Source organism: Pistacia vera, unplaced genomic scaffold (genome assembly GCF_008641045.1).
Source record: "Pistacia vera cultivar Batoury unplaced genomic scaffold, PisVer_v2 Contig462, whole genome shotgun sequence".
Classification (NCBI taxonomy): domain Eukaryota; kingdom Viridiplantae; phylum Streptophyta; class Magnoliopsida; order Sapindales; family Anacardiaceae; genus Pistacia; species Pistacia vera.
In genome coordinates, this window is record NW_022196293.1 from 1755010 (window position 1) to 1827098 (window position 72089).

Consider the following 72089-nt stretch of genomic DNA (forward strand, 5'->3'; position numbering starts at 1 on the left):
AACTAAATACAAAGTCAAATAAAATACAATAAAAAATAAGTAGCAGTGACAAAGAAGAAGTTCGTCTGTTAAAAAAAAAAGGCCGAACGACTTGTGCATACCCAAAGTTTACCATAACGACAAGTTGGTATCTAAAAGGTTTTGAAACGATAAATAGGTACCTTCCGTTATATTCTGTTAATGATTTTTGTTTATTAATAGTGAAAAGACTAAAATGTCCTTCAAAGTTTCAATTTTTGTTTTTTATAAATTTAAAAATTTCTAAAAAACCCCCTAGGTTTGCTAATGTAATTAAACACCCCCATATATAAAAAGTTTGCTAAATGACAAAAACACCCCCATCACCCCCAGTGCCAGATTCCGGCCACCATCGCCGGAATCTGGCCGGAAAACTGCATTACGACACAGATCCGTCGGATCTGTGTCGTAACGTGCCGATCTGGCCTTTTCCGGTCAGATCCGCCACGGATCTGGCCGGAAAAGGCAAGATCTGGCCGTCGAAGCAGCAGCCAGATCTGGCCTTTTCCGGCCAGATCTACTGCCAGATCTGGCCTTCGACGCCGCAGATGGAGTTTTGCGGCGTCGACGGCCAGATCTAGCCGTAGATCTGGCCTTTTCCGGCCAGATCAGCCACGGATCTGGCCGAAAAAAGGCCAGATCGCGCGTTACGACACAGATCCGACGGGTCTGTGTCATAACGCAACTTTCCGGCTAGATTCTGGCTGTGTGGCCAGAATCTGGCAGTTGCGGGTGGGGGTCGTTTGTTTTTTATAAAATTTTTATATATTGGGGTATTTAGTGAAATTTGAAACTTGGGGGTTTTTTGAAATTTTAAATTTATAAAAAACTAAAATTCAAACTTTTAAGGCATTTTAGTCTTTTCACTATTAATAAACAGTAATAAACAAAATCACTAACAGAACATGACGGAAAGTACCTATTTGCATTCTCAAATCTTTTGGATATCAACTTATCGTTACGATAAATCTTGTATGTGTAACGTTCTCCCAAAAAAAAAAAAAAAAAAAAAAAGCATGAAAGCAGGCACATGACATGCTCGCATAGGGAAAAGTAAAAAGGAAATTCAAAGACTTGTCATAAAGTGGAAATTCAAAGACTGAGAGAGAATAGTCCTTTGTGTAATTTCCTCAAAACTTCTTGAAAGTTGAGTGGTATTTGCTCTACTCTTTCCTCTCTATATATTTTTAAAAGAGCGTGAAATTAAGAAGAGAGAAAAATCGAAGAAATTTTGACAGAAGCATTTCTTTTCTTTGAAACAATTACCCAATTGAAACTGATCACTCAAAAACACTTTCTCAACAATTGCAGTGGCACCCTCATAGCACTGTAAGTTTAATTTCTCAACAATCTTTGATTTCTTAATTTTTCAACTTTTTGTAGTTTGCTTAAGAGTGAAAACTTAAATATTTATTTTAAACAAGCTAGCTGATCGTTTGTTTAGATTTACAAGATTTAAATTAGTGGCTTCTTTTTTTTTTAATTATTATTTTCTGGAAATTGAAAATACATATTTTTGATGATTTTTGAGTGTTGATGGTGAGTTACAGTGACGGGTTGGACTTAAGGTTGGCGAATTTGGATTTTTTGTGGTTAAAAATGTTGTGCAACAAGGTTTAGAGTTGTTGTCACGGAGTTTTTTCGACTTTGGAGGCTTTGAAGCGATTTCGACTCACGAGTTAGTTGTTGAGTCGCGAATTGGACTTTGTTCCTTGCTGAGGCTGTTTAAGAGAGGGCTAACATTTGCGACTGTTTCTCTGCTTCGGAGGTAGTTTCTTCTTTTGTTCTTTTTGCGACAGCATGGATAAAAATGTGATTTTTGTGTTGTTCTGTTTTGATGTTGGGTTAATGCAACGAAAATTTGTTGTTGTTTGTTTCTTTTTTCTTTTTTTATTTTTATTCTCTTCTTCGTAATTGAAAATCATATAGATGGTCTGCAAGAAGTTAATTACCTTTCCAATTAATTTTTCAGGTTCTATAGAGGACGTATTGTAAACTCATCATGCAAATAGCCTCTTCATCAACCTTCTTCTTGTCCTTGGAAATATGATGTCTTTCTAAGCGTTAGAGGTGAAGACACAAGGAAGAGCTTCATAGATCATTTGTACACTGCTTTCAAACAGAAAGGACTGCATGTTTTTAGGGATGACAAAGAACTTGAGAGAGGAAAACCGATTTCACCAGAGCTCCTTCATGCAATTGAGAATCAAGATCTGCGGTTGTTGTTCTCTCGAGAAACTATGCATCTTCCACATGGTGTTTAGATGAACTTGTTCAATTGTTCATTGCAAGAAAAAATTTTTTTCCAGTTTTCTATAACGTGATCCTTCCATGGTTAGAAAACAAACAGGAGAATATGGAGAAGCCTTTGTCAAACATAAAGAAACTTTTAGAGAGGATATTGGAAAGGTGCAAACTTGGAGAGATGCTTTGAAAAAGTGGCCGATCACTCTGGATTTGACTTGAAGGATGGTATGTGACAATTATTTCTTCTTCTTTTAGTGGAAAGCTAGTTATCAAAACGAATATGAAAATGATATTTATGACTTGTTGTTTAAATGCGTCAGTCATTAGTGTTGATACTTCAAATTAAGCATGAATTTCTTATTCAAACCAAGTTTTACCTTTATCAGAATTTAAAGGTATTCATAGTTTCTACAATGAAATATTAATTAACAAATTCTTAATTTGTAGAGACAGTATTTAATACTAAATTACTAATGTAAAAGATAATTAATAAATCAGCTTTTTCATATTTCACCGAGTAATGATAGAAAATGACGGAGGCAGTAATTAGTAACTTGGTTTTTCTTAGACAAGCATGAATACTTTTATTCAATTTTCCTTGTTATTGTAACTAAAACATATAGTATATAATACGAAAAGTATATAATATAACTACAATAGGGACTGAATGCTAAAATTAACCTAAACAAAAAGCAAAAATGAAAGTTTTATGTGTATAAACCTATAGGTGTACGTAGATAATTCATGATACCACTATATATTCGTATATTCATGATTAGCTAGTGTTGTAAGTTGTAACACAATTTCCATATTTCCACTCTTTAGGTATGAGTCACAATTTATTCAACATTTTGAGGAAATTCAGTAAATTAAGTTTTTCAAAACACCCAAGTGGGCAGGCCTAGTAGCAAAGATTCAGTTTGGAGAAACTAATGAAATTTTAAGTCTTGAGTCACGTGATGTTCGTATGATTGGATTTGTGGAATGGGAGGAATAGGCAAGACAACAATTGCTAAAGTTGCCTATAACTCGTTTCTGATAAATTTGAAGGTAGTAGTTTTTGGATAATGTTAGAGAAAAATCTCAAAAAGAGGGTATACTTTCTTTGCAAAAGCGCTTCTTTCCCAAATTCTACGTATGCAAAAAGATGACATCAACGTATACGATGACTTGGTGGAATAGACATGATAACACAGGTTGGAGCGTAAGAAGGTTCTTATTGTATAGATGACGTGAACAACCAGAGCAATTACGAAATAGCTGGCAAGCATGATTGGTTCAGCTGGGCTAGGATCATAATACATCAAGAACAAAGATGGTTGTATCCCTGGAGTAGATGAAGTTTATGAGGCTGAGAATTAAATGATGATGAAGCCCTCCAATTATTCATTTCAAAAGCCTTTAAGAAACATCAACCTCAAAGTTTTAGGGAGCTATCCATATGTGTTGTACAATATGCTAGTGTCTTCCATTAGCTCTTGAAGTTTTGGGCTCCTTTTGTGGGTGAAGAGAAGTTCATATATGAAAGATGCATTGCAAAGACTAAAAAGAGATTGTAAGAAAGAAATACTGGACGTACTTCAAATAAGCTTTGATGGGCTAGAAGAATCAGAGAAAAAAATATTTCTTGATATAGCATGTTTCTTTCAAGAGAGATAGAGATTACGTGACAATTCTTGAAAGTTGTGATTTTTCTCCAATTGTTGGAATAGATGTTCTAAAGGATAAATCCTCATAATATTTTATATGACAAAACATGTGGATCACGATTTGTTACAACAAATGGGTCAACAATTGTCAAGAGAAGTGCCCCGAAGAGCCTGGAAAACGTAGTAGATTGTGGATGGAAGCAGACATTCGTCATGTATTGATAGAGAACACGGTAAGCAATTCGATTTTGTTATAATCATGGCACCTTTTCAATCATCATTTGCATTAACTAGTGCATTGTTAGCATAGTAGCTAGCCTCCCAGATTACACATGCATGTTTAATTTTGTTTTTTGTTTTTGTTTTATTATTTTCTGTATTTGTTGACCAATTTGTAGTCCAATTGAGCATATTAAAGTCTCTTGTTCCTCAAAATACTTCTATTCCAAAATTATCTTTTGTTTGTAGTTAATTTTGTTCTCCTTAGTTTAGATATCTATTACATGAGCATACTAACAAAGAATTAATGATAGGCTTCTTTACTGTAACAAATATATCATGAAACAAAACAATTGTACATTTAATTAGAATAGTACGATCTATAATTTAAAAAAAAAATTGATAATTATTTGAAAAAGAATAAGGAAAAAAATCAATTAATATATATCTTAAAATTCATGAAAGCTTTTAGTTCATTTTATGAGAACAAATTTCTAAATATGTAAAATAAAATACTTATATTAGATTTTTGTGAAAATGACGGAGACATATATTTAAATTAAAAAAAATATAAAAACCTATATATTTTAACAATTTTAAATAACAATGACGGAAACATATGTTTAACAATTTCTGAGTTTGTAAATAAAAATACTTCTATTAGATTATATTAAAATTTTAATAGCAAACTTATAAATTGTTCCTCTTGTTTGTTCAAGTAGACTGCACTCATATCTATATAGATAAATTCATGTGTTATTAATTCTTAACTTGCTTTCTCTCTCTCTCTTGTTTTTGTTTTTCTTTTATTTCAAGGGAACTGAAGTTGTTGAAGGCATAATACTCAATTTTTCTGAAGAAAAGATCCATTGTTTGCTAAAGCATTTCGAAAATGATCAATCTAAGATTACTCAGATACGCAATGTTCAACTTCCAGAGGCCTTGATTTCCTTTCCAATAACTTGCTTTTACTGATTGGGAGGATATCCTTTAAAATCCTTACCACCAAATTTGCAATTGGACAAAATTATTGAGCTGAAAATGGATCAGAGCCACGTTCAACAATTGCAGCGGGAATACTGTAAGATTAATTCAATTACACTTTTCTATTTTAATTTTTATGAGTAAAAAACTATATATGAAATATTTTATGCTTTTTATTGTTTAATAAATATGAAAATTAAGACATCCCACATCTTGTGTAACCTTTTTTTTTTTTTTTTCTTTTAACAGCCTTCAACAATTTGGAATCCATCAGTTTTGAAACGTGTAAGTACCTAATCAAAATACCAGATTTCACATTTGCCCCAAATCTCAAAGGTGATTCTTGAAGATGTACAATGTTGCTGAGATTCACCCGTCTTGTTGGTTCACAAAAAGATTACTTATTTGAATATGACATCTTGTGCAAGTCTTATAACTCTACCAAACCAGATTCATATGGAATCTCTAGAAGAACTTAATCTATCTTTTTGCTGCAAATTGGAGAAGTTTCCAGAGATTGTAGTAAGTATGGATTGTCTACGTAGCCTTTCTTTAGACTCAACTGCTATTAAAGTACTGCCAATGTCAATTGAACTTTTGAGTGGACTTATATTTAGTTTGTTATGCTGCAACAATCTTGTGAGTCTTCCAATCGCTATAAATGGTTTGAAATCTCTTCAAGAAATTTCTCTTTCTGGAACTCCAAACTTGATAACTTGCCAGAGACTTTGGCAAGTTGAAAAGCTATCGACACTTTATGTAAGCAGAACTGCGATAAGACGAACATGGCGTCCATTTTTCTTATGAAGAATCTTGCAGAGTTAAGTTTCGTAGATGCGAAGGGCCACTGCAACATCTTTGCCTTCACCCTTCCTCAAGACTTTTAGATTGCCCACTTTGTCAGGTTTGTGTACTCTTTAACAAGATTAATTCTCTTTGACTGCAATGGAGGAAGGGGCTATTCCTAATGACTTTTTCGATAGCTTTCCTTCATTAGGGGAATTAGAACTAAGCGAAAACAATTTTGTTTCACTACCTGAAAGCATCAATCATCTTTCTAAGCTTGAATTTCTTCTCTGAACGGTTGTAAGAGACTTCGTCTCTACCAGAACTTCATCCAACCTAATATCTATTAACGTAAATGATTGTGTTGCACTGGAAACAACATCAAATGCATAAGGTTATGCTATTCCACGTTGTCAAATTTTTCATGTCTAAACTGCTTGAAATTGATCTGCTGCAACAATCAGCATCTTCAATGCCCAGGAATTCCTTAAGGTCAGTGTCTTTCTCTTTCTCTCTCTTCATCTTTTGAGTTAAACATTATTGTACAACTTTTCTTCTTTTTCTGAGTGCAGGCATGTCAAAGCCAACAAACAAGATAGGTTTCCTCTCTGTCGATTAATAAATTTGGGATGGTTATTCCTGGAGGTGAATTCCAGAGGGGTTCCAACATCAGAGTGAGACTTCTTCAATTAAAATAGAAAGCCTCTAGATTCTTGTGATAACAAGATGGTGGGATATGCTGTCTGCTGTGTTTTTTATGTCCATGAGCATCAGCCTATCCTTAGTTTCGGATTAATTGCAGAGTGATCAATATCGATTTAGTTAAAGACGTGTGATTTATTTTGAAAAGAATTGCGGCAAGGCTATGTCAGACCATCTTTGGCTGTTCTATTTTTCGGCTGAAGAACTCAATCAAGATTTTATTGAGCTTTCATTTGCACAAGATTATCCAGGATCAGAGCTGAAGAAGTGTGGGATACATCCATATAATGAGAAGAATTAAAAGAGTTGAAGCCAAGGGCCAAGAAATCCAGTAGCTCTAGTTTTTGGAATTCATATGAGTTGGATGAAGATTTTCTTGGATCAACGCGATGTTGACTATGATGGGGTAGAAGACGAAGATGAGAGTTATTTTTCAGCTGATGAGACTACCAAAACCTAAAGATTGAGGAGCTCATAAGTTGACGTGTGGTAATAATAGTTTTTTTGCATTGGGCTTTGCTATAACATAAGCTATAATATATGGATTATTGCCATGGAAGGCGTGGACTCCTTATTCCAAGTGGAGACATTTTTTTTTTTCCTTTTATACTATTAAGCAAATTATAATTAATAATAAAATATATGGATATTATTTATATTTTCTTAAATAATTTCTGGATTTAAAAATAATATATAAATATTTTCAATGATTTTTGTATATTTAATTTAATTTTATATTTCAATTATAATATTATATTGAATGATTAAAAAAAAAAAAATTTCATGGTAGGAAATAATTATTTATTGGGCAAGATATTGTAACTTAATTTTTTAAATGTTGTGTATCAGTATACAAATTAGTATGAATAAAAATCTTGTTAACTGCTATTTACTTATTTTTATTTATGAACATAATAACATAAATTAAAAGTAAATAAGAACAATCCCTAAGGTTCTCATTGTGAAATCTTTTTATAAAAAAAAAAAAAAAAAAAAAAAGGAGGCTATTTTAGATTTTTCACCTAAAGCTCGACACTGATGGAAAATCATTATATTACAGCTTTAAACCAAATCTCTCTTCATGGATCTATTATTTAAAAGTTATTGCAATTTAAAAACATTTTGTAATAGAAAATTATAAATTATTCAATGATGGGTCCGGCCTATCAAAAAAGCTAATTACAAGCCCACGTTAAAGCCCAATAAAAGGCAACACTACCAGGCCCAATACAAGATTGATACTTTAAGTTTGATTTATTTGCTTATTTTAAAAATAAAAGATAATGATAAAAATTAGGGTAAAACACTTACTAATAATACAACCAAAAGATATAAGATATATGCAACATTTATCACAATCTATCAATTAAGTAGAATTAGGTGTGACATTTCATAACACTTCGATAGAAGAGTAAAATGTTAGTTAAATACTATTATGAATCTTTAAATTTTCAAAAACGTGTTTAGGGTTGAATCCCAAAAGCAAATCTGAAGGACAAAATCTAAAGCGCATAATATCTAGCAACTCTCATGAATTTCCAAATACTACAGATGGGTGAGTAAGAACAAACTAAAACATACAAACTATAGTTAATTATACTACCGTAAGAAACAAACTACAAACTATAGCTTAGCTAATAAATAGATTCTAACAACCACAATATAATAACAAAAAACCAATGTTCTGAAAGTCGGATTGGACCGGTCAATCAGACGGGAACTGGTAGTCTCTCTAGTCGGATTTAGGTTTCAGGGGATTCTTGTTATATTTTAAAACAGCAGGGACTAATGAACTAGGGCTGTTTTTACAATATTTCAAAACTTTAGGGACCATTAATTTTTGGCATTTAAAAAATATATTAAATTTTTAGGGGTATTTTCTCTTTCATACTATTAAACAAATATAATTAATAATTAAAATTTATGGATATTATTTATATTTTCTAAATTATTTCTAGATTTAAAATGATATTATTAAATATTTTCTATTGATTTTGTATATTTAATTTATTTTATATTTAAAATATAATATTATATCGAATGATAATAAATATTTTGCACATAGTATGAAAATATTATTTATTAGGTTAGGATACTATGACTTAAATTTTTGATACGTCCTATAACTGTCTATCATTATTGATCTATTTTGTCATCGTTAGAATAAATGATGAATGATTCACAAGAGTGTCAAAAAATTAATTGAAATTTTAAGTTACAGTATTCTAACCTTTACTGTTTATTTAAGGTATAAAATCATAATTATAATTAATTTTTTTAATGAATATATCTTCTATTCAAGTTTCTTAAAATAATTGCTATTAAATATCATAATTATTATATAAATAATGCAAATATTAAAAAAATAAGATGAAGAAAATGCTACAGAGTATTATATAATTTAAAAATGAAGGTTAAACTAGATTTAAAAGTTTCTAGTAAATTCTTATTAAATAAATAAAAAGGAATGGTTAGTGTATCATTTTTATTTGGTTGTCTATTTCATCTCAATTTTGATGTTAAAAAACCTAAGACCAGAAGTCAAGTAGCCCAATAACTCTAATAAACTATGGGCTTGGGATTTTTTTTTTTATGGCCATAAACCTTCGGCACAAAGAAAGAAAAAAGGACACTAATAGACAATTCGTCTTCTCTAACCCTAAACAAACACAAACAAACAACACACAAACAACACAAACGCAAAACCACCCTCCTCATCTTAGAAGTCATTTTCCACCCAACTCTCTTTAATTATACAACTCTTTGAATCCTCCATAATAAACTGGCTTCTCTTTATGTGTTGATTTTAATTTTTAGGCTTTTGAATTATGCATCTTTCTACTAGGTTCATTGAAAGATACATATTCTTGTCTTTTATATATATGAAGAATTAAGAAAATGAGAAGTTGGATAAAAAATTATTTAATTAAAAAAAAATTTCCAATATTTATAAACCGATAAAGAGATGTAGACTTAAATGAAAACTTTTGTTTATAAAAATCAACTAACAATTATATTTCGTATAACACGTTAAAAAAAAAAAAAAAAAGCCTATTTTAGATTTTTTCACCTAAAGCCCAAATTTCCTAGAGCCGACATCGGTGTAAAACCTTATTTTACAACTTTAAACACAATCTCTCTTCAGTGATTATTGATTCTAAAACTTACTGGAATTTCAAACATTTGTTATAGAAAATTAGAAACTTATCCAATAAACTCTAGTTTTGGCCTATCGACAAAGTTGATTATAAGCTTATATTTAAGACCCAATGAAAGGGCAACACTATCAAGGCAGCCCATTTTTCCAATATTATATTTGCAAGAATGATACTTCAAGTTTTGATTTATTTGCTTGTGTTAAAAAGAAAAAAGAAAGATATAAATTAGGGTAAAACACCTCTATCATAAATACGACCAAAACATATGAAATTATATGTACACATATATAACAGTTTAGACCAAATTAAGTTGATATCAAGTGTGATATTTCATAGTATTTGGATATAGAATACCATTGTGAGTCTTTAAACTGTTATATATGTGTGCCTATAATCTTTAAGTAGACTCACAATAATATAATGTTAGTTAAATACTAATGTGAGTCTTTAAACTGTCAAAACGTGTTTAGCGTTGAATCCCAAAAGCAAAATCCTAAGGACATAAATCTAAAACGGATAGTATCTTAACAACTTTCATGAATTTCCAAATACTACAAGCGGGTGAGTAAGAAACAAATTAAAACTTACAAACTGTAGATTATAGTACCAATATGTAAGTAAGAAAGAAACTAAAAACTATATCTTAGCTAAATAGATTCTAACAACTGCAGTACATGATTACAATAATAATAAATGGTATGTGATCTTCTAATACAAAATCTTATTTAAATTAGGATACAAATTCCAACCGTAGATTTTTTCGAACCCTTAAATGTGAGAAGAATTTAGAGAAGAATCTGGAGATAGATCTAATACAATTAAAGAGTGGAAAAATGATAAAAAAATTGAAACAAGGCTTGAATGACTTCACTCCCTAGAAACAACCACCACTTGCTTTCCAATATTGCGTTTGCGTCCAGTAAATAGACCAACAAGAGCAGCAGGAGCATTTTCAAGACCTTCAGCAATGTCTTCAAGATAAACAACCTTCCCTTCTCGGATCAAAGGGAGCACAACGTCCAAAAACTTTGCATATTCAGGAAAGTAATCGGTGGCGAAATATCCTTTCATTTGAATCCGCTTAAAAACAATGTTCATCATATTGTGTACACCTTCAGTCTGGCTAAGATTGTACTGTGAGATCATTCCGCACGCACGCCGTAATTCGACCATGGAGTCTCATATTTAGAAGCACCGCATCTAGCATTGTTCCTCCTACGTTTTCGAAGTAAATGCCAATGCCCTCAGGAAAGAACCTGGAAAAAAAAAAAAAATTAAGATGAAACTTTCTGAGTCTCCATATTTCTTTATCCTGAAACTGAAAGAGTATATGAAATGACACTACCTTTTAAAAGCTGCATCCAAATCTTGCTCCTCTTTGTAGTTGAAAGCGTCATCAAATCCGAACTTGTTCTTCAAAATTTCAACCTTAAGTATTGTACAAGTGATTGTCACAAGCATTAGTTAAGCCAAATTTTTGCAAGGTAATTGAATGTTTAACTGCAACAAACCAGATAACTCTGGGAAGGAACGAAGCCACTAAGGGCTGAGTGGGGGCTTATGCCCCCACTGACCTTGGAGAATTCAATGAATCCACTTTTATTTTGTATTTGTAACCACCCCTCTCCCCCTTCCCCCCAAATAAAAAAAAAAAAAAATATCCCTTTCTTCTGTTATGGTAATTAAGTCTCTGTCTATGTTTTTTCTATGAGAAGAATTAAAGAGTTGAAGCCAAGGGCAAGAAATCCAGTAGCCTGTTTTTGGAATTCATATGAGTTGGATGAAGATTTTCTCTGATCAACGGCGGATGTTGACTGTGATGGGCAGAAGACGAAGATGAGATTATTTTCAGCTGATGATGACTGCCGAACCTAAAAGATTGAAGAGTCATACTAGTTGTAATAATTTTGTTATGGTTGTTGTCAGCTTTTTGTTTTTGCATTGGGCTTTGCTATAACATACTGGATTATTTGCCATGGAGGCGTGGGACTCCTTATTCCAAGGGGACAATTTTTTTTTTCTCTTTTTATACTATTAACAAATTATATTAATAATTAAAATAATGGATATTATTTTATTTTCAAATATTTCGGATTTAAAAATAAATATTATTAAATATTTCAATTGATTTTGTATATTTAATTTAATTATATTTTAATTATTAATATATATTGAATGATTAAAAATTTGGTAGAAAATAATTATTGGTCAAGATGTTGTAACTTAATTTTTTACTTAATTTTTTGACACACCTTAAAATCGTCTATCATTATTGACCTATCTTGTCACCGCTAGTTTATTAAAAGATGAACGATCATAAAAGTGTCAAAATAAATTAAAATTTAAGTCACGGTATCCTAACCTTTACTGTTTATTTAAAGATAAAATCATAATCATAATTAGTTTTTTTTAATATATATCTTCCATTCAAGTATCTTATAATTAATTACTAATAATATCATAAAATTGATATAAATAATACAAAATATTAAAAACAAATTAAGATGAAGAAAATGCTACAGAGTATTCTATAATTTCAAAATGATGTTAAAGTTAACTAGATTTAAAGTTTTTAAATATTTTTAATATAAATATTTTATTAAATAAATGAAAATGAATGTTAGTGTATCAGTATACAAATTAGTATGAATAAAATCTTGTTAACCGCTATGTACTTATTTATTTATGAAGTAATAACAATAAAATAAAAGTGATAAGAAACCAATCCCAAGGTTCTCATTGTGAAATTCTTTAAAAAAAAAAAAAAAAAAAAAGGAGGCTATTTTAGAATTTTTCACCTAAAGCCGACACTGGTGGAATTATTATATACAGCTTTAAACCAAATCTCTCTTCATGGTCTATTATTTTTAAAAGTATTGAATTAAAAACTTTTGTAATAGAAAATTAGAAACTTATTCAATATGTTGGCCTATCAAAATCTAATTACAAGCCCACGTTTAAGGCCAATAAAAGGCAACACTACCAGGCCAACAAGATTAACTTAAGTTTTGATTTATTTGCTTATTTTAAAAGAAAAAAGATAAGTAAATTAGAGTGAACACCTTACTAATGATCGCCAAAACATATAAGTATATGCAACATTTACACAATCTAGACCAAATTAAGTAGATATTAGGTGTGGCATTTCATACCTTGTAGAAGAGTAAAATGTTAGTTAAATACATTATGAGTTTTAAATTTTAAAAACGTGTTTAGGGTTGAATCCCCAAAGCAAAATCTGAAGGACAAAAATCTAAACACAGAATATCTAGCAACTCTCATGAATTTCCAAATACTACAGATGGGTGAGTAAGAAACAATAAAACATACAAACTATAGATTAATATACTACGAGAACAAAACTAAACTAGCTAGCTAATAAATAGATTCTAACAAACACAATATTAAACAAAAAACCAATGTTCTGAAAGTCGGATTGACTGGTCGATACGACCGAGAACTGTAGTCTCTCTTGTCGGATTAGGTTTCAGGGGATTCTTGTTATATTTTAAACTGCAGGGATAATGTAACTAGGGCCGTTTTTACTATTTCAAAACTTTGGGACTAATTAGAATTTTTGGCATTTTAAAAATATATTAAATTTTAGGGGTATTTTCTTTTATACTATTAAACAATTAATGATTAATAATTAAAATTTATGGATATTATTTATATTTTCTTAAATAATTTCTGATTTAAAATAAATATTAAATATTTTCAATTGATTTTGTATATTTAATTTAATTTTATATTTAAATATTTTAATTGAATGATTAAATATTTTGCCATAGTATGAAATAATTATATTAATTAGGTAGTGACTTAAATTTTTTACTTAATTTGATATGCCTTAAACGTCTATCATTATTAATTATTTTGTCATCGTTAGATTAAAAATGATGAATGATTCAAAGAGGTCAAAAAATTAAATAAAATTTTAAGTTACAGATTCACACTTTACTGTTATTTAAGGTATAAAATCATAATTATAATTAATTTTTAATGAATATATCTCCATTCAAGTTTCTTAAAAGTAATTGCTAATAAATTCATAATTATAATATAAATAATGCAAATATTAAAAAAAATAAGATGAAGAAAATGCTAAAGTATTATATAATTTAAAAATGATGTTAAACTGATTTAAAGTTTTCTAATGTAAATATCTTATTAATAAATAAAAAGGAATGTTAGTGTATCATTTTTATTTGGTGTCTTATTTCATTCAATTTTGATTTAAAAACCTAAGACCAGAGTAAGTAGCCAAAACTCAATAACTATTGGGCTTGGAGTTTTTTTTTAGGCCATAAACCTTCGGCCAAAGAAAGAAATAAAGGACATAATAGACAATTCATCTTCTTCTTAAACCCTAACAAACAAACAACACAAAACAAAACAACGCAAACCACCCCTCCTCATTAGAAGTCATTTTCACCAAAATTCTTTAATTTATACAACTCTTTGAATCCTCTAATAAATTGGCTTCTTTAGGTGATTTATATTTTAGGCTTTTGAATTATTGCCTTTCTACTAGGTTATTGAAAGATATATTCATTGTCTTATATATATGAAGAATTAAGAAAATGAGAAGTTGGATAAAAAAATAGTTAATTAAAAAAAAAAAGTTTCAATAAATTTATAAACCGTAAGAGATGTAGACTTAAATGAAAATTTTGTTTATAAAAATCAACTAACAATTATATTTCGTATACACGTTAAAAAAAAAAAAAAAAAAAGCTCTTTTAGATTTTTCACCTAAAGCCCCAAATTTCCTAGAGCGACATCGGTGTTAAAACCATTATTTACAACTTTAAAAACAATCTCTCTTCAGTGATCTATTGATTCAAAACTTACTGGAATTTCAAAACATGTGTTTATAGAAAAATTAGAAAATTATCAATTAAATACTAGTTGAAAAAAATCAATTAAATATATATCTTAAAAATTCATGAAAGCTTTTAGTATCATTTTATGAGAACAAATTTCTAAATATGAAAAATAAAAATACTTATATTAGATTTTTGTGAAAATGACGGAGACATATATTTAAATTAAAAAAAATATAAAAAACCTATATTATTTTAACAATTTTAAAATATAACAATGACGGAAACATATGTTTAACAAACTTTTAAGTATGTAAAATAAAAATACTTTTATTAGATTATATTAAAATGTTAATAGCAAACTTATAAATTGTTGCCTCTTGTTTTTTCAAGTAGACTGCACTCATATCTATATAGTTAAATTCATGTGTTATTAATTCTTAACTTGCTTTCTCTCTCTCTCTCTCTTGTTTTTGTTTTTTCTTTTATTTAAGGGAACTGAAGTTGTTGAAAGTATAAAACTCGATTTTTCTGAAGAAAAGATCAATTGTTGTGCTAAAGCATTTTCGAAAATGATCAATCTAAGATTACTCAAGATACACAATGTTCAACTTCTAGAAGGCCTTGATTACCTTTCCAACAACTTGCGTTTACTTCATTGGGAAGGATATCCTTTAAAATCCTTACCACCAAATTTGCAATTGGACAAAATTATTGAGCTGAAAATGGATCAGAGCCACGTTCAACAATTGCAGCGGGGAATAACTGTAAGATTAATTCAATTACACTTTCCTATTTTAATTTTTATGAGTAAAATAACTATATATGAAATATTTTATGCTTTTTATTGTTTAATAAATATGGAAAATTAAGACATCCCACATTTTTGTTTTAACTTTTTTTTTTTCTTTTAACAGCCTTTCAACAATTTGGAATCCATCAGTTTTGGAAAGTGTGAGTACCTAATCAAAACACCAAATTTCACATTTGCCCCAAATCTCAAAAAGGTGATTCTTAAAGAATGTACAATGTTGCGTGAGATTCACCCGTCTTTGTTGGTTCACAAAAAGATTACTTATTTGGATATGACAGCTTGTGTAAGTCTTACAACTCTACCAAACCAGATTCATATGGAATCTCTAGAAGTACTTATTCTATTATTTTGCTGCAAATTGGAGAAGTTTCCAGAGATTGTAGGAAGTATGGATTGTCTACGTAGGCTTTCTTTAGGCGCAACTGCTATTAAAGTACTGCCAATGTCAATTGAGCTTTTGCGTGGGCTTAAAAATTTTGAGTTGAATTATTGTAAAAATCTTGTGAGTCTTCCAATCACTATAAATGGTTTGAAATCTCTTCAAAAAATTTCTCTTTCTGGATGCACCAAACTTGATAACTTGCCAGAGACTTTGGGGCAAGTTGAAAAGCTATCGACACTTCATGTAGGGGGAACTGCGATAAGACGACCAATGGCGTCCATTTTTCTTATGAAGAATCTTGCAGAGTTAGATTTTGTTAGATGCAAAGGACGGCCATCAAACTCATTGTCTTCACTCTTCCTCAAGACTTTTAGATTGCCCACTTTGTCAGGTTTGTGTACATCTTTAACAAGATTAAATCTCTCTCACTGCAATATGGAGGAAGGGGATATTCCTAATGACTTTTTCGATAGCTTTCCTTCATTAGGGAAATTAGAACTAAGCGAAAACAATTTTGTTTCACTACCTGAAAGCATCAATCATCTTTCTAAGCTTGAATTTCTTCGCTTGAACGGTTGTAAGAGACTTCGATCTCTACCAGAACTTCCATCCAACCTAATATCTATTAACGTAGATGATTGTGTTGCACTGGAAACAACATCAAATGCATTAAGGTTATGCTATTCCACGTTGTCAGAATTTTCATGTCTAAACTGCTTGAAATTGATCTGCTGCAACAATCAGGCATCTTCAATGCCCAGAGAATTCCTTAAGGTCAGTGTCTTTCTCTTTCTCTCTCTTCATCTTTTGAGTTAAACATTATTGTACAACTTTTCTTTCTTTCTCTGAGTGCAGGCAATGTCAAAGCCAACAAACAGAGTTAGGATGATTAATGAATTTGAGATGGTTATTCCTGGAAGTGAAATTCCAGAGTGGTTCCAACATCAGAGTGAGACTTCTTCAATTAAAATAGAAAGGCCTCCAGATTCTTGTGATAACGAGATGGTGGGATATGCTGTCTGCTGTGTTTTTTATGTCCATGAGCATCAGCCTATCCCTAGTAAAGGTTATAGCATGCCCACACATGAGATTGGCTGCAGACTGACCAATATCCCTTCATGTTATAACCCTCGTATTCTTTTTGAATATGATTTGCGCAACGTCGTGTCAGACCATCTTTGGCTGTTCTATTTGTCGGCTGGAGAATTCAATCGAGGTTTTGGTAAGCTTTCATTTACACAACGTGGTCCAAGATCAGAGGTGAAGAAGTGTGGGAATCAAGATTTTGTTGAGCTTTCATTTGACCCAAGAGGTCCAGGATTAGAGGTGAAGAAGTGTGGGATACATCCAGTATATGAGAAAGAATTAAAAGAGTTGAAGCCAAGGGCCAAGAAATCCAGTAGCTCTAGTTTTTGGAATTCATATGAGTTGGATGAAGATTTTCTCGGATCAACGGCGGATGTTGACTGTGATGGGGCAGAAGACGAAGATGAGATATATTTTTCAGCTGATGATGAACTGCCGGAACCTAAAAGATTGAAGAGTTCATAAGTTGACGTGTGGTAATAATTTTTTGTTATGGGTTGTTGTCAGCTTTTTGTTTTTTGCATTGGGCTTTGCTATAACATATACTGGATTATTTGCCATGGAGAGGCGTGGGACTCCTTATTCCAAGTGGGGACAATTTTTTTTGTTTTCTCTTTTTATACTATTAAACAAATTAATAATTAATAATTAAAATTAATGGATATTATTTTATATTTTCTTAAATAATTTCAGGATTTAAAAATAATATTATTAAATATTTTCAATTGATTTTTGTATATTTAATTTAATTTTATATTTTAAATTATAATATTATATTGAATGATTAAAAAAAAATTATGGTAGGAAAATAATTATTTATTGGGTCAAGATGTTGTAACTTAAATTTTTTACTTAATTTTTTGACACACCTTATAAATCGTCTATCATTATTGACCTATCTTGCCACCGTTAGTTTATTAAAGATGAACGATTCATAAAAAGTGTCAAAAAATTAAATTAAAATTTTAAGTCATGGTATCCTAACCTTTATTGTTTATTTAAAGTATAAAATCATAATCATAATTAGTTTTTTTAATTAATATATCTTCCATTCAAGTATCTTATAATTAATTACTATATAAATATCATAAATATTGATATAAATAATACAAATATTAAAAACAAATTAAGATGAAGAAAATGCTACAGAGTATTCTATAATTTCAAAATGAATGTTAAAGTTACAATTTGTAATAGAAAATTAGAAAATTACCCAATAAACTACTAGGTTTGGCCTATCGACAAGTTGATTACAAGCCCATGTTAAGGTCCAACAAAAGGGCAACACTACCAGACCAACCCATTTTTCCTATATTCCATTTGCAAGAGTGATACTTCAAGTTTTGATTTATTTGTTTATGTTAAAAAGAAAAAAGAAAAGATATAATTAGGATGAAACACCTCATAAATAGACCAAAACAATGAGATATATGCAACATTCATAGCAGTCTAGACCAAATTAAGTAGATATCAGGTGTGATATTCATAAACTGGATATAAGAGAGTAAAATGTTAGTTAACTACTATTATGAGTCTTTACACTGTCAAAACGTGTTTAAAGTTGAATCCCTAAAACAAAATCTGAGGACATAAATCTAAAGCGGATAAATCTTCGCAACTTTCATGAATTTCCAAATACTACAAGTGGGTGAGTAAGAAACAAATTAAAACTTACAAACTATAGACTATAGATTATACTACCAATGTCTAAGTAAGAAAGAAACTACAAATTATGCTAACTATAAATAGATTCTAATAACCACAATAATAACAATAGCAATACTAATAACAAAAAACTATATCTTGGCTAAATAGATTCTAACAACTGTAGTACATGATTACAATAATAATAAATGGTATGTGATCTTCTAATACGAAATCATATTTAAATTAGGATACAAATCCCAACCATGGATATTTTTGATCCATAAATGTGAGAAGAATTTAGTGAGAATCTGGAGATAGATCTATACAATTAAAGAGTGGAAAAACGATAATCAATTGAAGAAGGCTTGAAAAACATTACTCCTTGGAAACAGCAACCACTTGTTTCCCAACATTGCGTCCAGTAAAAAGACCAACAAGGCAGCAGGAGCATTTCAGACCTTCAGCAATGTCTTCAAATAAACAATCTTCCCTTCTCGGATCAAAGGGAGCACAACGTCCAAAAACTTTGCATAGTAGGAAAGTAATCGGTGGCGAAAATCCTTTCATTTGAATCCGCTTTAAAACAATGTTCATCAATTGTGTACACCTTCAGTCTGGTAAGATTGTACTGTGAGATCATTCGCACGCTGTAATTCGACCATGCAATCTCAATTTAGAAGCACCACATCTAGCATTTTTCCTCACGTTTTCGAAGTAAATGTCGATGCCCTCAGGAAAGCACCTTCAGTCGGCTAAGATTGTACAAGGGATTGTCACAAGCATTAGTTAAGCCAAATTTTTGCAAAGTATTGAATGTTTAACTGCAACAAACCAGGTAACTCTGGGAAGGAACGAAGCCACTAAGGGCTGAGTGGGGGCTCATGCCCCCACTGACTTGGAGAATTCAGTGAATCCACTTCTATTTTGTATTTGAAACCCATAACAAACTTATTTTGTATTTTTTTCTTCAACCTCCAATATATTTAACCTTTGATTTCTTTTCTCTCTGCTATTGAATATAGAGTACATAAGTAAAAAATCTCAAAGTTATTTTTTTCTCTTTTTGACTAAATTCTTCGTCTATTCAAAATAAAAATATTAATTGATGCCTCTAATTTTTAATTTTTGCAGTCAATTTTTCATATTTTTAAACTAATTTTAATATTACAATTTTTTCTTTTAAGAATACCCCACTGAAACAAAAATCCGGACTCCATGGTGACTTTGGAAAGTATGTTAAGGAAGAGGAATTTCTGGAACGATTGGCTAACCTTTCTTTGTTCCAGCAATTCCAACAACGTAGCAGCCCATCAACTTTGCAAATTGCCCAACCAGTTGACAACAGCGCCTGATGCTGCTGAAATGTTACATTTTCCTTTTTAGGAGCAGCTATATTCATAGAAACCAGCCCAAGCGTAATACCAGGCATGCCTATACACAAAACAAACATTTTAAACAAAAAGTCATTCTTTATTACGGCGCCATGAGTAATTCATTTGTTCATTGCTTAGTAAAAGACAAAATTCGTACTAGTTTAAAGAATTTAACTAAGTTCTTGTCTTTTAAATGTGAATAAACTTTGTGCGACATTAAAAAGTTAAATTCAAGACGTACACAGCTAAGAATATTCATAAATGCAAATACCAAATTATATAAATGGAAGGCATGCAAATACATAAAAGTAAGATTAATTCAATTACACTTTCTTATTTTTAATATTATGAGTAAAATAACTATGTATGAAATATTTATGCTTTTTATTGTTTAATAATATGGAAAATTAAGAAAAATATTTTTTTGTCTAACTTTTTTCTTTTAACAGTCTTTCAACAATTTGGAATCCATCATTTTTAGAGTGTGAGTACCTAATCAAAACACCAGATTTCACATTTGTCCCAAATCTCAAAAAGATGATTTTGAAAGTTGCACAATGTTGCGTGAGATTCACCCATCTTTGTTGGTTCACAAATATATTGTACAAGTATTACAACTCTGCCAACCAGATTCATATGGCTCTCACGTGAATTTGATCTATCTTGTTGCTGCAAATTGAAGAAGTTTCCAGAGATTGTAAGAAGTATGGATTGTCTATGGTGACCTTTCTTTACACAAAACTGCTATTAAAGTATTGCCAATATCAATTGAACTTTTGAGTGGACTTAAAAGATTTTAGTTTGGCAAACTACAACTCTAGTTTTTGGAATTCATATGAGTTGGATGAAGATTTTCTTGGATCAATGGCGGATGTTGACTGTGATGGGGCAGAAGACGCAGATGAGATATATTTTTCAGCTGATGATGAACTACCGAAACCTAAAAGATTGAAGAGCTCATAAGTTGACGTGTGGTAATAATTTTTTTTTTATGGGCTTTCTGTTTTTTGCATTGGGCTTTGCTATAACATAAGCTGTAACGTATACTGGATTATTTGCTATGGAGAGGCGTGGGACTCCTTATTCCAAGTGGGGACAATTTTTGTTTCTTTCTCTTTATATACTATTAAACAAATTAATAATTAATAATTAAAATTTATGGATATTATTTTATATTTTCTTAAATAATTTCTGGATTTAAAAATAATATTATTAAATATTTTCAATTTTAAAGTTAAACTAGTTTTTATTTTTTTTTAATAAAAATGGATGTTAGTGTATTAGTATACAGATTAGTATGAAAAAAAATCATTATATTACAGCTTTAAACTAAATCTCTCTTCATCGATCTATTATTTTAAAAAGTTATTGTAATTTAAAAACATTTTGTAATAGAAAATTAGAAACTTATCCAATGATGGGTTTGGCCTATCAACAAAGCCGATTACAAGCCTACAAAGTTTTGATTTATTTGCTTATTTTAAAAAGAAAAAAGATAAAGATAAAAATTAGAGTGAAACACCTTACTAATAAATACGACCAAAACATATAAGATATATGCACACATTTATCACAGTCTAGACCAAATTTAGTAGATATTAGGTGTGACATTTCATAACACTTCGATAGAAGAGTAAAATATTAGTTAAATACTATTATGTCTTTAAACTTTCAAAAACGTGTTTAGGATTAAATCCCAAAAGTAAAATCTGAAGGACAATCTAAAGCGGATAATATCTTAGCAACTCTCATGAATTTCCAAATACTACAGATGGGTGAGTAAGAAACAAATTAAAACATACAAGCTACAAACTATAGCTTACCTAATAAATAGATTCTAACAACCACAATATTAATAACAAAAAACTAATGTTCTGAAAGTCAGATTAGACCGGTCGATCAGACCAAGAACTAGTAGCTTCTCTGGTCAGATTTAGGTTTAAGTGGATTCTTGTTATATTTTAAAACTGCAGGGACTAATGTAACTAGGGCTGTTTTTACAAGATTTCAAAACTTTAGGGACTAATTGAATTTTTTTGGGCATTTTAAAAAATATATTAAATTTTTAGAGGTATTTTCTCTTTTTATACTATTAAACAAATTAATGATTAATAATTAAAATTTATGGATATTATTTTATATTTTCTTAAATAATTTCTGGATTCAAAAATAATATTATTAAATATTTTCAATTGATTTTTGTATATTTAATTTAATTTTATATTTAAAATTATAATATTATATTGAATGATAATAAATATTTTTGCACATAGTATGAAACTAATTATTTATTAAATTAGGATACTGTGACTTAAATTTTTTACTTAATTTTTTGATACGCCTTATAAACTGTCTATCATTATTAATTTATTTTGTCATCCTTAGATTAAAAATGATGAATGATTCACAAAGAGTGTCAAAAAATTAAATTAAAATTTTAAGTCACGGTGTTCTAACCTTTACTGTTTATTTAAGGTATAAAATCATAATTATAATTAATTTTTTTAATGAATATATCTCCCATTAAAGTTTCTTAAAATTAATTGCTATATAAATATCATAATTATTAATATAAATAATGCAAATATTAAAAAAAATAAGATGAAGAAAATGCTACAGAGTATTATATAATTTAAAAATGAATGTTAAACTAGATTTAAAAGTTTTCTAATGTAAATATTCTTATAAAATAAATAAAAATGAATGTTAGTGTATCATTTTTATTTGGTTGTCTTATTTCATCTCAATTTTGATATTAAAAAACCTAAGACTAGAATTCAAGTAGTCCAATAACTCCAATGAACTATTGGGCTTGCGATATTTTTTTCATGGCCATAAACCTTCGGCCCAAAGAAAGAAAATAAAGGACATAATGGACAATTCATCTTCTTCTTAAACCCTAAACAAACAACCAAAAAAAAAAAAAAAAAAAAACAAAAAACACGACCGCATAACCACCACCCTCATCTTAGAAGTCATTTACCACATAATGAATCAAATTCTTTTATATATGAGAAGTTGGATAGAAAAATTAGAAAAGAGTTTCCAATAAATTTATAAACTGATAAAGAGATGTAGAATTAAATGAAAATTTTTATTTATAAAAATTAACTAACAATTATATTTCGTATAACATTTAAAAAAAAAAAAAAAAAAGCCTATTTTAGAATTTTTCACCTAAAGCCCCAAATTTCTTGGAACTGACATTGGTGGAAAATCATTATTTTACAGCTTTAAACCAAATCTCTCTTCATTGGTCTGTTGATTTTAAAACTTACTCCAATTTCAAAACAATTTGTAATAGAAAATTAGAAACTTACCCAATAAACTACTAGGTTTGGCCTATCGACAAAGTTGATTACAAGCCCATGTTTAAGGTCCAACAAAAGGGCAACACTACCAGACCAACCCATTTTTCCTATATTCCATTTGCAAGAGTGATACTTCAAGTTTTGATTTATTTGTTTATGTTAAAAAGAAAAAAGAAAAGATATAAATTAGGATGAAACACCTCATAAATACGACCAAAACATATGAGATTATATGCACACATTCATAGCAGTCTAGACCAAATTAAGTAGATATCAGGTGTGATATTTCATAATACTTGGATATAGAAGAGTAAAATGTTAGTTAAATACTATTATGAGTCTTTAAACTGTCAAAACGTGTTTAACGTTGAATCCCTAAAACAAAATCCTGAGGACATAAATCTAAAGCGGATAAATCTTCGCAACTTTCATGAATTTCCAAATACTACAAGTGGGTGAGTAAGAAACAAATTAAAACTTACAAACTATAGACTATAGATTATACTACCAATGTCTAAGTAAGAAAGAAACTACAAATTATAGCTTAACTAATAAATAGATTCTAATAACCACAATAATAACAAATAGCAATACTAATAACAAAAAACTATATCTTGGCTAAATAGATTCTAACAACTGTAGTACATGATTACAATAATAATAAATGGTATGTGATCTTCTAATACGAAATCATATTTAAATTAGGATACAAATCCCAACCATGGATATTTTTTGATCCCATAAATGTGAGAAGAATTTAGTGAAGAATCTGGAGATAGATCTATTACAATTAAAGAGTGGAAAAACGATAATACAATTGAAAGAAGGCTTGAAAAACATTACTCCTTGGAAACAGCAACCACTTGTTTCCCAACATTGCGTCCAGTAAAAAGACCAACAAGAGCAGCAGGAGCATTTTCAAGACCTTCAGCAATGTCTTCAATATAAACAATCTTCCCTTCTCGGATCAAAGGGAGCACAACGTCCAAAAACTTTGCATAGTTAGGAAAGTAATCGGTGGCGAAAAATCCTTTCATTTGAATCCGCTTAAAAACAATGTTCATCATATTGTGTACACCTTCAGTCTGGCTAAGATTGTACTGTGAGATCATTCCGCACGCTGTAATTCGACCATGCAATCTCATATTTAGAAGCACCACATCTAGCATTTTTCCTCCTACGTTTTCGAAGTAAATGTCGATGCCCTCAGGAAAGCACCTTCAGTCTGGCTAAGATTGTACAAGTGATTGTCACAAGCATTAGTTAAGCCAAATTTTTGCAAAGTAATTGAATGTTTAACTGCAACAAACCAGGTAACTCTGGGAAGGAACGAAGCCACTAAGGGCTGAGTGGGGGCTCATGCCCCCACTGACCTTGGAGAATTCAGTGAATCCACTTCTATTTTGTATTTGTAAACCCATAACAAACTTCTATTTTGTATTTTTTTTCTTCAACCTCCAATATATTTTAACCTTTGATTTCTTTTCTCTCTTGCTATTGAATATAGAGTACATAAGTAAAAAAATCTCAAAGTTATTTTTTTTTCTCTTTTTGACTAAATTCTTCGTCTATTCAAAATAAAAATATTAATTGATGCCTCTAATTTTTAATTTTTGTAGTCAATTTTTCATATTTTTAAACTATATTTTTTAATATTACAATTTTTTCTTTTAAGACTACCCCACTGAAACAAAAATCCGGACTCCATGGCTGACTTTGGAAAAGTATGTTAAAGGAAGAGGAATTTCCTGGAACGATTGGCTAACCTTTTCTTTGCTTCCAGCACTTCCAACAACGTAGCAGCCCATCAACTTTGCAAATTGCCCAACCAGTTGACCAACAGCGCCTGATGCTGCTGAAATGTATACATTTTCTCCTTTCTTAGGAGCAGCTAATTCATAGAAACCAGCCCAAGCAGTAATACCAGGCATGCCTATACACAAAACAAAACATTTTAAACAAAAAGTCATTCTTTATTACGGCGCCATGAGTAAATTCATTTGTTCTCATTGCTTAGTAAAAGACAAAATTCTGTACTAGTTTAAAGAATTTAACTAAGTTCTTGTCTTTTAAATGTGAATAAACTATGTGCTAAAAATATTCATAAATGCAAATACCAAATTATATAAATGGAAGGCATGCAAATACATAAAAGTAAGATTAATTCAATTACACTTTCTTATTTTAATATTTATGAGTAAAATAACTATGTATGAAATATTTTATGCTTTTTATTGTTTAATAAATATGGAAAATTAAGAAAAATATTTTTTTGTCTAACTTTTTTCCTTTTAACAGTCTTTCAACAATTTGGAATCCATCAATTTTATAGAGTGTGAGTACCTAATCAAAACACCAGATTTCACATTTGTCCCAAATCTCAAAAAGATGATTCTTGAAAGTTGCACAATGTTGCGTGAGATTCACCCATCTTTGTTGGTTCACAAATATATTGTACAAGTATTACAACTCTGCCAACCAGATTCATATGGAATCTCTACGTGAATTTGATCTATCTTGTTGCTGCAAATTGAAGAAGTTTCCAGAGATTGTAAGAAGTATGGATTGTCTATGTGACCTTTCTTTACACAAAACTGCTATTAAAGTATTGCCAATATCAATTGAACTTTTGAGTGGACTTAAAAGATTTTAGTTTGGCAAACTACAACAAACTTACTGTCTTCACTCTTCCTCAAGACTTTCAGATTGCCCACTTTGTCAGGTTTTTGCAGATCTTTAAAACAATTGAAACTAGGTGGCTGCGATATGGAGGAAGAAGCGATTCCTAATGACTTTTTCGATAGCTTTTCTTCATAACGGTGTTTAGAACTAAGCAAAAACAATTTTGTTTCAGTACTTGGAAGCATCAAACATCTTTCTAAGCTTACATGGCTTGACTTGGACAGTTGTAAGAGACTTCGATCTCTACTGGAACTTCCATCCAACATAGAATATATTAACGTAAATGGTTGTGTTGCACTGGAAACAACATCAAATGCATTAAGGTTATGCAATTCCAAGTTGTTTAGATTTTTCTGTGTTAATTGGTTGAAATTGATCTGCTGCAACAATCTAGCATCTTCAATGCCCAGAGAATTCCTTAAGGTCAATGTCTTTCTCTTTCTCTCTCTTCATCTTTTGAGTTAAACATTATTGTATTACTTTTCTTTCTTTTTCTTAGTGCATGCAATGTCAAAGCCAATAGACAGACCTCAGGCGGATAGTCAACGAATTGATGAATTTGGGATGGTTATTCCTGGAAGTGAAATTCTAGAGAACATCAGAGTGAGACTTCTTCAATTAAAATAGAAAGGCCTCAAGATTCTTATGATAACAAGATGGTGGGATACGCTGTCTGTTGTGTTTTTCATGTCCATGAGCATCAGCCTACCATTATTTAAAGGTTAGATGGGCGGACATCAAATTATTTGCAGAGGGGTCTATATCAATTTTCAGATTTATTTTGAAGAGAATTGGGGCAAGGCTATGTCAGAACATCTTTGGCTGTTTATATGTTTTGGCTAAAAGACTCAATCAAGATTTTGTTGAGCTTCCATTTAAGCCATGTGGTCTAAGATTGAAGGTGAAGAAGTGTGGGATACATCCAGTATATCAGAAAGAAATTGAAGAGTTGAAGCCAAGGGCCAAAAAATCCAATAGCTCTAGTTTTTAGAATTCATATGAGTTGGATGGAGATTTTCTTGGATCAATGATGGATGTTGACTGTGATGGGACAAAATACGAAGATCTGATCTATTTTTCAGGTGATGATGAACCCAGTGCAACCTAAAAGATTGAAGTGTTCATAAGTTGATGTGTGGTAATAACTTTTTATGAGGGGCTGTTGTGAGCTTTTTGTTTTTTGCATTTGGCTTTGCTATAACATAAGCTTTATGATTGTGTCAATTTTACTTGTGTTTGGTCTGTTCACAATATGAGAGCCCTGGGACTCCTTATCCCATTTGTTCTTTCTCTTTTTATGCTATTAAACAAATTAATAATTAACAATTAAAATTTATAGATATTATTTTATATTTTCTTAAATAACTTCTAGATTTAAAAAAAAAATATTATTAGATATTTTCAATTTATTTTTGTATGTTTAATTTAATTTTATATTTAAAATTATAATATTATATCGAATGATAAAAAAAATTGGTTCATAATACGAAAATAATTATTTATTGGGTCAAGATATTATGACTTCAATTTTTTAGTTAATTTTTTGACACGCCTTATAAACCGTTTGTCATTATTGATCTATCTTGTTAATGCTAGATTAAAAGAGATGAACGACTCATAAAGGGTGTCAAAAAATTAAATTAAAATTTTAAGTCACAGTATCCTAACCTTTACTGTTTACTTAAAGTATAAAATCCTAATTTTAATTAATATATCTCTCATTCAATTTTCTTATAATTAATTACTATATAAATATCATAATTATTGATATAAATAATGCAAATATTAAAAAAAAAAAATTAAGATGAAGAAAAGGCTACAGAGTATTTTATAATTTAAAAATGAATGTTAAACTAGTTTTAAAAGTTTTTAAATATAAATATTTTTATTAATAAGTAAAATAGAATGTTAATGTATTATTTTTATTTGGTAATCTTATTTCATCTCAATTTTGATATTCAAAAACCCTAAACAGACACGAACACAAAACCACCGTCCTCATCTTAGAAGTCATTTACCACTCAAAATACAAAATCGGTTGGCGCGGTGGTTAGCTAGTGGGAGAACTAGTGCATAAGAACCTTTTTATAACTCCGACACTTGCTACAACTGTTTGAAGGAATACAATTAGTAGTTGGAACTTCACGAATTAAACCTCCACCATAATCTTAGCCTCTTGTCTAAACGATGCGGTGGTTCTATCCCTGATGAAATCATATATTGCTAAAATAAAACCATATGCCGACAATAAATGATATTTTAGTTCTGTAAGCATTATATAAATGATGAAAATGTATAATATAATAATTTAATTTTTATAAATGTTTTGGAAGGAGATATCTTCATATTTATTATAGCATTTATTACTTAGGAATCTTATTAATAAATTAATGCTTATTTGCTTATAGTTAACCATTTTTGTATAGATATTTTACCATACATTAAATGAAATGATTAATGTGGTATTGTACCAAATGGCTATATCATAAATGACTCCACAAACCTCTTTTATTTGTTAAAAATAATAATAATAATATAATTATTATTGAAATTTACTTATTTACCCTTCTTTAAAGGTTAAATTAAAAATAACCAACTTTTAAATGGATTTGTAGCAAGACCTCTCATGTAATTTTATTTGATATTTTATGTAATAAATGTGATGTAAAATATCAATATAACCTATATAAAAATCTAAAGACCCACTCAAGGGAGATCAATTGAAATTATGTTAAAGTTATTCAACTTCGCTTGAGTTTACTCATCTTATTCCGACAATTTTAACATTTTAAATCAATTTATGTACTTTTCTTATCGGTGTTGAGTTATTAACAATGTATGAACATATCTTATTCTTTTTCGTATCTATTTGAGAATTGGGATGACTGTTTTAGATACATATTTCGAAGCTGATGAATATTTATCAAGTCAATAACTCTGTACATCACCTATTTGACATGAGAAAATAATAATTTTTTGCCTTCAAAAAGGAAGGAAAAAAAAAAAGAGAAGAAACCTTTAAATTATTTTTGGAATAATAAGTTTATATACATTTTAGTTAATAATTTAATTTACCTAAAGGATCTTGATTTGACGTCATAAGTAGGTCCATCATATTTAGAAACTGGAATAAATAAATGGCCTGGTAAGCTAGGCATTTGGGATCGGGCCCAAAAGCCCAGCTCCAAAACCTTCCTAGGACCGTCCTTGGGAGGACCGGTCCTAGGAGGCCTGGTCCCAAAACGGGACCAGGCCTAAGGGGAGGGCCCGGGCCCTCCTCCAAGGCCCGGGCCTGGGCCCAAACTTTTTTACATTTTATTAATTTAGTCCTTTGTAAAATTACATTAAACCCCAAAAATAATATAAATTTAAGGACTAAAATAAATTTTACAAAATTTATTAAAACAAAAAAAAAAATTAACCGTTGGCTGCCAAAGGTAACTGACACCAACGGTTACATTTTAATATAAGTTTTTTTTTTTTATTTTCCCCCCTACAACTACTATAAATAACTCTAAAACCTTTAATTTTTTTCACACCAATCAATCTCTCATTCTTTCATTCTCTCAATCTCTCTACTCCAAATCTCCAATCAATTTCTCATTCAATTTATATTATAATTTATTATATTATTCAATTTTTTTTCTATTTTTCAATATCATCATAATTTCATATTATTTTTAATTTAATTTAATTTTATTATTTATTATTTTATCATAAATTATAATGTCTTCCCCAAATGAGTTTTACGTTCCATCCACCGAAGAAATTGAAGCCTTCAATCCATTTTCACCATTTCCTCCGGATGCAGCTGTAATTCCACAACCACATTCGGCCAGGACAAGGTGTAGCCAAACACATGTGAGCTGCGTCAACGGGCACGGACATAGACCAACCCCCCCGACCGTCAAAGAGGGTCGTGTCCGATTTCTGCGATACTTCACCAAATCAAAACGGCCAAAGACAATGGGGAGGGGGAAGAATCGTGTGGGATATGTAATTTATGTGGAACCATTATTGGGGCTGAGAAGGGGACTTCGACGATGCGACGACACGTAGAGAAGAAGCATCCCCAATAAATGCATCTTCAAGCGGATCAGGTAACAAATTCAACAACTTAATTTTAATCCACTCCTCAACTCTCTCAACAGGGCAATAATAAACACATGTTGCACGAGGGAAATAGCAAGATATATAGTTGCTACGGACTCTCCCATTGTTTATCTGAAAATCCTTTTTTTGTTAATATGGTTAAACTGCATTTGTCCACATATACCCCTGTTAGTAGAACTACAAGTAGAAGAGATATACTAAACTTTATAACAAATAAATAATAAACTTAAAAACGAATTTCAAAATTTTAAGAATATTCTATTGCACTACATCAGACATATGGGTTTGTAGATCAAAATCGATTTTTTAACTGTACAGTACATTTCTTAGATCATAATTGGGGTTTACAACAAAAATTGATAGGTTTTAAACCATTATATGAAAAACATAGTGCTGAAACTATATTTATTTTACGATTCTTGAAGTTTTGCAAGAATATTTATTAACTGATAGAGTTGTAGCGCTAACGCTTGATAATGCAGCTACTAACACCGCGGCAATATCTTTATTTGAAAAGAAATTGGACGGTGAAGGCAAATTTTATCACCAGAGATGTGATTGTCACATCATCAATTTGATAGTTAAAGCAGGTTTAGATGCTATACATTCAAAGATTGAGAGGGTGCGTAGAGCTATCGATTTATCATCTGCGGTAGCAATAAAGATGGCAAGAGTACATCAAATATTGTAAGCAAGAGGACCCACCGGTTCGACCTTTGAAGTTATGTACGACATGCCTATCCATTGGAACCATGCATAAGAACCTTTTTATAACTCCGGCACTTGCTACAACTTTTTGAAGAATAAAATTAGTAGTTGAACTTCACGAGTAAACTCCACCATAATCTTAGCCTCTTGTCTAAAGGCTGCGGTGGTTCTTCCCTGATGAATCATATATTGCTAAAATAAAACCATTTGCCGACAATAAATAATATTTTATTCTGTAAGCATTATTAATGATGAAATGTATAATATATAATAATTAATTTTTATAAATGTTTTGGAAGGAATATCTTCATATTTATTATAGCATTTATTACTTAGGAATCTTATTAATAAATTAATGCTTATTTGCTTATAGTTAACCATTTTTGTATAGATATTTTACCATACATTAAATAAATGATTTAATGTGGTATTGTACCAATATGGCTTATCATAAATGACTCCACAACCTCTTTTATTTGTTAAAAAAATAATATAATAATTATTATTATTATTAGAAATTTACTTATTACCCTTTTTTAAAGGTTAAATTAAAATAACAAACTTTTAAATGGATTTGTAAGCAAGACCCTCTCATGTAATTTTTTTTGATATTTTATGTAATAAATGTGATGTAAAATATCATATAACCTATATAAAATATCTAAAAGACCCACTCAAGGGAGATCAATCGAAATTATGCTAGAGTTATTCAACTTCCCTCGAGTTTCTCTTGTATTCCGACAATTTTAACATTTTAAATCAATTTATGTACTTCTTAATTCTTATCGGTGTTGAGTTATTAACAATGTATGAACAATTTTTATTCTTTTTCGTATTCTGTTGAGAATATTGGTGAATGTTTAGATAACATATTTCGAAGCTTGATGAAGAATTTATCAAGTCAATAACTCTGTACATCACCTATTTGACCGAGAAAAAATAATTTCTTTGCCTTCAAAAAAGAGGGAAAAAAAAAAAAAAAAAAGAGAGAAAACCTTTATTATTTTTGGAATAATAAATTTTATAATACATTTTAGTTTAATTAATTAATTTATTTACCTAAAGGATCTTGATTTTGACATCAAGTAGGTCCATCATATTTAGAAACTGAATAATAAATGGCCTGTGCAATTTAAGTCAATTTGCACAAATCCGTTGCAAAACAAATTATAGCAACCAGTTTTATGACCTCCATCCACAATTTACATAAATTATTAATTGAATAACAATAAGAAAAATATATCAATTATTTATGAATAAATTGAAAAGCTAATTACTAAGCAGAAAATACAAATAAGGACACAAGTTTATTAAAAGATAAAAAGAGAACACTTAACGATTTAAAACAGTTTAATTTAACGATGTAAATGATAAATGTAAATCTATTTAATTATATAATATAAAAGTCAAGTGAGATATTAGAAAATTTAATAACCTTAGATAGACATATCTCAAAATCAAAAGACACAAGGAAAAATTAAGAACCAAAAAAAAAAAAAAAACATCGTAACAAGAGATAAACGAAAAATCTAAGTCTAACATTCATATTAGCCTAATTTTTTTCTATGTTTTTGGTTAAAAAGAATGAGTTTCTTTTTCTTAATATTTTTGATAATTAGTTTAAAAATAGAAAAAAAAAAAAAATGTGATCGATTTAGGCTCACTACTACTTAATAAATATTTAATTTCCATATTCAAACAAGGAGAATTATAATAAAAAAAAAAATGATCTACTAAGGAGACTTTTGTTAAGGTTTTGTAGTTTTCTCTTGAGAAATTGCTGCTTTTTTTTATAGATTTTCATCGTTTCCAGCCCGTGTTCAATGAGTTAGTAAGTCCACAATGTAATAGATGAATGAATTCGAACACAAGAATTCCGGTAGCCTAATGTCTTGTCATCAACCATAAACCAAGTAATTGTCGATGGAGTTAATTAGTATCTATATAACTCATTTGTTTAATTACTTTCATTTATCTGATGATCTATCTCAACTTGAGAGGAAAAATCGATATTAAAAATAAATCATCTATTTGAGTTCTCTATTGTTCAAAAATGTTTTAAGTTTGTTTACAAAAAGTAGTTTTGTAATATTATTTTTTTATACTTAGGAATCATATAATTTAAAGGTGGAACCATAAATATTATTTCTTATTTATTTTTCAAATGTATATATACATATATTTCCTTAAAAAGAAAATGATAAAATTAATTTAAGGCAAAAATATATATTAAGACAAATCACCTATTAACTATAAAAAGGGACAGGAATTTAATATATATTTTTTTTGCAATAAAAACCCAAACTTATGGGAGCAAATTTTCAGAAAATTGAGTAGGTTTTTAATCCTTTTTTACGACGTCGTTGCTGAGTTATCAGCAGCAATGTTTAGAGACCGAGAAAGCGTAGGATAAGAATGATGCGCAGGATATCCAAAAGGGCTCTCATCACCTCCCTGCGCAAATTAGGGCTACTCCTTGAACAATTCTCAGTTTCAACTTTCAATCAAATGCATCACTGATTTGTTGGTACCTTCCTTTCTCTTTAACTTTCACAATTTTGTTTTTATTTTTTGAATTTCTAAGCTTTAAATGTTATTATTCTGCACCCTAATGAAATGAGACTGAAAAAGAATGGCGATTTAAAAATAAACTCAACACCCAGTTGTGTTTTTGTGTTTCTGGAAACGGGTAGGGTTTAATATTGCAGAATGTGTTGTGAATATGGTGGAAGTTTGGAGTATGTATGTGTCTTGTGATTGTAGTTATATGGTTTGACAGAGAGGACTTGTTTGCAAAGTTTCAATTTTGATGGGTGGTTTGTGTAATGTGGGAATTTATGAATGGTTTGTGATAGTTGAGTAATTTGTTGTAGTTTAGTTCTGTGTGTCGACATAGCTGATAGCTACCACAAGTTTGGAGTTTGATCCATTAGGACCACCTACTTGGTGAAAAATCATATAAATATTTTTGGTTTTCTGGTTCCTTAAGATTAGGATTCGGTGCGGCCAGTTTTGTCTTGAGTTTGACTAAATGGGATTAAGGATTTTGCGGATTCGAAGAAGTAAAAAAGGGCTTATGTGAATGTAGAAAAACTTTGAAATGGCTGTGTTTCTTATAATGCAACTGCAGTTATTGTGGAGATAGTTATGAAATGGTGGATATGGTGATTGATGAGGGTGTTTTGGGAGAGAGTGGAAAATGTATTGGAATTTTGAGATTGAATTGAAGACGATATGAAGCAGTTGTGAAAGAAGATATTCACCAATTATTGGTGGATTTACTCTTGAAAGAATTATAGATAGAAGGAGTTGTAAGTAAATGAAAATTGCATAAATGAATGGTTAGAGGGGGCATGATCCAATAACATGGTCGTATGCAGGACAGCTCAATCCAAATTTCTGTATACAGAGTTAAGATTTATAAAAAGATGAGATTTGAGTAAGTGATCAACCTAAACTCCTTTAGGATTATTTGTTGGAGTTTATTACTTTCAAAGATGTCTATTGTAGAAACCTACTTGAAGAAAGTTTGTTGAACCTATTATGAACTGCTAGGATGTGTACTTTGACCTTCTCTTTGGTAAGTTTTTTATTTCTCTTCCATAATCCATATAATCACTATGAAAGATTAAACTTTATTTTTCTTTAAAACTGTAAATTTAATCTGGTGACTAGGGGGATATCAATTAGTGACATAAATAACCTCGGCAGTGATTTGACCAATTGGCCTCTGTTTACTTCCTCTAAAATATTATCATGCGTATTCAATAAACCTTTTTGGTAAAGTAAAAACTAAGTCGTGACTGTGTTTCGCCTTTGTGGAAGCTTTATATCTTATAAAGGGAAAAACTATTTTGTTTTCTTGTCTACATCATTGTTATTTTTTTCTTCAAGTTTCCAATTTATTGTTCTTCCTTTGTGTGTTTCACCAAAATTTTCATTAAACGCAGAATGAGATCACTCACACTTATGCACACATATTATTCTTTTTCAATGTAATTTTTATTTTTTGGAATTGATTTGAATAATTATTAATTTTAATTATATAATGGACAGAGAGTATTCAGTTAATCTCAAGTGGGTTGACGAGACAATATGATGACTGATGAGGCTGGACACATGTTGGTGGTTTATGATGATCCCTCGGACCAACGATCATTGTCTTTAGATGATACTAGCAGTGCAGAGGAATCACCTGATGAAACCAGACTCTCACTAGAGACCAGCAATGACGTGGTTCCATATATTGGGCAAAGATTTCCTACTCATGATGCAGCATATGAATTCTATAGTGAATTTGCAAAAAGATGTGGTTTTTCCACTAGACGTCATCGCACTGAAGGAAAAGATGGTGTTGGCAAAGGACTAACAAGACGCTACTTTGTCTGCCACCGTGCTGGTAACACACCTATCAAAACCTCAAATGAAAACAAACCTCAACGAAATCGGAAATCCTCCCGGTGTGGATGTCAAGCGTACATGCGTATAAGCAAACTTACAGAATTAGGAGCACCAGAATGGCGTGTCACAGGTTTTGCAAACCACCATAATCATGAACTCTTAGAGCCAAATCAAGTTCGTTTTCTTCCTGCATATCGAACCATATCAGATGCAGACAAGAGCCGAATACTTATGTTTGCTAAAACAGGAATTTCAGTGCAGCAAATGATGAGGCTCATGGAACTTGAGAAATGTGTGGAGCCAGGATATTTGCCATTTACTGAGAAGGATGTGAGGAACTTACTTCAGTCCTTCAGGAAATTAGATCCAGAAGATGAAAGTGTAGATTTATTAAAAATGTGTAGAAACATTAAAGAAAAAGACCCTAACTTCAAATTTGAGTGCACTGTTGATTCTAACAACAGGCTAGAGAACATTGCTTGGTCCTATGCATCATCAATCCAGGCTTACGAGATCTTTGGTGATGCTGTGGTTTTTGATACAACACATCGCTTGACTGCATTGGACATGCCACTTGGGATATGGGTTGGAGTGAACAATTATGGTGTGCCTTGCTTCTTTGGCTGTGCGCTCTTACGTGAGGAAAACCTGAGATCTTTGTCATGGGCACTGAAGGTAATATTCCACCTATGTACATAAATTATTAATTGAATAATAATAAGAAAATATAGTAAATTATTTATGAATCAATTGAAAAGCTAATTAAACTAAAAGAAAATTAAAATAAGAAACAATTTATAATACAATAAGATACAACATTTATTAAAGCGAAAAATAGAACATTTAACGTTTTAAAACTTAATTTAACTATCAAATGATATAAATGTAAATCTATTTATTAATAATATAAATTCAAAGAGATATTAAAAATATTATGTAATCCCATGTCAAGAGGTTTGAAGGGCAAATTATCCCGAAACTGAAAATGAGGATTAGTCTCATACCTTGCAGTGTGGGAGTACTTGTGGTGTCACCCCAAAAAAAAAAAAAAAAAAAAAAAAAAAAAAAGAACGAAATCTAAGTCCTCTTCTAGTATTTTGCCTTTTTTTTTTTTTTTTTTTTTTTTTCTTTTTTCTCCCCGTTTTTGGTGTAAAAAAGGAACCGGTTCTATTTTTAATACTTTGATAATTAGTCTAAAAATATGAGGGAAAAAAAAAGATATAATTGATTTATGCTCACTTCTATATGTAATAAGTATATCACTTACATTAAGGAACGAGAGACAGATAATCTTATGTCTCCTTAATGATATGATCTACTAAGGAGACGTAATAAATCTTACCTCTCATAATAAATTAATTTTCAAATATATTAAAATTAAGAAATTAAATTAGGTGAATGGTTTTGACAAGGATTATTAGATTTTGTAGTTCTTTCTCTTAAGAAACTAGCTACAACACCATTTTTTAGAATATTAGACACTATCATGACAATTATGTTGTCAATCTCGGAGCATCGATTAACAACCACTGTCAAACATTGTAGGTTAACTTTTTTTATAGTTTGTCATATAATAATATATAACTTATTTTTCACCAAAATTGAATCGATTTTTTTTTGCAAGCCACACTTGTACGTGAAAAGAAACACAAAAAAAAAACAATACAAAAAATATAGATGTAGGATTTTAATTTAGTCATTTGAATCACTGTAAAAATCTCTGTTTTTGTCTTTTTGATTCATTCATTGATCCAGTATCGCATTGCAAATTTTATACAAATCCCTTACGAAGCTTTCATCATGGAATTACGTACTTCTAGTTGGTACATATCACGCATCAACAATAATTCCCACTAATGATTATTTCCATACATTGTTATGAAAGACATTTGAAATTTATTATTGTATTAATTATTTGGGAAATTTGCTTATTATAGGAAATACTAGTTTTTTTCTTTTCAACTCCACACTAATTTTTTTTTTTTTTATAGCTTGTAGGTAATGTTGACTTTTTATTGACCTTCTCTTTATTATTTTATTTTGGCCACGTAATTACATTTGAAAAGGGATTATAATCTTTATTACATAATCCCTCATTCATCATCCCTAGATTCTCCTATTTTTCTAATTTAATTTCCATTTGATAGACAACTCTTTTAGGAGTTCTTAGTATCTATATAAATCATTTGTTTAATTACTTTCATTTTCTAATGATCTATCTCAACTTGAAGGAGAATGGTATTGAACATAAAACCATTTATTTGAGTTCTATATTTTTTCAGAATGTTTAATTTGTTTACAAAAAGTAGTTTTGTAATATTATTTTTTAAACATTAGGAATCTAATAATTAAAGGTGGAACCATATGTATTTTTTTCTTTATTATATTTTCTTCAGTAGAATAATAAAATTAATTTAAGGCACATTTAAAATATATTATTAAGACAAATCAACTATTAACTATAGAAAGGGACAAAAATTAATATTTTTGTAATAAAAAAAAACTTATGGCAGCAATTTGTAGAAAAATTGAGTGGTTTTAAATCCTTTACGACGTCGTTCTGAGTATATCAGCAGCAATGTTTAGGACGAGAAGGTAGGAATAGATATGCGCAGGATATAAAAGGGCTCTCTCACCTCCCTGCCAAATAGGCTCTTAACAATTCTCAGTTTCACTTTCAATCAAATGCATCACTGATTTGTTGGTACCTTCCTTTCTCTTTAACTTTCACAATTTTTTTTTTATTTTTTTTTGAATTTCTAGCTTTAAATGTTTATTCTGATATTTATCTTCTTTACAGACCATGAGTGACACCTAGCAGTATATCATGGCTCCCAATCAATGAATGAAGTGGGATCATTTGAACCTGTAAAATTGAGTGTTTCAGTCATGTTACCTCATTCCCTCCGAGGTTGTTCCGAGCAAGTGCAGATCATGGTATAGTCTAATCTCTAACTTATTCACATAATTTGGATCATCTTGAATGTGGAATTGTGTTTCTATGAAACTATTTTATAAAACACAAATGCTTTGGCCAAAGACTTCTTCCACATTCATTGATCCCTTGGAACACTCAAGCTCGTAATATCCGAGCCACCAGATTTCTTATTGAATACGTATCTGACTTCATACATGATTAAATCGTGACTAACAAGTATTACACACTAGATATAAACAATCTAGTGATAATGTACTGAAGTACCACGAGCACCCATGCACAAGATATGATCGTATCTCAAGTCTAAGGATAAAGTGACACCAATGCTCATAACAATGATCATTGACAGAAGATATTATACCCATGTGATCAATTGTCCAGCGATCATGTTTGATGCTTTATTCTCTAATTAATCACTTCATCATTTGTGCCCTTTTGATATGAGTTTCATCCCCCAACCATCAATATCTCATGCTAATCAATTATGGCACATAGTAATGCTGATCTTATAATAATATTGCCCCCGATTATTATCACATCCAATTAGGAACATAGTTAAAAGCGAGTCATACTAGAAGAATTCTGATACTCATATTCTCAAACTCTTTGAAAATATAATTTTTTCTAGCACAAGCCTAGGGACATACGCAACTTAATTAAATATAGATGACACAAAGTAGCGTAGAATAATTGTCATTTTATTAATGATAAAAACATTACAAAGTTTATATATATAAATGTTGCCCTAAACCTTACATCTATCATCAGTTTTAAGGCACATACACTAATAAGTTTTTCAATTTTGCTCATCATATTCCGACAATTTTAACATTTCAAATCAATTTATATACTTCTTATTAGTGTTTAGTTATTAATAATATATGAACAATACCTTATTCTTTTTCATATTCTGTTAGAGAATGTTGGATGAATGTTTAGATATCATATTTCGAAGCTCGAGAAGAACTTATCAAGTCAATAACTCTTATTGATTCCATACTTAATGGTGTACAGCACCAATTTGACTCGAGAAAATAACCATTGATATAATAAATTCCTTGCCTTCAAAAAAGAAGAAAAACAAAAAAGAAAAAGAGGAAAACCTTTAAATTAATATTGGAATAATGAAGCTTATAATAATTATTAGTTAATTAATTTAATTTACCAAGAAGTCTTGATTTTGACATCATAAGTACCTGTATCATATTTAGAAAGAGTAAACGACTTTTTCCCACTCAAATAATAGTTTAATGAAACTTTCTCACCCAAGAACTTTTAAAATATAACTTTACTGCCCAAACATTATATTTTATTAATAATTTCCGTTAAATGTAGTGATATTCATTGTGAAGATGAAAATACCTCCTCCAAAGATCAACTCCCAATCGCCAACCACCACAAATCAAGGTTTCTTGCACCTCAACCCAAATTTCGGTCGATTCCGACGTTGAAAATCAACTCTGTCACAATCGTACAACTCATTGGCATCTCCCATCAAAACCCATTTCATCCCCTCCCACAATCACCCCTTAATCAGTCCAGGCTGTTAGGGCAGCTTCATTCAGGCTTTCCGTCAAACAGTTTGTGTGCAAGCTAGAAATTGGTAGTTGTGAGGGTAGTGGGAATTAGCCGGTGACTGGAAAACACAATCACACCAACAACAACACTACTACAACGATTAAGTCCGACAATAACCTTCAATCAAGCCCATAATCATCAACAAATCATCATTCAACTCAAAAACAAACCCTAGGGAAGGAGGCTTCAATAGGCAGTCATAGGGAAGCAATCAAGGTCGGGAAACTTTGGGGTTTTGATGAGGGTGCAACGATTAGTCGAATAGCGGGGTGGGGGATGATTTCTGGTGGAAAGGGCGGTTGGAAAAAGGCTAGCCCACCCATGCGTGACTCACTCGCGCGACTCCCCTAGTTGTTTGTTAGAGTTGAAGTTTTAGTTGATTTGCGTTTGTTGTTTGGAGTTTTGGTTGATTTGGATTTGTTGTTTGGAGTTTTGGTTGATTTGGGATTTTAAATTGACCATCATGCCCTTATTTATAACGGACTTTTGATAATCTTGCTATTATTCACAATAAAATTTACTAACAGAACTATGCTTTGGATAGTAAAATTGTATTTTGAAAGTTCTTGGGTGGGAAAGTGTCGTTAGGCTATTATTTGGGTTGAAAAACGTCATTTAATCTATGAGTAATACTATTTAATCTATTTAGAAATTAGAATAAGTAAATTGCCTGGTGCAATTTCAGAGTCAATTTGCACAAATCCTTGGCAAAACAAATTATAGCAACGAGTTTTATGACCTCCATCCACCTATTTACATAAATTATTAATTGAATAATAACTAAGAAAAAGTATATAAATTATTTATGAATAAATTGAAAAGCTAATTAAACTAAAGAGAAAATTAAAATAAGAACACATGTTATAAATACAATTAAAGATGGACACAAATTTATTAAATGATAAAAATAAGAAATTTAATGGTTTAAAACAGTTTAATTTAACTTTATAAATGATATAAATGTAAATCTATTTGATTNCTCGCGTAGGATAACCTTTAGTGCTTTGACTTTACATTTTACTGACGTAGCTTACAAAAAGCAGGTGGCTGTTGCTGTTGATTTTAAAGATCAAGCTGCAGAACAACAGACAATGCAGCAGAATCTCCAAAACATTTGCATGAAGACTGGAGCTCCTATGGAATCCCATGCAGCTTCTGTCCTCACTCCTTTTGCCTTCTCGAAGCTGCAAGAGCAATTTGTTTTGGCTGCTCATTATGCATCATTTCATATGGACGATGGTTTCCTTGTGAGACACCACACAAAACTTGAGGGAGGCCGGAAAGTGTATTGGGTTCCTCAAGAAGGCATCATAAGTTGCAGCTGTCATCAATTTGAATTTTCTGGAATTCTCTGTCGACATGCCCTTAGAGTCCTCTCAACAGGAAATTGCTTTCAGATTCCAGAAAGGTATCTTCCCATCCGTTGGCGTCGGATCAGCACACATTCTATAAAGCAACTTCAAAGTTCTCCAAGCGAGCATGCAGAGCGGGTTCAGTTACTTCAGAGCATGGTATCATCTCTGATTGCAGAATCTGCTAAGTCAAAGGAGAGGCTAGATCTTGCAACCGAACAAGTTTCCTTCCTCTTGTCTCGCATAAGACAGCAACCAGTTTCATCACAAGGTTTGAGAGATATTTCTCCCCTTCATAGGAATCTATAACTCTAGACATACCTTAAAACAGTAGCTTTAGCATCATCTCAGTTCTTGTGGAAAGCAGAAGGAAACACATCAGAAATTTGACAATGGAAGGAAGTTGGGTGCATTTGATTTGGTTTCAAATTCACTTTTATGCAGGCTTGGACTGGACCGAGTTTTGGGCTTGAAGACATTTGCATGTCGGTTTTTGTAGCTTTGTTATATGAAATCGGAAACTAATTAGTCTAATCGTACGTGGTGTAGTATTCCTAGATGTCGTGTTACATGTTCGTATTTTGGAGGTGTTTCATGAGGATTCTGATATGTACAAATATATACAGAACCAAACCTTCTTTTGTATGTATATCAATGTGGTCACGTTATATGAAATATTGATCTTTTTATTAGAGGTAGATACATACAAGATGTATTTCCTAAATGTTCCGTGCTCAGAAGCAGCCTGCTTATGGATTGAATTGAAGTTGGAGTTGTTACTTCTAAATTACCAATGTGCATGTAGGGGAAATTTTTCATCAACCTCTCTTGAAATTTGATTTAATTACGAGCAATGGTTATTTTTTGTGCACGTGTTATACATGCATGAATAATGAGATATGTGCATTTTTAACTGTTATGCATTTTTCGAGATCTCTGCAAAGTTATATTTTTAAGTTTTGAGTAAAAGTAATCATTTCAAATGTAAATTATCCAAAAATTTCNTGGGTTGTTGGCATCAATCTTGTGTTCATGAAATATTGCCACACACGAGTGTCCATGCGAAGATTTCTTGTGGAAAATGTCTTATATCGATCACCCACCATGACCCATTGTGCTTGTTCCTTTGTCAATCTCCTAATCACCGTGTCATAATCGACATTTTTCAAGTACTCATTGTATCTGTCCTCTTCCACTGGCATGTAATACTTTCCTTCTAGCTAGTATACTCGTAAAATAATCAATAAAACTCATTAAAAATATGTATAAGAAAATACACATATAAACAAGTAATAAAGTATAAGCCCGTATTTAATTTTTCTTTATATACAAATATACTCAAAATATACTCAAAATGGCATCTTGATAGTGTAGCCCAATCCCTTCCATTGCGTGACATTCCGAGTGACCATAACTCACCTATTACCTACAAAAACATTGAAAACAACGGAGTGAGCACTAATTACTCAGTAAGTAAACCTGCTATGCTACCCTTCTCTCTCTGTTACTTAAATCTTGAATATTCTTTCCTTACCACTCATTTCCCGAGTATTCTCTATTCTTTCTCTGTTATTCTCTCTGTTCTTTCTCTATTCTTGCTCTATTCTTTCTCATTCTTTCTCTGTTTTGCTCACTATTTTTCTCTCAATTTTCTAATTTCTCACTACTCATAATAATGAGCATGGTTTTATGCATATACATGATGCAAATCCACAAATGCATAGATTATGCATTTTCTTTTCTATTTTTCTTATTCTGTTTTTCTTTCTTTTTCTTTCTTTCTTTCTTTCTTTTCTAGTCTTTTTTTCTATTCTTTCTTTTCTTTCTTTCTTTCTTTCTATTCTTTCTTTCTTTTCTATTTTTTTCTTTCTTTTCTTTTCTATTCTTTCTTTCTTTCTTTCTATTTTTTCCGATCGGACTTGGTTGAGGCATGGATTTAGAGTCTTGGCTGTGTGAGTGAATTCTTTAATTCTGGGTACAGTCCTCATCACACGCACTTCTAACGGACTGTACAATTCTTCTTTCTGAATTCTGAGGCCGCTTACTAATGGCGGCGTGCATGTGGGACTATGTCACTCACGGTTCCCCATCGCAACAACCTTCTCTTCTTTTTATCTTTTTACACTTCTTTAACTAAAATTTCATATTTGAATATCTTTAATATTCTCATTTCTTTCCATTTTATCTTTAACATATTTTAGGGCTTTTTCATGCTTTTATGAATATGTATGCATGTAGATGGTTTCATGCTTATAATTCTTTCTAAATGCAAATGTTTAAATGCAAGAATGCTATGTAGCATCAAAATAAGTTTCTCTCAATCATCTACAAACTCATATCAATTCATAAATGAATAAAACTCATGCATACACTTCTCTTTGGCATTTCATCAAACAATTCATGTGCACAAATCAATACTAATTTGGATACACTTCTATCTCTATTTTAGGCCACCAAAAATTTGGAATAAACTCCTCCATAATTAACACCAAATCTGCCCAAAATACACACTTCAAAATTTTCACTTCAATTCTTCCAAATCTCATTCAAACATTCATCAAATAACAACTACACCAACACAACTTCTCATGGATAGGTTCTAATCATTATTCAACACCAAATCCATCAACAATTCTACATATAACACATATATATGCATAAAGAAATTTTTCTACACAACATAACTTAAATCATACTTAGGGTAGGATTTACTTACCTTGTGCTTGAGTAATTCCACTAGAATCTTTCTTTCTTTGGTAGACTTGTTCTTTCTCTAAAACCCTAAGCATAAACACTATAAGAATTCAACACTTTAAAAATTAATCTCACATCTATTGTAAGAATTATTACCTTTGGGTGCTTAGGATCAAGTCTCTACCAAAATCCAACTAAAGCCCTCTAAAATCCCTTGGAAATTTGATGAAGAGATGAGAGAAATTGAGAGTGAAGTGGCGTGAGAAGGAGTAGAGAATGGTAGGGTCTTTTTGCTTGAACTCTTAATATCTCATATTAATATGCATACTTTCCCATTTTGCCCTTGCACTTTATTTAAAGTTCCATCTATGTCCCTTAGTCAATTACCATAATGCCCTCATTTTTTGCATTCTCCATGAAATTCTATCTCTTTTCACTCCCCACTTTTTCAACTAATTTTGAGTGAAAAGACCATTTTACCCTTAATGCAAGTTTAAGGCATTTTCTTCACATTTTCTCAAAATAACTTTAGCAAAAATCAACTAAAGGTATAATAGCATAAATTAAATTACGTACCTCCATGTGGGCGTTACATGGCAGCAATTCATAATATTTGTTAATTGTCTCAACATCAAATTTTACCTCCTTTCCTCGAACTCTCGTTTTCCCCATTGGCACTTTTAGGTAAGTTGGCATTTAGTCATTCAACAATTGGAGCAATTGTTGATGGGGGAGTTTGAGTGAATTTATGTCAACCCAATTTCCTTATTATGTCAGTTATGTCTTCTACATATTATCCTCAAAATCTATGCCTCTTTCTTGTATGAAACCCCTCTCTTTTTGGTGAGCATCTTTAAACCTTTCCTTAGCTTTTACACTCACAAATTTAGGATCATTAGCTTGACTACCCTTCCCACCTCTCTCTTTTCGTTTGGGAGCTATTTTTTTAGCCATAATTTTTTTTTCTTTTTTCTTTCAAACAAACGAACTCCATAACTCCAATAGCAAACAACCACCCAACTCTTCAAATAGGATTGAACTTATCTCCTTTAAACACCAATTTTTCTCAACAATCCAATTCCAATAAAAAATTGACAACAACATCTAATCAACAACACAAACTAACAACAATGTATGTTCTATAATTCGNAATGAATTATTATTATTAATTGAATGTTAATATATTATTATATATTAATTGATTTCAATTATAATAATAATTAATTAATTTAAATACCATAAAGGGTGTGTTTGGTTGCAAGGGTGAACTAGGGTTGGAGCCCATGGCTATTCCTAAGTAGAATAGGGTTTTAATTGTTGCACTATATAAGTGCAACTTAAAATTAAAACAAAGGAGAATTATTCATTCAATTAAAAACCCTGGCCACCCTATCTCTCTCTCTCTCAAGAAGAAAACTTTTCTTGTTCTTCTTTCTTGATTCTTGAAGCCCTTGATTGTTCTAGCAAGATAATCAAGGGTTCTTCTGCGGATTATCTTTGTGTGGACTTCTGTGAGTGTGATCCTGCTTTGGATCAATTGATGAAAAATCATGTGAACAGTGTTCCTGTCCAAAATCAGAGATATTCGAAGGAGCCTCCAAACATACGTAAGTATTCTAATCCTTGAATGGATTTACTTTATACAAATTTTTGTTTATAAACATGTAAACGGTATAATCCATACTTGGATCGAGGCAAAGAAAGGTAATTGATTTACCTATTGAATTTTTGTTTTCCGATGCGTATGGTAGATCAATTACTTATACAATTTGCAAAGGTCCATCTACAGACTCAAGCAAGCTTAAAGGAGATGAAACATTCGTTTCGATGAAGCCATAAAAGAATTCAGTTTTATCAAGAACGAAGATAAGGCCTGTGTTTACAAGAAAGTAAGTGGGAGCGCAGTGGCATTCCTAGTGTTATATGTCAATGGCATACTTCTAATCGGGAATGATATATCGAACTTGCAGTCGGTAAAGACTTGGTTATCCAAGTGCTTCTCCATGAAGGACTTTGGAGAAACAGCCTACATTCTTGAAATAAAGATCTATCATCATATATCGGGTAGGTTGCTTAGCCTAAGTCAGAGTACATAGACAAGGTACTAAAAAGATTCAGTATGGAAGAATCTAAGAAGGGGATTTCTTCTTATGGCACATGGTATCTATCTCTCTAAGGGTATGTATCCTAAACCACACGATGAGGGAGATAGAATGAAGAGGATCCCACATGCTTCAACAAGTGGATCCACCTTGTATGCTCAGATTGATATCTAATGTGCATTAAGCACTTGTAGTGGATATCAATCAAATCCAAATGAGCAATGCCATGTTGTATGCTTAGACTGATGTCTCATGTGCATTAAGCACTTGTAGTGGATATCAGTCGAATCCAACTGAGCGATACCATGCTGTATGCTTAGACTGATATCTCATGTGCTTTAAACACTTGCAGAAGATATTAATCGGATCCAAGAGAGCAATGTGATGATATGTACTCAGATTGATGTCTTTTGTGCATTCAGCACTTGTAGAAGACATCAATCAAATCCAAGTGAGTGACACTCGATGAGTGTCAATGAATATCTTTAAATACCTAAAAAGGACTAAGGTCACTATAAGAAGATGCAATGATGGTATTTTCCAAATATAGAGATGATTTTTGCTTGAAATTTTGTCTCAGTAGAGCTATAGTGAGCTCGAAGAGCTCGAATTAGAGTACTGCAGCGGATTCTACAACTGATGCTAAGTATATCGCATTATTTAATGTAGCCGTGTAGGCAGTTTGGATCAAGAAGTTCATTACTGAACTGGATGTGGTTCCAAGCATTACTAGTCCAGTAAAGTTCTACTGCGATAATAATGGAGCCATTGTTGTGGCTGAGGAATCAAGGTCTCACCAGTAATCCAAACACTTAGTTGATTCAATCTGATCTGAGAGGTCGATTAGAAAGGGAATGTGTAGATTTGCAGAATATGTACTAACCCACTATAAAAGTTTCTGTTGCAGCAGAAACATGATGGGCACTTGGGTCATTTGATGTTAAGTACATGAATAATTGGCTATATTGCATGTGGGAGATTGTTGGAGTAGGTGCCCTAGAGCCAGCCAATTATTGTGGAATTGACTCTTTGTAATAATGTTTATTAATCAATAAAAGACATTTTCTACTATATCATGTAAATCATAGTTGTATGTATTGATATATGTCCTTAGGATGGTAGAACTATGACGAGGGTATCAAGTGTTTCAAATCTTGATAGTGAAAACCCTATGAGCACATATGGTGGACATTCTAGAAATTTCCATAGCCCCAGTATTATTTTGACCAAGGACACAGATAATACAGTAAGGCTATCATAGTGTTGAACGACCCTGTCGAAAGGTAGTGAATAATCTCACTTGTCAAGGGTGTTTGCTGACAACCTAGTGCAACACATGGGTGCTTACTGTAGGCAAGTTCACTGGACTGACCCACCAGAGAATTCCATATAGATGGTAACCCAAGTGTCTATGGAACAAATCCTTTAACGAATGGTAGTGCATGTGACCCTTAGACTTGAGATCACCATAGTGCCTTTTGCACCAATTGGTGTAGTTTGACACTAGCCCAACATAGTTCTATTTAGAGCTGTCAATACGATAGTGATTGGCTGCATCGAGGAATGTATCAAAACTATGGTGGATCAACAAAGGATTCATCACTCCCGGAGACGGGAGAAGTTATCTCATGGTGCAATTCAGTTAATGATAATGACAGTAAATCTGTGATCACAGTGGGATTGAGTTGTTGCTCAATAATTTATTATTCCGATCATTGGTCTAGTAATTGAATACAAATATCAAGGATAATTGAGGTTAACACTACTTCTATACCTCAGTCTCAATGAAATAACAGGTGATGAAAGGATTTGATTGCACAGTAACCATATCGTTGACTAGTAGCTATTTCACTGAATCTGAGTCTATCAGGTAGCTATGATGCCTTGCTAGGGGCTAATCTTGGTCTGTGTGTAGTGAGACGATTGATCGGTGTCAATCACGATACTACTCACTGTCGGTATGAAGAGCCTACGGGTCACACACTAAGGAGACAGTTTAAGGATGGTTAACTATGGAAGGGTATTTTCGTCTTTTGGATGAAACGACATATTGGTAATTTTGCTGTGTAATTAAATTTACTGAGGTTGTAGCCTGTGTCCAATTTTATTGGAATAATTTAGCAAAGTTACGAGTTTAATTATTGAAGTTAATATTAATATTTAACTAAATAATTAAATAGGGACCTATGTGCGATTCCACCTAAGTTTGGGTTGTTGCTTGCTAAACTTTGGGGGTAGAATTGATATTGTGCTTTTCTATATAAAGAAAAGCAAAATAGGTTTTGAGTTAGAGAATACATTATTCAGCCGTGAGAGTTAGAGTATTGAGAGAAATATTTTCTCTCTTCATCTCTTTTCACTCTTTATCCTTCCAAACCTTGAAACCTTAAAGCCAAGGATTGATTCTAGCAAAATCATCTTCGTGAGGATGACGTGAGTTCAATTCTACTTTTGGACTAGCAGCGAGATCGTGACGAGAATGAAAAATGTCATATTTACCCCCCTTAATGTCTAGTCTTTTATACTTATTTGCTGCCTAAATATACTCATTATTATTCTATTTTGATTTAGGATGCAAATGGAGGCGTTAATTGCAAAACGGAACTAATTAAGTGAATTCGGACAGTTTCGACATTGTTTCGTAATCTGGGCATAACTCTCTGATCGAAGCTCCGATTGAGATGATTAAAAGTGCTGTGGAACACTAACAAATAGATCTACAACTTTCATGTTTTGAGTTTGGAGAGATACTCGCTGAATCAAGGTTGTAATCGGGCTTCAATTTGACACACCTGCACTGCCGACGTTCTGGAACATTTTGCCTTGTCATGCAAATCAATTGGGCAGTTTATTATTGGAAGATTTGAAGACATGTGGCACGCAAGTTACAACTCATAATCACCACTTTCCTATTTTATTTTAGGACTTTATCTTATTTTCAATTAATTGGAATCAGATTAGGATAAGTGTTATTTTAGGATATTAGAATATTTTTAGGAGATTGAGTAGTTTTTCTAGATTTGAATTGGATTTTTAAAAGGAGAGATCAGTGGAGGTTTTTACACACACCACGCCTCTCTCTTCTCTTCTCTGGAATTTTTCTCTAAATCACTACAGAAACATTTTCTCCCACTCTCACCTTTTCACACCCCTTAAGTTTTTGTTTCCTCTTAAGTGTGCACAATTCTTTCAAGAATTTAGCATAGCGAGGTACTTGTTTAATAGCATCTAAGAGTGGAATATTTACCTCGCATCTATGAAAAGTCTCATATATATCTCTATTCTGCTCATCTTTTCTAGATTCTGCCAAAGCTTGAGGAAAATGTGGTACCGGTTTATAGTCGGACAGAGGCGGAAACTTACGCTTAGGAACGCCATTGTCGTTGGGAACATTCTTGTCTACAATGACATCTTTCTCCTTTTCTTCCTTCGACGATGTAGGGGCTGCCTTTATTGGAATCTCCTCCTCTTTACCACTTCTCAAAACGATTGCACTTACATTTTCTCTTGGATTGACCACCGTTTGAGAGGGTAATTTCCCCGAACTTTGCTCCTTCAGCTTACTGATTGCGGTTGCCATCTGCCCTATCTGATTCTCCAAACTTTGAACACTGGCCCTCGTCTCCAGAATTAGTAGTTTGGTCCAGTTGTTGTCTAGGGGGGTATGGCTGCTTGTACTGCTGGTAATTTGGGCGGTTTTGATGGTGAGGCTAATTTTTATACCTTGGTAGAACGAAACGAAGGCCTCAGAATCAATAAATCTGTGAGATCTATCTATTTTTAGTGTTCAATTTTATGCTTTGAGTATTGGATGTTCTTCTATGCTTATTTTAATGATTGTTTCATTTAATTTCTAGAAGGCCTACTAGGTTATTATTTGTTACAATCTACTGCTAAGTTAGATATCAAATCCGTAATTGTTTGATCCCTCTAACTTGTGAAGCAATTAGGGTTATTGATTTGCTGCGTCATGAATTAGTAATCTTAAGAGAAACACTCGACTAAATTAAATGCAGCTGCTTGAGTTTGTGTTATTTAGCTTCATCGATCTCTCTAGTTCTTTAGGCTGCCACTAGATTAAATCTTTAGCGCTTGTCTAGGGTTGTTTAGTAGTAAGGTTAATTAAGATCGCTTGTTTCCTAATTAATTACAACTAAGAAGGGATTGAAAATAGTTCAAACGGTGAATATTCAGGTATGAATTGATTTAATTTTGCATCAATGATCAGTTGTAAGATTACGATGGTGGATGTTGACCGAGACCAAGTTTTGTTATATTAATTGATTTCGATTTGAATTTTTTTGTTTTTGCTAAGATTGTTTTCTATTTTACTCAAAACCCCCCAGCCTTGTTCACATCATTGAAAATTCGGCTAGACACTCTTCATGGGATCGACCTTTGCTTACCCTATTTACAGTTCAGTAGTTAGGTTAGGAAGGTTTTTAATCTTGGTTGCCTATGAAAGCATACCAAATTTTGAAAAAAAAAAAAAAAAAAAAAAAAAACTGTGAACAGTAGTACTGTTCCGGATGAACAGTGATACTATTCATAAGGAAAATTTTGGTTGAGTTAGGAGTACTGCGAGTACCCATTTTGAAGAAAACAAAATTCTGAGCAACACTAGAAAAGTTTCTAGCCTCACCCTCTTTAGGCCAAATTCGAATGTTTTGATAGGGTTTTTGGCATTTTCGTGTTTCTAGCCATTTTTTTTTTTTTTGTTTTTTTTTTTAATTTTCTAGTTAGTTTTCATTTTTTGTCATTTATTCTAATTATTTTATGAGGGTTTTTGTTGTATGACCAGGTCATCTCATCTTGGTGATTTAACATTCAATCCAGAAATTGAGAGCATTTCGCGTAGGTTAAGGAAGGAAGCTCAGAGAAATTTTGAAGAAAGCAATTTGGCTCTTGATTCCCAATTTGCTAGCAACTCTGATTTAGAAGAGGAGGACATCATGGCTGGAAATCAAACTTTGAAAGAGCTAGCTGCCCCTGATTTGAATCAAGCACCTTTATGCATAACGTTTCCTATTTTAGATGCTGCCACTACTTTTGAATTAAAATCTAGACTAATACATCTCTTGCCCACTTTTCATGGTCTTGCAGGTGAAGATCCTCACAAGCATCTAAAGGAGCTTCATGTGGTTTGCACGAGTATGAAACCTACGGGGGTGACCGAGGAGCAAATTAAATTAAGAGCTTTCCCGTTTTCTTTGAAGGATTCGGCTAAGGATTGGCTTTATTATCTACCCTTCGGAACTTTAACCACATGGAACGAGATGAAGAGATTATTTCTGGAGAAATATTTCCCAGCTTCGAGGGCAGCCAACATCCGGAAAGAAATTTGTGGTGTAAGGTAGTATAACGGAGAGTCCCTACATGAATACTGGGAACGCTTTAAGAAATTGTGTGCAAGCTGCCCCCATCATTAGATTAGTGAGCAGTTACTGATCCAGTACTTCTATGAGGGCCTTACATACATTGATAGGAGCATGATTGATGTTGCAAGTGGAGGAGCTTTGGTGGATAAAACTCCCGAGGCCGCGAGAAACTTGATTTTGCAAATATGGCAGCCAATTCTCAACAGTTTGGCAGTAGGCTTGACCTTCCATCTAGGTGTGATAATGAGGTAAATATTTCTTTCCTAGAACAACAAATCTCGAGTCTAACTTCTCTTGTTCGTCAAATGGCTGTAGGTAACATGCAAATAGTGAAGGCTTGTGGAATTTGTTCGGTAGTAGGGCATCCAACTGATATGTGCCCAACTCTTCAAGAGGAGCCTGTTGAGCAAGTGAATGCAGCAGGTGGTTTTCCTAGACAACCGCAAAGGAAGTATGATCCTAATTCGAGCACATATAACCCTGGATGGAGGGATCACCCTAATCTTGGCTATGGGAATCAACAAATGAGTCAGCCCTACCCTCAAAACCGCCCAAATTACCAGTAGTACAAGCAGCCATACCCCCTTAGGCAACAACTGGACCAAACTACTAATTCTGGAGATGAGGGCCAGTGTTCAAAGTTTGGAGAATCAGATAGGGCAGATGGCAACCGCAATCAGTAAGCTGAAGGCACAAAGTTTGGGGAAATTACCTTCTCAAACAGTGGTCAATCCAAGAGAAGATGTAAGTGCAATCGTTTTGAGAAGTGGTAAAGAGGTGGAGATTCCAATAAAGGCAGCCCCTACATCATCGAAGGAAGAAAAGGAGAAAGACGTCATTGTAAACAAGAATGTTCCCAACGACAATGGCATTCCTAAGCGTAAGTTTTCGCCTTTGTCCGACTATAAACCGGTACCGCCTTTTCCTCAAGCTTTGGCAGAATCTAGAAAAGATGAGCAGAACAGAGATATATATGAGACTTTTCGTAGATGCGAGGTAAATATTCCACTCTTAGATGCTATTAAACAGGTACCTCGCTATGCTAAATTCTTGAAAGAATTGTGCACACTTAAGAGGAAACAGAAACTTAAGGGGTGTGAAAAGGTGAGAGTGGGAGAAAACGTTTCTGCAGTGATTCAGATCGCGTTCAGAGATATTGACAGAGCCTTCAAATGCTGGTATAATCTAATATTTGCTTGGATTTATGTTATTTCTATTTACGCATGTAAAATATATACATATCAGACCCTGATTTTGGGCTAATCAGAGTAATCAATGGGAAAATTTTTTGTTTTTCACTGCGTTTAACCTGTCAATTTACTTATAGTTTGTAGACACATCGCTTAGTATTCTTGGCAACATGTACATTACAGTCTTGCATGGTTCGAAAGAAAAATAGTATTGGCTAGGAGAAGACTTCTTTGCCTTTCATCCATATGAATTTGAATTGGTATAATTCCATTTCACATCAATAGTTTGGTGCTTACTCTCGTGAAATAGACTTGTTGTTGTTTCAACCGGAGAATTGTTAGAAAAGAAGAAGAAAAATAAATTGAGAGAAGGTTATTACTAACATTTCATTAATCTTGCAAATTTATACAAAAAAATGACAGCCCAAATATCCACTGTTACACCAACTTTGCAGGGATATTTTACACATTTGAATTTAAACTAAGGCTTACAACTAATACATGTACAATCCCTTTTAAATACAAGTCTTAATCACAGCTGAGTAAACCTAAACACATCACTAAAATATATCAATTTCAGCTGCTCAAACAAGTCAGGTTGCAAGGCAAAACAAAGACTCTTTAGCGCCAAATTTTTTTCAAAAAACCAAACTGAACTCTGGTGCATTTCTAGCAAAATATCGTTGTTTCAACAATCTTCCTTGATATTTTTGCTGGAAACACCAAGTCTGAGCCTTAAATCTTCAAACTTCGCTTTGGACAAGGCTTTGGTCATGATGTCTGCCACTTGATCTTCACCCTTGCAATGGATCAATTTAACTTCCCCATCTTGTTTAGCTTTCCTTATTACATGGAACTTGATTTTTATATGCTTAGTTTGTCCATGATGAACTGGATTTTTAGCCATAGCCATAGCTGATTGATAGTCACACATGATTGCAATAGGATTTCTTTGTTTCAATTTCAGATCTTCTAGTATTTTTCTTAGCCAAATGGCTTGATTCACAACAGCAGCAATTGAAATATACTCTGCTTCTGGTGTGGATTGAACCATGGTTTCTTGCTTTTTGGAAAGCTAGCAAATTGCACTATAGTTTAGAAAAAATGCATATCTAGAAGTGCTCATCATGTCCTCTATTGAGCCAGCCCAATCACTGTCAAAAAATCCCACCAATTTAAATTTTTCTAACCTCCTAAACCATACTCCAAAGTCGATGCTACCCTTTACATATCTTAGCACCCTTTTTTGCAGCTTTGAAGTGTGTTTCTTTGGGCTGACTCATAAACCTAGACAGCGAGCTGGTAGCATACATTATATCTGGCCTTATTGTTGCTAAATATAGCAAACAACCAATCAAACTCCTTACAACCCTTCATCAATCTTCTCAGCATCATCATCTTTGGAAAGCCTTTGGTTAGAAACCAATAAATTTCCACTAGTTTGCAATTCTCCATGCTGAATTTCCTTAAGACTTCACTTGCATACTTCTTTTGATTGACAAAAATCTCATCTGAGTTTTGATGAATCTCCATCCCGAGGAAATAAGACATTTCCCCTAAGTTTGTCATCTCAAATTCATTGTGCATAGACTTCTTGAACTCCTCCAATTGAGCAAGTTTACTGCCTGTCACCAGGAGATCATCAACATAGAGGGAAATGGTCATCACATCCTTATCTACTTCTCTAACACACAAAGTATGTTCATTTGGACTCCTCACAAAATCTAAGCTTATTAAGTGATCATTAATCTTGTTGTACCAAGCCCTTGGTGCTTGTTTTAGGCCATATAAGGCCTTCTTCAGAAGGTAAACTTTAGCCTCACTTCCTCTTATCTGGTACCCTTTTGTCTGCTCAACATATATTTCCTCATTCAACTACCCATTTAGAAATGCTGACTTAACATCCAAATGAAAATTTTTCCAACCAAATTGAGCTGCCACAACAAGCAACAATCTAATTGTATCATGCCTAGTTACGATGCAAAGGTGTCCAAGAAATCAACTCCATATTATTGAGCAAAAACTTTGACAACCAACTAGCTTTATGCTTATGAACTGAGCCATCCAGATTAAGTTTCTTCTTGAAAATCCACTTAACTTGGATTACTTTTCTATTCTCAGGTCTATCCACAAGCTTCCAGGTTTGGTTCTTCTCTATCATTGCTAACTCTTCCTTCATAGCAACTCTCCAAGCCTCTGCATTTGCTGCTTCAAAAAAGCTTGTTGGTTCAAGTGTAGCCATGTTACACCTCTCATACATCTCAGCTGAAAACCTAGTGCCCCTAATCGAGAACTCCTTCTCTGCATCATCCTCATCTTATTTAATAATTCGATCACCAGCAGCTTCTGTCACTTGAGGCCTTGTATCTTTATCAACTTTTCTTTCTTGCCAATTCCAGATTCCATTTTCATCTACCTTGACATCCCTGGAAATGAGAATCCTTTTTGACTCAGGAATATACACCCGATAGGCCTTGGATTGGCTACTATAGCTAATGAAGATTCTAGTCAAGGCTTTATCATCTAACTTGGCTCTTCTTACAGCTAGAACTAGGACATAACATACACTTCCAAAAACCTTAAGATCATCCACTACTGGTTTAATTCCATTCTAGGCTTCAAATGGAGTTTGGTTGATCAAGGCTTTTGTAGGAAGTCTATTAAGCAAATAAACTACTATATTAATAGCCTCTGCCGAGAAGGATTTTGGAAGTTTCTTCTCAGCAACCACGTATCTTGCCATCTCCATAACTGTTTGATTTTTCCGGTCACTAACTCCATTCTACTATGGAGTGTAGGGGCTGCTAAACTGATGTCTAATTCTACCCTCCTTGCAAATCTGCTCAAACTTTTGAGATGTGTATTCAGTCTCATTGTCACTTCTCAAGGTTTTAATGGTTTTTCCTATTTGGTTTTTCACCAGCTGCTTGAACTTCTTAAACACACCAGCCACCTCACTTTTTTGCTTTAAAAAATACACCTAACACATCCTGGACCAGTCATCTATAAACAATACAAAGTACGTGCTTCCACTCAATGATAAGGTTTGCATAGGGCCACACACATCTGAGCGAATAAGCTGAAGTTTTTCAGAGGCTAGTTTATAGGAAAAGGTTTCTTGCTGAGTTTGCCTAACTGACATGCTTGACACCCTCCTTTTGGTTCCTCAAAAACTGGTAGATACAGGACCACATTCTTAGCTTGAATTTCTCTTAAACCATTATAGTGCACATGGCCTAATCTCTTATCCACATCTCAGTTTCATCTTCCCTAGCATTGCAAGCTTTTTCTACTGAATTTCTCCACATAATAGGAAAGTTTTTGCCTATCATTCTCACCCTTTTAAGGTTTCAGCCTTCATTATCTAATATTATGTAAGATTGGTTTTGAAAATAAAATGCATAATTCTTCTCCAACATTTGTCCCACACTAAGGAGACTTTGAGTAATTTTGGGTGCATAAAGTACATTGGTAATAAGCTTTGTACTTGTTGGTGTCTGGACAACAACATTTCCTTTCCTTTTTGCTTCCACAAACTCTCCATTTCCCACTTTAATTCTAGACCGATGTGCTTGATCCAAATTGACAAATCTCTGCAAGTCTGGTGTCATGTGATTTGTACATCCACTGTTAATCAACTAGGTTTCATTACATGTTTGTGTTGCACTACAGGAGGCTACAAGCAACTACTCTGTCCCCTTCTCAGGTTGCTGATCATCAGTCATTTGAGCTTGCTATTGGGATTGCTCTTCTTTGTTCGTGCAAACCCTCTTAATGTGCCCAAACTGCTTGTAGGCCCTACATTGGATTCCTGGCCTAAACCTGCATCTGTTCTCAGAGTGGCTCTTCTTCTTGCAATGAGAGCAGGGTGGATAATCCTTCATCCCTCCTGGTTTTTCCCACTAGCTATTACTCCTTTATTTCCCCTTTGTATCTCCAACATACTTCCTATTACTTCCTTGTGCAGGCTTGCCTTTGTGAGTTGCCATCATTGCACCCTCACATGTGTCTTCTTGCCTCAATAGTCTTTATTGCTCTTGTGCTTGCAAAGCATGGACCAACTCAGTAAAAGTGATTTGAGACATGTCCTTTGAGTCCTCAAGAGAAGAAATTTTGCACTCAAACCTTTAGGGCAAGCTCACCAACACCTTCTCAACAATCCTCTTATTTGTCATCTCCATTCTAAGAAACCTGATTTTGTTGACTACACTCATCAGCCTGTCAACATACTCCTTTACTTTCTCAGATTCTTACATTCTCAACATCTCAAACTCCCTTCTTAAGTTCAGCACGTACATGTTCCTTGTAGTGTCACTTCCCATGAATTCCTCCCTCAACTTATCCCAAGTTTCCTTTACAGTTTCATACGCCATTATCCTTGTGAATGCAAGGTTTGTTACAGTAGCATGGATATGGGACAAGGCTCTTAGAGCCTTAGTTGCTTCTTCTTCGTAAATCCTGATTAATTTGATTCAGGGTAGAGTAGGATTTGGTCCTAGTTGTGTTGGTTGCTTATTTTCTTCTACATACTGCCACAAGCCTTGGCCTCAGAAGAATGCCTTCATTTTGATAGCCCACATGTGATATTGTTCACCATTGAAGACTAGAGATGAAAGTAAGGCTGATTGAGAAGCCATGAGTTCAAGTACGTAAACTGGAACAGAGGAGTTTTTGGAAATGAGATGAAGAGCTGATCGTGGGAGACAGATTTCAGGTTCTTAACTTAGCTCTGATACCTATTCTCTTCTGTAGCACTTCTCTTTCTTTTATTCTTTCTTTCTCTTTACTCTTAAAGTGCTTTATTCTTAGAATTCTATACTCTTTCTCAAGCTATTACACAAATGCAAAATATATGTATGTGGATGGCTCATGCTCAATAAATGCACTCATGAAATGCAAATATGCAATGTTGAAAGAATTTAAGGTTCCCTACTCATACTCATGCTTTTCTTAGGCATTTCATCAAACAATAAATGTGCATACAAAAACTCTACTTTAATTATATCTCTACTTCTCTCTTTAACCATCAAAGATGGGAGGAAACTCCCTTGCATAATCATAATTCCTGTCAAGGAAAAACACTCCTAAAAAGTTTACTCAAAACTCCTCCAACTTCAACCCAACCTCAATCTCTCATCACACATCCAAAAAACACTTCTCATAATTTAAACATATCCAACAACCATAAATAAATACACATCTCATCTCAATTCCTCAACAAGCATAAGATATACATACATAAAGAACTCAAGTGATTTCTTAAACCTTAACTTGAATTGGATTTACTTACCTTGTGATTGAGTGACTCCACTTGAATCTCTTTTCCATTAGTAAATAGTCCTTTCTCTAAAACCTTAAAAAATAATACTATAAGACTTCAACACTTCTATAAATAAATCTCACATATATAGCAAGAAATCTTACCTTAGGATGCTTTGGCTTAACTCTTTACTAAAAACCACTCAAAAGCCCTCTAAAAGTCCTTAGATAATTAAGTGCGAAGTTGAGAGAAAATGAAGAATGGGAATGACGGTGGAAGTAGAGAAATGAGGGGTTGTTCTAAGACTAAATCCTTAATATCTCATTTTACAAACATTCTTTCCCATTTTGCCCTTACACTTTCTTAGAAATTCCATCTTTGTCCTTTAGTTCATTGCAATCACACCCCCAACTCTAATACATTCTCCATAAAAGTTTTCTAACATTCACCTCCCCACTTTAGCTACTAATTAGGGGTAGATGGTCACTTTGCCCTTTGGAAAATTCTCTAGAAACTTCACCAAACATTTCAGCTGGCTCTGCGGCGGCGAAGACTCTTTCTTCGCCTTAGCAAAAAATTACAGAATCTCGTCGCCAAGGCGAAGATTATTCTTCGCCCCGGCGAAGTCTGTAACACCAAGATTTCGCCAAGTCTTTACATTTTCAGGGCAACCACTCCACCAAACCAAAACACTAATTCAACTAAGGGTCAACCAAACAATATTAACACTGTAACTCAATTAAGGCCAAATCAATGAACATTTAGGCAATACTACATACTTTAACTACCTACCTCAAGTGGGCGTTACAATTCCCCCCCCCCCCCCCCCCCCCTTAAAAGAATTTCGTCCTGAAATTCAACAAACAACTCCGGTAACGATTCTGCATGTCTTGCTCTACCTCCCATGTGGCTTCTTCTACCTTGTGGTTTCTCCAAAGGACTTTCACTAATGGAATACTCTTATTCTGGAGCTCTTCAATTTTCTAATCTAAGATCTGAACTGGATGCTCCTCTACACAGATCTCTTCCAAGTCAACGTCCTCTATGCTCAGTATATGGGAGGGGTCGCTTACATACTTCCGAAGCATCGAGACATGGAAAACACCATGCCCTTTGTCCATGCTAGGAGGTAATGCCAATCTATAAGCCCACTTTTCTGACTCGCTGTAACCCTTCAATGGACCAATGTATCTCGTGCTAACTTCCCTTTGCTACCGAAGCGCATCACTCGTTTGTAGGGAAAACTCTTAGGAACACTTTATCACCCACTTTGAACTCAACATCTCTTCTTTTCAAGTCGGCATAACCTTTATGTCTGTCTTGGGCTTGTTTCATTCTGTTTCTAATTAACTTTACATCCTCTATCATTTTCTGAGTTACTTTTGGCCCAAGAACTATTCTCAACTCATCCTTCTCACCTATCTCATCCCAATGTAGTGGCAATCTACACCATCTACCATACAAAGCTTCGTACGAGCCATCTTAATTGAAGACTGGTAACTATTATATAGGCAAATTCCATCAAGGGTAACATTTCATGCCATGATACTTTGTATCCATACAGCAGGCCCTCAACATATCCTCAAGCACTTGGTTTGTTCTCTCTGTTTGGCCATCTGTCTGAGGATGGTAGTGCTGAATGCCAACGGGTGCCAAATTTCTCTGTAAACTAGTCCAGAAAGCTAAGACAAATCTGGAATCTCTATCTGATACTATTGTCTTAGGTACTCCATGCAACCTCACTCTCTCTTTAATATAAATCTGAGCCAACTGATCCGTAGTAGTGCTCTCCTTTACTAGAAGAAATGGGCTGATTTAGTTATCTGTCCACAATCACCCATATAGCATTATATCCTTCTGTACTCTAGGGAGACCTGTGATAAAATCCATCGAGATACTCTCCCATTTCCACTCCGGAATACTAAGCGACTGAAGCAACCCTAACACCTTTGGTGTTCTGCTTTCACCTGTTGACAAACCAGGCATCGAGCTACAATTTTGCACACTCTCTCTCATACTTGGCCACCAATAGCCTTTCTTTAAATCTTGATACATCTTGGTTTCTCCAGTGAAGCAGTGTTGGTGTGTCTGAGCCTCGTTAAGTGTTCTCTTCCTCAACTCATCACCCTGAGGAATACACAACCGATTCCTGAAATGGAGGATCCCATCCACTAGGTGAACCCTATTGTCTTGCCCTCTCGGATTTGTTAAACTATTTTCTGACACCACTCATCGGCCATTTGCTTTTCTTTGACTTCTTCCATAAGGTAAACTGAACCTCTAACCTGGCAAGCCGTCCTGGTATGATCTCAATCTGTTCTTTACACAACTCTTCTATTAATTCTTTCTGCTTAGTAAGTTAGAACAAATAAGCTTTTCTACTCGGCATTGGCTACTACATTGGCTTTTCTCGGTTGGTATTTAATCTCACATTCATAGTCTTAACCAGCTCTAGCCACCTTCTCTGTCTCATATTCAACTCCTTTTGAGTGAAGAAGTACTTTAACATCTTATGATCAATGTAGTATTACTCTTGGCACCATACAGATAATGCCTCCAAATCTTTGATGCAAAGACCACGGCTACCAACTCTGTTAGTAAACGGTCCCATTTACACAGTGAAACAAACAAATATAATATAGAGACGTTACATGAGCCAAGATCAAGGGTATAATTTTACAATTCATATTAAAATAAAATCTGTAGAATAAATCTGAGTTTAGAACCATACGCACGTGTAGGCTCCTCAAATTTGTTAACGAATGTTTTGCTACCGATCCAAGTGTAGGATCGAACCCACATAGTCCACACGAAGACAATCCAAAGAACCAGAGGATTTGCCATCCTCTTTGGCTTCAAGTTTAAAAGAAAGGAAATCAATTGAATTGATTTTTGAGCCTAAAGTGTTTTCTGCCGTGGGAGTGTATTAAGAGGGGCTCCTGTGGGTGTTTTTACTTTAAAAGAGAAATCCATTAATTGAATAATCACACACCTTTTCTTTTTATAGTAAAATACAAGTTGCCCTATTCCCATATGGAATAGGCTTGGCTCCAACCCAAACACCCCATGTTGCCAAACACTCCCAATTTGATATTTTATTTTCCATCATTATCTCAATTAAAATCAATTAATATATATAATATAATTAACATTAACAATAATGATAATATATTTAAATATGTGCGAACATATATTTAAACGTAATTTCACTTATTTAATTTTTCTAACAAATTAAATAAAGGCTACGCCCTTAGCAAATTTAATTGCACTATAAAATTACCAAAATACCCTTTCCGCCTAAAAAGACAAAACGTCATTCTCTCTTCTTGGCTCTTAAATTATCTTCTATGTGTGTGACCCATAGCTCCTCATCATACGGCAATGTATAATATCGCGATTAACACCAATTAATCGTCTCACTAATACACAACACCAGATTGACCCCTAGCAGGCATCATGGCCACCCGATAGATTCAGATTCAGCAAAATAGCTACCTGTCAACGATATGGTTCCATACAATTCATCCTTTCATCATATGTTATCTCGACGAGACGAAGCATAGAAATAGTGTCAACCTTCAGTTACTCTCGATATTATGTATTCAGTTTCTAGACCAATAACCTGTATTATAATCCGGATAAAGCAACAACTCAATCCCATTGTGGCCACAGTTTTAGTGTCATTGCCATATACTGAATTGCGCCATGAGATAACTTCTCCCGTACCCGGAGTGATGAATCCTCTGTCTATCCACCATAATCTGATACGCTCCTTGATGCACCAATCACCATCATATTGACAGCTCTAAAAGAACTATGTTAGGCTATGTCAAACTGCACAAAGCGCTTCGGTGATCTCAAGTCTAAGGATCACATGCACCACCATTCATTAAGAGGTTGTTCCATAGCACTGGGTTTACCATCCATATGGAATCCTCTGGTAGGTCGTCTAGTGAACTTGCTGCGGTGTAATCGCCTATAGCAAACACCCTGTGTTTTGCACCAGGTTGTCACCAAACAACCTTGACAAGTGAGATCAGTCACTGCCTTTCGACAGGGTCGTTCAACACTATGATAGCCTTACTGCATTATCTGTGCCCTTACTTCAGAATAATACTGGGGCTACGGACGTTTCTAGAATGGCCACCATATGTGCTCATAGGGTTCTCACTATCAAGATTTGAAACACTTGATACCCTCGTCACGGTTCTACCATTCTAAGGACATATACCAATACATATTGCAATAATAATCATTTACGCGATATAGAATAAAATGCCTTTTATTGATTAATGAACATTATTACAAAGAGTCAATTTTACAATAATTGATTGGCTCTAAGGCATCTACTCTAACAAACTCTAGATCATGCGTTGGGTATCTTGTCTCATACTCTTTCAATTGTCGAGAAGCATAAGCTGTCACCCTACCTAACTGCATCAATACAGCACCCAGTCCTTACAGTGAGGCATCTGTATAAATGTCATACTCTACACCCTCCTGTGATAACACTAACACGGGAGCTGTGGCTAATCTTTTCTTCAACTCTTGAAAACTCTCTTCACATGCTTCTGACTATACAAACGGAGTTCTCTATTTAGTAAGAGCTGTCAACGGTTTAGCCAACTGGGCGAACCCTGCTACAAATCGTCGGTAGTAGCCTGCTAGGCCTAAGAAACTTTTGACTTCTTTTACTGTCTTCAGCCTCTGTCATTCAAGGATTGCCTTCACTTTACTGGAATCCACTAAAATCCCTTCCTTAGACACAGTATGACCTAGAAATATCACTTGATCAAGCCAAAATTCACACTTGGAAAACTTAGCATACATCTTTCTTTCCCTCAATCGTTGTAGCACTATTCTTAAGTGTTCCTCATGCTCTTCTCTCGACTTAGAGTAAACCAGGATATCGTCTATAAAAACCACTATGAACTGATCCAACCCACCATGAAATACCCGATTCAGCACGTCCATAAAAACTACTAGGGCATTAGTTAAGCCAAAAGGCATCACTACAAATTCATAATGCCCATATCTTGTACAGAAAGTAGTCTTTGCTATGTCTTGCTCAACCATTCTTACTTGATGGTACCCTGACCTCAAATCAATTTTGGAGAACACTGCGGCTCCTTTCAACTGATCAAACAAATCATCTATCCGAGGTAGCAGGTACTTATTCTTCATTGTCACTTTATTCAACTCTCTATAGTCTATACACATCCGTAGTGATCCATCTTTCTTCTTCACAAACAAGATTGGAGCTCCCTAGGGAGAATGACTTGGTCGGATAAAACCTTTATCTAAGAGCTCTTGGAGTTGCTCCTTCAATTCCTAGAGCTCGACTGGGGCCATTCGATACGGGGCTTTATATATCGATGCTATTCCTGGTGCTAGTTCAATACTAAACTCAACTTCTCTTTCAGGAGGCAAACCCGGTAAGTCTTCTGGAAACACATCCAGGAATTCCTGAACTACTGGCACCTTCTGAATTTCTGACTATGGAACACCACTACTCTGCACCAAGTGAGCAATATACCCAGAATACCCATTTCTTAACATCTAATCTCTCTCTCTCTATGAAGTAGAGGATGGTTCATTGGGTACCGTTGAAGAAAATCCCTCTGCAACAAATTTGTTTACAAATATTTTTACCCTTAACGCCCGTACTAAAGCTTCACTGTAAGTATGAGGGGGCTCGGCTCTTGTCATCACATCACGGGCTATATTCGACCTCAAGCCATGAACAAATTTGTCTTTCCTCAACTTTGGAGTATACACTATCCCGGGTGCAAAACGAGCAAGAGAATTAAATCTTACCAAATATTCTTTCACCGTACTGGTCCCCTGCTTCAAATTGATGAACTCCTGAATCTTCTCATGTACCCGATCTTCTGTTTGGTACTCAGCCTCAAACAATCTCCTGAATTCTTCCCAAGTCATCGAGGCCATGTCATGAGTCTCTTCCATTAATTCCCACCAAATCCAAGCATCACCCTGAAATAGGAAACTTGCATACCTGATCCTTTCTCTATCGGTCATAGGAAACAATGTCGATGTTCGCTCCACAGACCTGAACCACTCCTCTGCCTCTAACGGGTCCGTTGTATCCCTAAACTCTGGCGGCTAATGTTGGCTTGGAAGCCCATAAATCGGCTCAATCCAATTTTGTACTGTCTGAGGTATCAGCCCTTCTCTTTCTTGCCTTGCTGTCGGTATTAAAATAGGGGTTTCAGTTCTTTCCAGTACAGCTCTCCCCTGGCTTTCTGCTAACACTTGTTGTACAATATTACAGATTCTTGTCTCATCAAGAGCAGGAGGAGTAGGTTCTGGTAGGTTAGAAGTTTCTCCCTCACTCCTCACATTCTTGCCACTTGCTCGAGTTCTACGCCTCATCTTGTGATCAATTCAAACAACACTTAGAGTAAGGAAAGAATTAACTTACAACGGTTAGCTACCGGATGTCGCGGCGGCGAGAATAGCACGCTGTCAAATCCCAAAATCTTGCTCTGATACCAAAAATGTAATAACTGCTTTCTACTAGGATACTCATAAAATACATCTGATAAAAATACATGTATAATAACAAAAGTAGTTGGGCCCAAATTTTTCTTTCATTAAAATATATACATTCTTTACATAGTACAGAATCTCATGTACAAAACCATCAAAAATAGTAGACAGTGTAACTATTGCTCCTCGATTGCCGACGTCCATCTGACTGCATCCTTACCTATTTCCTACAAAAACTTAGAAAACAACGGGGTGAGCACAAACAATGCTCAGTAAGTAAATCCTTCACTCCTCTATCCCCATAACTCTTTTCTTAATTCTTTCCTTACGTTACTCTCTTCTCGTTTTCTTTCTCTTCTTATTCTTTCTATTCTCTATCTTGATTTCTCAATTTCTCACAATTCTTTTCTACTAATTCTCTTTCTCTCCCTCTGTTCTTTCTCATGCTCTCTTACTCTTTTTCGATCGGACTCGGTTATGTATGGATTCGAAACCCTTGGCCATGTGAGTGTATTCTCTCTCTCAAGTACTCTCGGGGTATAGCCCTCATCCGCATGTACTCTCACGGGCTATACCAATTCTTTCTCTCATGCTCAGGCCGCTCTCTCAATGCGGCGTACATGCGGGAATACACTACCCATCACTCACAGGTTCCCCATCGCACAACCTATTCTCTTCTGTAGCACTTCTCTTTCTTTTATTCTTTCTTTCTCTTTACTCTTAAAGTGCTTTATTCTTAGAATTCTATACTCTTTCTCAAGTTATTACACAAATGCAAAATATATGCATGTGGATGGCTCATGCTCAATAAATGCACTCATGAAATGCAAATATGCAATGTTGCAAAAATTTAAGGTTCCCTACTTATACTCATGCTTCTCTTAGGCATTTCATCAAACAATAAGTATGCATACAAAAACTCTACTTTAATTATATCTCTACTTCTCTCTTTAACCATCCAAGATGGGAGGAAACTCCCTTGTATAATCACAATTCCTGTCAAGGAAAAACACTCCCAAAAAGTTTACTCAAAACTCCTCCAACTTCAACCCAACCTCAATCTCTCATCACACATCCAAAAAACACTTCTCATAATTTAAACATATCCAATAACCATAAATAAATACACATCTCATCTCAATTCCTCAACAAGAATAAGATATACATACATAAAAAACTCAAGTGATTTCTTAAACCTTAACTTGAATTGGATTTACTTATCTTGTGATTGAGTGACTCCACTTGAATCTCTTTTCCCTTGGTAGATAGTCCTTTTCTCTAAAACCTTAAACAATAATACACTTCTATAAATAAATCTCACATATATAGCAAGAAATCTTACCTTAGGATGCTTTGGCTTAACTCTTTACCAAAAACCACTCAAAAGCCCTCTAAAAGTCCTTAGATAATTAAGTGGGAAGTTAAGAGAAAATGAAGAATGGGAATGGCGGTGGAAGTAGAGAAATGAGGGGTTGTTCTAAGACTAAATCCTTAATATCTCATTTTACAAACATTCTTTCCCATTTTGCCCTTACACTTTCTTAGAAATTTCATCTTTGTCCTTTTGTTCATTGCAATCACACCCCTAACTCTAATACATTCTCCATAAAATTTTCTTACATTTCACTCCTCACTTTAACTGCTAATTAGGGGTAGAATGGTCATTTGGCCCCTATGGAAAATTCTCTAGAAACTTCACCAAACGTTTCAACCAGCTCTTCACCGCAGCGAAGACTCTTTCTTCCCCCTAGCGAAAAATTACAGAATCTTGTCACCGCGGCGAAGATTATTCTTCGCCCCGGCGAAGTCTGTAACACCAAGTTTCGCCAAGTCTTTACAATTTTCAAGACAACCACTCCACCAAACCAAAACATTAATTCAACTAAGGGTCAACCAAACAATATTAACACATGTAAACTCAATTAAGGGCAAATCAATGAACATTTAGGCAATACTACATACTTTAACTACGTACCTTAAGTGGGCATTACACGAAGCAAATGAATCAGTGTAATCCACCCCTTGCTGCTGTGCAAATCCTTTTGCCACGAGCCTGGCCTTGTGTTTGTGGATTGTACCATCCGGATTGAGCTTTAATTTATAAATCCATTTTACCTGAATTATTCTTCTGTTTTCAGGTCTTTCAACTAACCTCCATGTGTTGTTCTTTTCAATCATGGAAATCTCCTCCTGCATAGCATTCTTCCAAGCATCTGATCCAGCAACTTCAGCATACGTTTTAGGTTCTAACACAGCCACATTGCACTTGCATAAACATCAGCCAAGGTCCTGGTTCCACGAACTGTTGGTTCTTCATCTGCTGGTACTTCATCTTCTTCAGTTTCAAGTTCATCTAGAGCAGCTCCAGTTGGTTGTTGTGTGTTACAGCCAACAACAATCTTCTTGCTCTCCTAACACCAAACTGCATTCTCATCAATTCTCACATCCCTAGTTATCACAACTCTTTTTGTCTCCGGAATGTACACTTTGAATCCTTTTGATTGGTTGCTATAACCAATGAAAATACCCATTTCAGCTTTGTTATCCAGCTTAGTCCTCTTCACTGCTGGAACCATCACATAGCACACACTTCCAAACACTCTTAAATATCCAATTGCAGGTTTGGTTCCTGTCCATGCCTCAGCTGGTGTTTGCCCTTGACTGCTTTGGTTGGCAGCCTATTCAGGAGATAAACCCCCGTATTTACTACTTCAGCCCAGAACTTCTTAGGGAGATGTTTTTCTGCCAACATGCATCTAGCCATCTCCATGATAGTCCTATTTCTTCTTTCACTTACTCCATTTTGCTGTGGAGTGTATGGAGTAGTGAATTGATGCCTAATACCAGCTTCTAAACAGAGAGAACTGAATTCCCTTGAAGTATACTCTGTTCCGTTGTCACTTCTCAATGATTTGCCAGCTTCATTTTCTACTAACAGTCTAAATTTTCTAAACACTGCAGGAACCTCACTTTTCTACTGTAAAAAATACACCCATGTCATCCGTGTATAATCTTCTATAAAGAGTATGAAATACCTACTTCCACTTAAGGATTTTGTTTGCATGGGACCATAAACATCTGAATGAATCGGTTGAAGCTTCATTGTTGCTCTCCAGGCCTGATCCGTAGAAAATGCAGGTCTGCTCAATTTTCTAATTTGGCATGCACTGTACAATGTGCTTCTCTCCTCAATTTTTGGCAGGTCAGTCACCATGTTTGCATTCTTCAACTCCTTGAGGCCATTATAGTGGTAATGTCCAAGCTGTTTGTGCCAAGTTTCTAACTCCTCTTATCTAGTTAACAAGGCAGAATCATTGATAGTTTTCCACTCAACCGAGAAGCTTTTCCCTAGCATCTTTATCCTCATCAATTCGGCCCCTTTAGGATCCAGTATGGTACATGCTTGGTTTTCAAAATGTAAGGAGTAACCTCTCTCTAACATTTGCCCCACACTCAATAGATTTTGGCCAATTCTAGGAACATACAACACATGAGAGATTACTTTTATACCTAACCAAGTTTGGACAGCAACATCCCCTATGCCTTTGACCTCTATGAATTCACCATTCCTAATCTTGACTCTGGAGCTATACGATCTGTCCAAGCTAACAAAATTTTGCAGGTCTGCAGCCATGTGATTGGTGTAGCCACTATCAATTAACCAAGCATCATTGCTGGTTTGTGTAGTGTAGTAGGTGGCCACAAAGAGTTGTTCTGTCTCTTGACATTGTTGCTGATCCTTCCCAACTTTTGCTTGTTGTATTGGCTGGTTTACTTTGTTCTTACACACTCTTTCAATATGCCCGAATTGCTTACAACTCCTGCACTGTATATCAGGCCTGAACCGCATCTTCTCTCTGGATGCCCCTTTTTTTACAGTGGGAGTAGGCTGAAAATTCTTTCGCTCCACCAGGTCTCTCCTACTGGTTATTACTCCTCTTTTTCCCTTTTCTATTTCCAGCATACTTTCTTGTCTGTGTCTGTGCAGGTTTGCCTTTGAAGCTTGCAACCAATACACCCTCATTAGTATTCTCTTGCCTCAAGAGCCTTCTTTGCTCTTGAGCTTGGAGAGCATGGACAAGCTCAATCAATGTGATATGAGTCATGTCTTTAGAGTCCTCTAAAGAAGAGATTTTGGACTCAAATGTCTCCGGAAGACTCACCAAAACCTTTTCCACAACCCTACGATCAGTCAACTCCACTCCCATAAGCCTGATTTTGTTGACAACATTCATTAGTCTGTCAACATAATCCTTTACCTTTTCAGTTTCCTGCATTCTTTGCGTCTCAAATTCCCTTCTTAGATTAAGAACCTGTATATTCCTTGTTGTAGTGCTCCCCATGTACTCCTCTCTCAATTTATCCCATGCTTCTTTGGGGTTTTCGTATGCCATGATTCTTGTAAAAACAAGATACGTCACAGCAACATGTATGTGAGAAAGAGCTCAAGGAGCTTTGGCTGTTTCTTCCTCATGTAGCCTCATTTGGTTCAACGTGGGATTCTGTCCAAGAGGAGGTGGCTGCCAGTTTTCTTCCACATATTGCCACAATCCCTGTCCATGAAGAAAGGCTTTCATCTTTACTTCCCAAATGTGGTAATGTTCTCCATTGAATACCGATGGAGCCATCAGGGCAGATTGCATTGCCATGCCCCTGTTTTTCTTGTCTGTCGCAAGAAGAAAGAAGAACAACTACAGGTTTATCTTTTTGAGATGAAGAGTATTTTTGGAGGTGTGATCGAAGGTTTACAATGCTAAGTTTCTGGTTTTTTGTGGCGGCTCTGATACCATTTGTTGGTTTCAGTCGGAGAACATTAAGAGAGAGAGAGAAAAAAAAACAGAGCACCCCAAATGTTTGCAAAAAGGTTATGAACTTTTTATTAAAAAGACCATATATAACTCATATCCACTCTCTGCTAATTACACCAACTGCAGCAGAAGTTACAACTTTCAAATTCAAATTTCAACACAACATTATAGCAAAATTACTTCTAATGAACTTACTTAAATACCCTTTAAACAACAAGATAACCAAATACACAAAAACTCTCCCATGCACGATAAGTCTTTGTTGCATGAAACATTCTGCATTTTCCAAAAACACAATCCTGCAGACTTGAGCATTTGATGCATTTCCAACAAGGCATCACTGCATTAACAGAATATCCTTTGATGGTGTTATTTCTTATTTCCATTGTGTAGTTTTCTTCCTAATATGCAATGATCCATCATATCCAAACCACCTTTCTCTATAGACATTAGAAAAAAAGGTAATTGATCCTTAACATGCATCTTTTGTATGCACTTGCCGAGTACATAAATAGTTTGCTACTGCTTTCGACACCATCAAAGCAATACATGGATGGTCTGCTACTGCTTCGGACACCATCAGAGTAATCACGGTTACCAAATGAGGGTCCTCAAGTAATTCCAGACGAATTAGAACCCAAACCTGCTTGTGAGGAGTCTACAAAAAGGGCTGAACAAGAACATAATGATGATTCACCAGAATCATTCCCTAAAAGAGCTTCGAAGGATACTAGTTTTAGTCTTACAGGCAATGGAAAGTGTCACTACCTGAATGATTTAGCAGATACTGCAGGTTTGCAAGGCTCCTACTTGTTACAGACTTTTTGTGGCCTTCCATATTGTGAAAAACATTATAGTAGGATTAATTCATTTGACAGAAGTTTCTAGTCCAAGAGTAAAGCCATGAATGAAGTCATCACTACAAATTATAATAAAAAACAGTTTCATGATGTTTCGATTTGAAACGACTTGATCCTATATTTGAAATGAGAAAGATCTTTAAAAACTGTAGCCTTTAAAATTGCCATATCTTGTGTTATGTAAAACACAAAGGCACTGTATTTCGTAATGATGGGGGTTCTACTTGTTTGTCCAATATAAAGATCTAATACCGTGGGATTCTTACCCCATTATTTGAACAACAAAATCTTTTTTTTTTTTTTTTTTTTTTTTTTCCCCATGTTTTGCCGTTGGACTCTGCCACTACCAACACTTGCTATGTAACAAAAAGAGAATTTGATGTTTGTTTGGTAAACTCTTGTGATCAAGTATTAGAACTGGGATTTGACATATCTTCTTTGCAGGAGGTGGAGATACCGCGAATGAAAACTTACCTTCTGGAGAAACCAGATTTGGTACTTTCGATAAAGATAACAAGAGTAAAGAAGTTTTCAACAAGAGTTCTGCTCTGCTCAGGAGGATACCAAAGGTATAAATATTGTCATACTCTTCGACTTGTCTGAGATTCACGCCTTCAGCTGGTGGTGAAGTCATTGGTTATATGTAAAAATTGAATTGTTGCATTCAACATATGGTAAAAGTCATTGTGTGTGTAAATCTAATCATGCTTTACAGACCTACTAGAAAACTTTGAATGTAGTTTGGGCAGAGTCCAAAAAGTAAATGAAACGTTATCGATTTTTTGGCCAAATTTTTTGACATGTCGATAAAGTGAGTGTAAGTTCTATGTCAGTCTACTTTGTTATGTCTTCTTTTCTGTTTATTACTGTGTTGTACTTCATACATGAATTGGTATTACTAATGCATGTAATTGATAGGCATGGTAAACGCTGAGCGTCCAAGCATTGACACAAGTGAGCAATGACATAATGTTGCTACTGGACCCCTTCGTGCTTGTCAAGTACCTATTCTGCCGTCTCCTGCACAGCAACCAAGTGGTAGTAAAGCTCCACGTTTTGCTCAAGAAACTTTAGTTGATGATGGTAATATTTATTATTAACTAGAAATTTTGCATTCTATCTATATAACACGTATTTGTTATATATAGCTTCTAGTACAATTTAGGCCCTGTAACACTACAAAATCAATTTTCTTTTTGGTAACCTGGAGCTTTACAGTTTTAGGATGGAACCTAGTGATTCTTGTGCAATTCATTTTTGTTTTATGTTGACATTCTACAATAGAAGTTTCCATGTTTCATGTTATAATTGTAACATTTTATGTTACTAAAAGACTTTTTATAAAATTGCAGGGTAGCCTTTAATGTAGCATGAGCCATAAGAACAATTCAAATGTCTAAAATATTCATGTCTTGTGCTTGATTATGACAGGTTCAAGTGATGCAACGAAAATGAGTCGAGAAATAAATGTCGATGCTACTCAAGGGCATGGCAAGACGTCAGAGATGAGCTATGACAGGTGATTAACATATGGCACGCTTAGGTTTTCAATACTGATCCATTTATATTTGTTGGCAGATACTTTTATTTGTTATCCCTGAAGCTAAGCATGTGTATACTTCCTTGAGCAGTGAAAGTAACAAGTGTGTTCGTGTTGATCAAACAAATGAACTCAAGTTTGCGTTAAAAGATATGCAGGAATTGCACTCAGCTTTAAAGACGTGTCAGGGATTGAAGCAATTGCCAGAGCAGTGCGTACGACAATTTCTTAGTTATGGTATAATTTCTTTGGCTTCTTAGTTTAAATAACAATCATAATGCATATACTTCAATATGATAACTGTTTTTTGTTTTGATTTGTTTTTGTTTTCGTTTTATAATTTGTGATTTCTTCTTGTGTTTTTGTCCAGGGTGGAGTGAATGAAGAGATACATAGGGGTGGACTGAACAAAAACAAAAAAATCAAAAACAAAAACAAAGGAATTTGAACAAGGCTTTTTGTGGTATATATAGCAATGCCTTCTGAATATTCACCTCAGCATTCCATTGCCATATTTCTCTGTTATAGCTATTAAGTTTTCTAATTTGATCTATGAGAAACTGAGAAAGATCTTTCGATTAGATCTGATTATTGATAGTAAATCTTTTTTAGATGATGCTGTTCAAAATTTTGTAATGAAGTTTCTGATGGTTTACTTATGTGATCAAAATTGGCGTCATATCATATGCCAAATTGCATCTAATCAAGTAGTATGATAGACTATATGCAAAATTCGGTCCTTAAGATCATGGTCTGAGGGACTGATCCATGGA

At 33.5% G+C, this 72089-nt stretch overlaps 2 protein-coding genes and 1 pseudogene across 2 annotated transcripts; 1 reads left to right on the top strand and 2 right to left on the bottom strand.

Moving 5' to 3' along the window:
• Positions 1–10630: 10630 nt before the first annotated feature.
• Positions 10631–26150, bottom strand: LOC116145540 (annotated as a pseudogene).
• On the bottom strand, positions 24008–24399 carry LOC116145548 (NADPH-dependent oxidoreductase 2-alkenal reductase-like). The gene has a single exon (XM_031430998.1). It carries the CDS (start codon positions 24369–24371, stop codon positions 24042–24044), a length of 330 nt encoding a protein of 109 aa, XP_031286858.1. The 5' UTR covers positions 24372–24399; the 3' UTR covers positions 24008–24041.
• Positions 26151–33061: 6911 nt separating the features above from the next.
• On the top strand, positions 33062–41649 carry LOC116145541 (protein FAR1-RELATED SEQUENCE 11-like). The gene is made up of 3 exons (XM_031430991.1): positions 33062–33232; positions 34762–35781; positions 40666–41649. Exons 2-3 carry the CDS (start codon positions 34801–34803, stop codon positions 41281–41283), a joined length of 1599 nt encoding a protein of 532 aa, XP_031286851.1. The 5' UTR covers positions 33062–33232; positions 34762–34800; the 3' UTR covers positions 41284–41649.
• The last annotated feature ends 30440 nt before the right edge of the window (positions 41650–72089 follow it).

What these genes read in the sequence shown, in the direction of transcription:
- LOC116145548 (XM_031430998.1), bottom strand. Translation starts at nt 24,371, where the DNA reads ATGCTAGATGTGGTGCTTCTAAATATGAGATTGCATGGTCGAATTACA.
- LOC116145541 (XM_031430991.1), top strand. Translation starts at nt 34,801, where the DNA reads ATGATGACTGATGAGGCTGGACACATGTTGGTGGTTTATGATGATCCC. An exon ending in CTTTGTCATGGGCACTGAAG is followed by an intron (nt 35,782 to 40,665) that starts GTAATATTCCAC and finishes TACAAAAAGCAG; the next exon opens with GTGGCTGTTGCTGTTGATTT.